At 42.7% G+C, this 60,948-nt stretch overlaps 1 protein-coding gene across 1 annotated transcript; it reads left to right on the top strand.

Moving 5' to 3' along the window:
* Window positions 1–4,322: 4,322 nt before the first annotated feature.
* HERPUD2 (HERPUD family member 2) lies at window positions 4,323–37,195 on the top strand. Its single transcript, XM_030551349.1, is given in 9 exon segments — window positions 4,323–4,780; window positions 17,217–17,294; window positions 23,042–23,155; window positions 27,069–27,158; window positions 27,160–27,227; window positions 32,524–32,646; window positions 33,932–34,255; window positions 35,676–35,793; window positions 36,253–37,195. Coding segments are annotated over 9 exon segments (1,224 nt in total). The 5' UTR covers window positions 4,323–4,633; the 3' UTR covers window positions 36,415–37,195.
* Window positions 37,196–60,948: the final 23,753 nt, after the last annotated feature.

Below are 60,948 nucleotides of genomic sequence, written 5' to 3'. Positions count from 1 at the left end.
ATATTTATTTTATTGACTGATGTCCTATACCCCAGTCAGGGGTGAAAGTAAGTTAAGGACTTACCGGTATGCTGGAGTCCTGAGCAGGGTTGTGGCCTCAATTGGAAGAGGAGTTGCCTCACCTGGAAGAGCTGAGGCCTTTAAATAAAGATTTAAAGACCCCGGGACTCCGGCTGCAGCTGGGAGCCCTTAAATCACTCCCAGAGCTCCCATCTGCAGAGGCAGCTGGGAGCACCGGGGCTCAGGGGCAATTTAAAGGGCCCCAGGCTCTGGCCACTGCTACCACAGTGGAGCTCAGGGCCCTTTAAATTGCTGATGGAGCCCTGTCGCTGCTACCCTGGGGCTCCGGCAGGATAGCGGCGACAAGGCTTCCATGGGGATTTAAAGGCCCAGGGGCTCCGGCCGCTGCATGGAGCCCCGGGCCCTTTAAAGCAACACCTGAGCCCTGCTGCCAGAGCCCCAGGGTAGTGGCGTCAGGGCTCGGGCGGCTCTTTAAAGGGCCCAGGGCTCCCCGCAGTGGGTCTCAGGAGGCGATTTAAAGGCCCCTGGGCTCCGGCCACTGCAGGGAGCCCCAGGCCCTTTAAATTCTCAGGCTGGGTAAGCCAGTCCAGCTGGCTTACTTTTACCTCTGGCCCCAGTCCTGCACTGAGTTCCCCATAAGTTGACCCTGATCCAGTGGGGCTCTGTGCTGTTACAGAGGTCTGCCCACACTCAGCTCACTGCAGAATTGGGCAATCAAAGTGTACAGTTTCCCGTGGAGTTATGTGCAGAGTTTCCTGTTCTCTAGTAGTGGCTCAGAAGGCATTTTAACCACCCTAAATCTCAAGTTCTCAGAGTGTAATATGTATGTGGAGTGGCCAATCTTCAAACAATGTGTCAATATTAAACAAGGTTTAAGCTAAAATTTTGCCTTTATTTTTGTGCATACATCTTTGCACATACATAAATAGCAAGTGGTCTTTGCGTACTATAACTTTTGTGCACAAATGCTTGAATGGTGCTTGTAAATTGCATTCACTTGTGATAGTATATTTAACATTGCAAGCACAAATGATTGCAGATGTACAAATAGAGGTCATGCTATGAAAATATTTAAAATTGAAAATGCCATTAAGATATCTTATGGCCCCCATTATGACCCAATGAGCTGCATGATAAATGATGACAAGGTCAGTGTGTGCTGTAGATGACAAATTTCAAATCCATATGAAACACTATATTAAACATTAAGATTGTACTAATAAATAGTCAAAAGTAAATAAATGTCAAAAATAAGGTTGTATCTGTATTTGCTTTTCTTTGGCAAAACTTCAGATCAGGGGTGGTTTGATCCAGATTTGATTTCAATGGGAGAATTGGGCCTTTGGTGTTTGCATTATTTCATTAGGTCCTTTCTTATCTTTTTCCTGTGTGCACTGTAGTTTCTGAAGCTCACCTCTATTCCAGCAAACCTTTCTGTGTTATAGTCCTTGTTTATACTGCTGAGATTAATCAAAGGTGCAATTCCTTTGCCTTAAAGTGACAGTTGAATTGAAAATATTGGTTGAAAATTTTGGACCTTCTATAGTTACAGGGAAGGTTACTATAACCGCAAAAAGTTAACAAAACTCTTTTTTTCCTTAGTTTATTTACAATATGCATTTGACAGCACTTTTGAGTATAGACAATTTACTGTTTTTCCTGTCTAGTCAGTCAAGTTGTCTCTTACTGTAGAGTCCCCTTAAAACAGTAACAGGTGGTCACAAAACCTATTTAATTTTTAATTTTTTATAATCAGGGACATACTATTTAAAAGATGCTCTCTCAGAAACTGAAATGGAGACAAGATGCTCCAGTTGTTATGACGCTAGGCTGGGACTAGGGAAACAAGGGTTAAAGTCCAGGCTGTGCCACACGCTTCCTATGAGACCTTTGGCAAGTCACCCTCTGTCTGCCTCAGTTCTCCATCTGTAAAGGGATGATAGTTATCCTCACCTCATCAACTGATCACGTTACAGTGATGGGAGCTGTACAAGTCTGTGTGACATACTAGGATACAATCTAGATTAATGAGCAGCTGTGTCACCTCTGCCCTGTAACCTTGGGTGCCATATGATGCTTTGCTGAAGGAGTTCCCACCTGGGTCATTCACAAACAGCCTTCCAGAATGCAAGCCGCACCCTGTATGTCTGTGTGCAACTACAGCCTGCCAGCCACACTTGGACTGCATTCTGGCTCTCACCAGCCTTGGTTATACTGCAGGGTGACCCCCAACACCCAATATGTATGGCCTGTACTGCCAAGTCCTCTTTGTCACTTCAGGTGTCGTGAATGCAATGGGCGGGGAGGGGTGTTTATCCCTCCTTTTCATATTTTCAGTGCCCTTCTTGAAAAATATTTCCAGCTAGGTACCAGGAGACAAAGGAAAGAAAGTTATCTGCTGCTTTTTCCACATCAGGTTGAGCTTTCTTTTTTCCCCTTTCTGCTTGATGACTCTGTTACTACTTAAATGCAGCTTAAGCAGAGCACACAGTCTTTTGTTTGTTTGAGACAGACCTATTTGCCAACCTCAGTTTGGAATGTGTGTTAATAACACCATAGAGTGGAATCTTATAACTTCATATACAATGTTGTCACACACATTGTCCCAGGACAATAATAACCAGCAAATTATGAGTTTTCAAATAATATCTCATAAGGCATACTTTGTACAAAGATTATTACATTAGCGGGTAGGGTATGGGCATGGGTACATTCTATCAAACTATGCCAGGTAGAATTATTTTAATTTATTTGAAAAAGACACCATTTAATATAGTCCAGGGCTTCTAGAACCATGGGCCGGGACCCTGAAATGGGTTGCCAGGACTGGTGTTAGAGTTGCTGGGGCCTGGGACCGAAGCCCAAGCTGCACTGCCCAGGGCCAAAGCCCAATGGCTTCAGCTCTGGATGGCGAGGCTCAGGTTATGGGCCCCTCCACCTGCAGCTGAAGCCCTTGGGCTTCGGCTTTGGCCCTCCCAACCAGCATGGTGGGGCTTGGACTTTGCGCCTCCCTCCCCCAGTCTGGGGTGGCGGGACTCAGATGGGCTTAGGCTTTGGTCCCTCCTCCTGCGGTTGTATAGCAATTTATGTTGTCAAAAAGGGGTTTGGGTGCAAGGAAGTTTGAGAACCCCTGATATAGTCTACTTTTGAAGTCATTTTGTTCAGTGGCATACTGACAATAAGGTTTGCTGACAACTCACATCCTGTGTCACAAACCCTAAGCAAAATGTACAACAAATTTTCAACCAGTGTAATAGGGACTCCGGTAAACTTTCATTTGTTATCTTGGTCATATTAGCACAGCCTGCCCACTGTGCATTAGAGAAATTTGCATTGGCATAATAATTAGGTGGACACAACATTGCTGGTGCAAATGTCTCTAGAGCACACAGAGCTGCCGTTTGCTCCCAGCACACACTCCCTTGTATTCAATGCTTTTGTTATTATTTATGTGATGTACACCACTACCTCGATACGCCACTGGATATAACACGAATTTGGATATAATGCGGTAAAGCAGTGCTCGGGGGTGGGAACTGCTCACTCCGGTGGATCAAAGCAATTTCGATATAATGCGGTTTCACCTCTAATGCGGTAAGATTTTTTGGCTCCCAAGGACAGCGTTATATCGAGGTAGAGGTGTACCTAGCACTGCCCTGTGCGGAGCACTAGCCAAAGCCCAAACACTTGTTGCAGAGGGCATGAAGCTCTGGGGGCTGGAACAAACGGGGGATTTACTCCCACTCCCATGCCAGAGCATATACCACTTCAGACAGCTCCAAGGGAGGTGCCTTGCTATGGCTCTTGGTTCTCAGGGGCCTTGGCTGCAGCCTGTGTGTGTGACAGCCCCCTCTGACACCCTGCTGCCAGCCAGCAGCAGGGGGCGCCCTTTTCCTTATCTCCAAGGCGGTGTGACTGAGTTTCCCTGGCCCAGCAGGACTAGTGGGGCCCAACTGGATTTCCTGAGAGGGGCTTGGCCAAGAGCAGGCCCAGGGCTGGGGGATTGCAGGGTGTCTGCTAGCTGGGGGAGGGAGAGTGCGCATGCTCAGTTCGCCGCCCCTCCCAGCGCCCCCTGGCGCCGCGCACGGGGAGCCGAACCACTTCCGGTCTCCATTTTACGCCAGCGGAGCCGCTCCGGGACAGGCTGAGCCGCCGCCGGGCTCTCGGGAGCGCGCGGCCGGGCTCGGTACGGGCGGGTCGGGGCCTGTCTGCTGCGGCCGCCGCTGCTGTTTGCGGGGAGGGGGACGCAAGCCGGGCCCGGGGGTAGCGGGGCGTGACCAGGCCTCGCCCGAGCGCTGGGCTCCGCCCCTGCCCTGGTTACCGGCCCACGGGGGGAGCCCGGGAAGGGGGTCCCGGCCCTTGTTGCGTGGCGGGGATCGGTGTGTGACGCCCCTAACTCGCCCCTCTCCCCCCCTCAGGCGGACACTGGCTCGGCGGGGTCCCGCCTACTTTCCCCCTCCCTGTACTGTAGGGGCGGCTCCCACCGAGACCGCGGGGATGGGCGCCCGAAGCCTCCTTGTGAAACCTGCCCCTGGACACTGATCCTCGCGCCCCGGCCGTCGAGCTTCAGCGGCTTGGCCCCTCGCGGGGAGAGCGAGCCCGTGCTAGCAGCATGGACCAAAGCCTGGTGGGTCACCCGGTGACCCTCATCATCAAAGCGCCCAACCAGAAATACACCGACCAGACTATCAACTGCTTCCTGGACTGGACCGTGGGCAAGCTGAAAACTCACCTTTCCAGTGTCTACCCCAGCAAGCCGGTAAGTCTCTGCCCGGGTACTATGGGGATTGCAGTGACTTCTAGGGGCTGTGATCAGGGCCCCATTCATAGATTGTTAGGGTTGGAAGGGATCTCAGGAGATTATCTAGCCCAAGCCCCTTGTCAAAACAGGACCAATCCCCAAATGGCCCCCTCCAGGGCTGAACTCACAACCCTGGGTTTAGCAGGCCAATGCTCAAACCACTGAGTTATCCCTCCTGCTTCCTAACTCACATAGGGTCAAAGTCTAGGCAGTGCCAGGGAAAGCGACGCTACCCTCCAGTATGAATGGACATGTACCACAAAGGCAGTTTTAACAGGTGCTTGTTTTCTGGCTGAGAACTCAAAGACAGCCCCTTACCCCAATCCTGCAGAAAGAACAGGCTGTATGGAGTAGGGGTGGTGACAGGGCCAGTGCAACCATTTAGGCGACCCTAAGATTTGAGGGGCACATTTTCCTCAGGAGCAACCGCGGTGCCACCAGTGCCCAGTTTGTTGGATGCAGAAAAGACAGCTATGGTATAGATGAAGACACCAGTCTTGATGACCCTGGGGAAGCCAGAGTCAATACTGCTGCATCAAACACCGCTGTGGAAGGCCTGTGCTTGTTTTTAAGCTCTGACTCCTCACAAGAGGACTTACTTGAGGACTTCTTGTGAGGTAAGGACTGGGACTTAGAGTATCTATCAGAGTTGGAATGCCTGGAGCACTTCAGTGAGGCTGGCATTGTTGTCTTCTGAAGAAATTTTGTGACTTGCAAATTGAAAGAACTTGGAACTTTGTTAGATTCCAAATTTTCACATTAAAAGAACTGTAGTACCCATGGGGCTAAGGTAAAAAACAAAAATTGATGGTTCAGATATAGTAAGTGCATTCTTAATACATCCAGAATAATTCTTGTTTGCTATTCAATTACCATTTAAAATGTGCAGAAAGTAGTGTGTTTGGTTCTTAGGGTATTGCTACACTTGCACTTCAAAGCGCTGCCGTGGCAGTGCTTTGAAGTTTCGAGTGTGGTCGCAGCGCCAGCGCTGGGAGAGAGGTCTCCCAGCGCTACACGTACTCCACATCCTCTACGGGTGTAGCTTGCAGCACTGGGAGCCGCGCTTCCAGTGCTGCAGCACTGTTTACACTGAGGCTTTACAGCGCTGTATCTTGCAGCGCTCGGGCGGTGTTTTTTTCACACCCCTGAGCACGAAAGTTGCAGCGCTGTAAAGCGCCAATGTAGCCATGGCCTTAGGCACATTGAGAGGTGGTGAATTGATTATGCTATACAAGTATTTTCCTGGGGAAAAAGTGCAGGGTACTGAAGGGCTCTTTTATCTAGCAGAGAAAAGCATAAGAAAAACCAGACAAATTCAAGTTAGAAGTAAGACATACATTTTTTAAGTGAGGATGATTAAATATGTGAACAAACTACACAGGGAGGTGGTAGATTCTCTATGTCTTGATGATTTCGGATCAAGACTAGATGCTTTAGTGAACACATGTTAAAAGATTCAGTACTGGGTGAAATTTAAGGCCTGTTTTTATATATGAGGTCAGACTAGATGAACTGATGGTCCCTTCTGGCCTTAAACTCTGTGGATCTATGAAACTTATATAGATTAAGTTATCTGAAGCATGGACAATTTTATTTGATCTTTATATAGCACCGGCACAGTGGGAACCTAGGGTTGATTGGAGCATCTTGATGCTACTGTAATACTGGGAAAATAATAGAACAAAGGATGAGTTTGTATTGCAAATGGCTAGCATACAGTGAGTGTAATAAAATGGTCAGCTGCTTTATCAGTCTCCTTCAAAAAGTGCAGTTGTAGGATTTTGCTTTAGTGGTAAAATTGTTGTAGTTTCATGTTTAAAAAGGGGGTCCATACTTTTTAAGAAGGAATTAAAGTTGGAAGGAATATAGAACTGTTTTGTATGCTTTGTCAGGCATGCAGATCATTTTTTATCTAGCTTACAACATGATTATATTGTAACTGATAAAACTATACTGACATCTGCTGGAGTAGTAAATACCCTGAGGGCAAAACTTGTGAATTTATCTGTTAATTATACTATGTATGAAAGGAACATGTCCATTTAAAGGAAATGAACACACACCTTCAGTTGGTTACAAAGTTTTCATCAACAGAAAACACTTTTTCCTAAAATTTGTTGAACCGGTGTGTGAATACACCTCTTCCCCTGGTCTGACATAGGCAGAGACTTGAATCAGTCTTTAGGAAACCACTCTAATGCATAAGAGAATATATATGCATTGCATCATTACTTTTTCAGGGAACTGAGCAGATTAATGAAAAACACTTACTCTAGTTGAGTAATAAATTCTTTCTCAGCGGGTCTCTGGTTACCAGGAGACTTAAGCTATGTCTGCTGTACAGCTGCAGCTATGCCATTGTAGCACTCTTATGTGAATAACGTAGTTGTAGTCGATGTACCTTAGGTTGAGTTACTGCAGGGTATACACAGTGGAGGGTCGACAGGAGAAAATCTCTCGTCAGCTTACCTTACTCTTCTCGTCGGAGGTAGAGTACAGGGATCGACTGGAGAGTGATCTGCAGTTGATTTGGTGGATTTTTACTACATCGATTGCTGGTGGATTGATCTCAGATTATCAATGCCTGCCATAGTGTAGACCTGCCCGAAATGTAGACGCTTCCTACACCCACAAAAGAGGTTTTTCTGTTGATGTAGATAATCCACCTCTCCGAGAGGTGGTATAGCTAGGTTTATAGAATAATCCTTCTATCGACCTAACCACATCTACACCACCAGGGGTTAGGCTGACCTGACAATGGTGCCCAAGGTGTGAAATTTTTCACAACCCTGAATGACATAGCTAGGTCAATCTAATTTTTAAGTGTAGACCTGGCCTTATCACAGGGATGAAAAGGCTTTTTCTGTCTCTGTAGTAAGTCCACTGCCTCGAGATGCAGCAGCTAGATTAATCAAAGAATTCTGTCAACCTAGCAGTGTTTACACCGTTGCTTAGGTTGGCTTAGCTACATCTCAGGGCTTTGATGGTTTTTTTACACCCCTGAGTGTATCCCATAGCTATCCCATAGTTCCCGAAGTCTCCCCCGCCCTTGGAATTTTGGGTTGAGATCCCAGTGCCTGATGGGGCAAAAAACATTGTCGCTGGTGGTTCTGGGTACAGCCTCACCCCTCCCTCCGTGAAAGCAGCAGACAACCGTTTTGCGCCTTTTTTCCTGGGTGAACTGTGCAAACGCCATAGCACGGCAAGCATGGACCTTGCTCAGCTCAAGACAGCAATCATGAACGTTGTAAACACCTCGCGCATTATCGTGCAGTCTGTGCAGAACCAGGACCTGCAAAACCAGGCAGGGAGGCGGCGGCTACGGCAGTGCGACGACGAGAGTGATGAGGACATGGACACAGAATTCTCTCAAACCACGGGCCCTTGCGCTTTGGAGATCCTGCTGGTAGTGGGGCAGATTGTAGCCATTGAACGCCGATTTTGGGCCCGGGAAACAAGCACAGACTGGTGGGACCGCATAGTTTTGCAGGTTTGGGATGATTCGCGGTGGCTGCGAAACTTTCGCGTGTATAAGGGCACTTTCATGGAACTTTGTGATTTGCTTTCCCCTGCCCTGAAACGCCAGAATATCAAGATGAGAGCAGCCCTCGCAGTTGAGAAGCGAGTGGCAATAGCCCTCTGGAAGCTTGCAACACCAGACAGCTACCGGTCAGTCGGGAATCAATTTGGAGTGAGAAAATCTACTGTGGGGGCTGCTGTGATGCAAGTAGCCAAAGCAATCATTAAGCTGCTGCTACGAAAGGTAGTGACTCTGGGAAATGTGCAGGTCATAGTGGATGGCTTTGCTGCAATGGGATTCCCTAACTGGTGGGGCGATAGATGGAACCCATATGCCTATCTTGGCACCGGAGCACCAGGGCACCCAGTACATAAACTGCAAGGGGTGCTTTTCAATGGTGCTGCAAGCACTGGTGGATCACAAGTGACGTTTCACCAACATCCATGTGGGATGGCCAGGAAGGGTTCATGACGCTCGTGTCTTCAGGAACACTACTCTGTTTAAACGGCTGCAGCAAGGGAATTACCTCCCAGACCAGAAAATAACAGTTGGGGATGTTGAAATGCCTGTAGTTATCCTGGGGGACCCAGCCTACCCCTTGATACCATGGTTCATGAAGCCATACACAGGCAGCCTGGACAGTAGTCAGGAGCTGTTCAACTACAGGCTGAGCAAGTGCTGAATGGTGGTAGAATGTGCATTTGGCCATTTAAAGGCATGCTGGTGCACATTACTGACTCGCTCAGACCTCAGCCAAACCAATGTCCCCTTTGTTATTGCTGCTTGCTGTGTGCTCCACAATATCTGTGAGAGTAAGGGGGAGACCTTTATGAAGGGGTGGGAGGCTGAGGCAAATCACCTGGCTGTTGATTACGCGCAGCCAGACACCAGGGTAATTAGAAGAGCACACCAGGAAGCGGTGCACATCAGAGAAGCTTTGAAAACGAGTTTCATCATGGGCCAGGGTACAGTCTGACTGCTGTGTTTGTTTCCTCTTGATGACCCCCCGCCCCCTTGATTGACTCATTCCCTGTAAGCAGCCCACCTTCCCGCTTCGATTACAGTTTGCTTAAGGAAATAAAGTCTCTATCGTTTAAAAATCATGTATTCTTTATTACTTAATTATAAAAAGAGGGAGAGAACTGACAAGGTAGCCCGGGTGTGGTTTGGGAGGAAGATAGGACGGAAGGAAAAGGCGACTAAAAAAATGTCAAAATAAGGACAGCCTTTTGCTTGAGATGCCCACGGGCGTGGAGTGGGCAGGTGCATGGAGCCCCCCCCCCACGCGTTCTTACATGTCTGGACGAGGAGGGTATGGAGCATGGTGAGGGTGGTTACACAGGGGATACAGCGGCACTCTATGATCATGCTGCTGTTCCTGACGCTCCACCAGATGCCGGAGCATGTCAGTTTGATCATGCAGCAGCCCCAGCGTTGCGTCATACCTCCTCTGATCTTCCTGCCACTCCTCTTATCTCGAATGTCCCTCCTGTCCTCACATTCACTGGCATCTTTCCTGTAATTTGATACCACGTCCTTCCACTCATTCAGATGAGCTCTTTCATTGTGGGTCACTTCCATGATTTCCGAGAACATTTCGTCTCCCGTCTTTTTTTTTTCCGCCACCTTATTTGAGATAGCCTTCGGGATGGAGTAGGGAGGCTTGAAAAATTTGCAGCTGCATGAGGGAAGGAAGAAAGGAAGAGAAGTATTTAAAAAGATACATTTTACAGAACAGTGCTTATACTCTTTCACGGTGAACAACACTATTCACCTTACATAGCACATGTGATTTATCTACAAGGTCACATTTTGCATCTAAATATTGAGTGCCTGCGGCTCTGGTGTTAGAGATCTCACAGACGCAGGTCCGGGCAGCAGAATTCAGCTTGCATGCGGCCATGGTAAGCCATTGTCTTTCGGCTTCTACAGCCTTCATATACACAGTGCCCTCCTTTCCCAAATACCAAGCAAAGCCCGTTCAGTGCTGCGTCTTTCCTATTAACATGCAGCAGCAGAAACCACCCCCCCTTCCAATTCTCTGGGATGATCGCTTTACCCCTCCCCCCACCGTGTGGCTGGTAGCAGGGAAGATCCCTGCTAGCCAAACGCAAAAAAGCTCAGCGCCAATCACCTCCTCCCCCCCCCCCCCGGCTTGGCTACCTGCAGGGAAGGATTTCTTTTAAGCAACAGGCAAACAGCTCAGTAGGTTGGCTACCTGCAGGGAAGGATTTCTTTTAAGCAACAGGCAAACAGCTCAGTAGGAATGGCCATCTCTGTCCCCTTAATTAAATTCCTGAATTTCAACCATGTTATCATGAACGATATCACTCTCCTCAGGATAACACAGCGAGATAAAGAACGGACGTTGCTTGAATGCCAGCAAACAGCGGGACCATACGCAGCTAGACTTTGTCATGCAATGGTACCAGATTACATGCTATATGCATGGCGTGGTCAAGTGTCCCATGGAGGACGGAATAAGGCTGCCCTGCCCAGAAACCTTCTGCAAAGGCTTTTGGAGTACCTCCGGGAGAGCTTCATGGAGTTGTCCCTGGAGGATTTCCACTGCATCCCAAGACATGTTAACAGACTTTTCCAATAACTGTACTGGCCGTGAATGCATCCCAAGCCCTCAGGGCAAATTAATCATTCAAAAACGCTTGCTTTTAAACCATGTTTTATATTTACAAAGGTACGCTCACCAGAGGTCCCTTCCATGGCTTCATTGTGTGGGACAGTGGCTTGGGAGGGCTGGGATGGTAATTCCGTCAGGGTGAGAAAAAGCTCCTGGCTGTTGGGGAGAACGGAGTGTTGTGTGCTCTCTGCAAGCTCGTCCTCCTTCCTCCTCATCTTCCCCGTCCGCAGAATCCTCAGCCACGGCTGAGATTACCACTCCCACCTCGGAATCCATGGCCTGGGGTTGGGTACTGGTGGCGGACCACCCTAGAATTGCATGCAGCTCAGCGTAGAAGCGGCATGTTTTCAGCCCTGCTCCGGACCTTCCATTTGCTTCTTTGGTTTTCTTGTAGGCTTGTCTGAGCTCCTTAATTTTCATACGACACTGTACTGAGTCCCTGGTTGGCCTCTCTGCATCATGGCCTTGGAAATTTTTTCAAATGTTTTTTTTCATTTCGTCTTTTGGAATGGAGTTCTGTTAGCATGGAATCCGCTCCCCATACAGTGATCAAATCCAGTACCTCCCGTGCAGTCCATGCTGGAGCTCTTTTCCGATTCTCAGGAGACTGCATTGTTACCTGTGCTGATGAGCTCTGCGTGGTCACCTGTGCTGGTGAGTGCTCCACGCTGGCCGAACAGGAAATAAAATTCAAAAGTTCGCGGGGCTTTTCCTATCTACTTGGCCAGTGCATCCGAGTTCAGATGGCTTTCCACAGCGGTCACAATGGTGCACTGTGGGATAGCTCCTGGAGGCCAATACCATCAAATTGTAGCCACACTAACCCTAATCCGACATGGCAATACTGATTTCAGCACTACTCCCCTCGTCGAGGAGGAGTACAGAAATCGGTTTTAAGAGCCTTTATATCGATATAAAGGGCTTCGTTGTGTGGACGAGTGCAGGGTTAAATCGGTTTAACTCTGCTAAATTTAGTTAAACGCGTAGTGTAGACCAGCCCTAGGTCAACCTAAGTTTTAGGTAGACCAGGCCTTAATTTTACCTGACCTATTAAACATGTTTACATGCTGGGTTGAAGAGGATGGCAAGAATGCTAATGTAATCAGTTTTGCTTTTTTGTGTTGAGAATTTCATTGTACCTCATATACAGTTACTGTTAACTAATTCAGTAAGTTCAAGTGTCAGTTGGTGTGGGATTTACTGCATATGTTTTAGGTTGTGATTGATGGTCACTGATTAAAGGAGTCTTTTTTTTTTTTTTAAATCTATGGTGTCCTATAAAACGGCATGGAAAGTATTTGGGTTTTAGAAGCTGTTTTTCCTCTCCTTCCCTCTAATAAAAGTTGGGTAAAACTGGCAAGCTTATCTTAGCTATATGTAGGCTTGGGAAAGTTTAATTTACTAATGAGTTCTGGAAATTAATTTTTTTTCCAAGTTCAATTAAAATTTTTGTACTACTAAAACTTAAAAGAAAAATGCTTTATACTGTTTTGTTGGACTTGAGTGACTGTAGAAGTTTGAAAAACAAGGTTTAGAAATAAAATTAATTTAATATTTGTTAAAATGCCAACAAAAGAATGCACCAGTTCATAAGTGCTACATATAGGCATAACATTTTCCTTTCTAAATTTCAATTAGTGATGGAAGGAAGAAATCAATTGCCATCACTTACTGATTATAAACTTTTCAAGCTGTTTTATATGACCCTCGTAGGTCATTATTATACTGCTAGTCAATTCATGCACTTATTTATGGCATATTCAAATGATAAATGTTTTGTCCTCTGCTTAGGTTTACCAGCCATTGAAAGAATTTTTATTTACTTTTATTTTGTAATAATGTTATAACAAATGTGAGACTAACCAACATTGATTCACAATTAAGAGTATTGCCTCTTGTCTTAAGTTTAATAGATCATTTAATCCATGTTTTAACTTTGGGTATTTTTTCATGTGGTAACAGAATGGGAAGCTAAGAGCAGGAGATTGTCAGTAACCCAGTTATGATGCAAAGGACCCCAGAATTCTGAAGACTCAGGCATTGTCTGTATTAGAACAGTTGTGCTAATTTGTGTTGTTATAAAACTGCCCTAGTTAAATCAGTGCAATGTAGACAGATTTTAGCATTAATTCACTGAATTAAAATAAATGGATTTAAGTGAGGATTAAATTGATTTGTGTGTGTACATTTTAAACCGATTTAAACTAGTGCAGTTTTTATAGATAAGTCACTTGAATTACAGTTTCCCCAAGCGATATGTTTACTTGTAGGTGTAAATACTTTAGGGAAAAAACTGAGTTGTGCTTTTAAAAGGTGATTCTAGTATGATAAATCCTAGGTTCAAACCATTACAGTGCATGCATCTATTCTTTTGTATTTCTGAGTATTAATATGTTGTGTATGAAAGGTTATTTTGAAGGTTCATGAAAGAATCCAAACTTGGCTGCATCTTTTTTTAGTGTTTATTTAGGAATGGATGTTAACAACCTTGACTTAACGTTAATGTAGTTTTTGAGTGAATTAACCTTTTTTTTTTTTTTTGTGATGGTAAATGAATTATGAGCATATGGACAAAGCTTAAATTAGATTGATGACCATATTTTCTTAATAGTCACACTTGAAGGACTTTTATTTAAATTTCTGTGGAAAAATGGGATGGGAGAAACCATACTTATGTGTCAGAAACATGAATTTCTGCCACCCAGCAAAGAGAGATGCTGGACGAGAAACAGAGAAATTTCCTTTAGGCAACTTAGTCCATTACCAAATTCTGTAGAGATGCTATTCTCAGAATTGTCTTTACTCTTAGCCATAAATAACTCTGACCATATAGTGCAGAAATGGTTTTGCTGTAGGTTGTTACTTATATAAAGTAGACAGTAGTGTTGAGAAATTGAACTCTGTAATAGTGCTCCAGATATTACTTTTGTTAGTATATTGCTACTTCGGTATAATGCCACCCGATATAACACGAATTTGGATATAACGTGGTAAAGCTGTGCTCCGAGGGGGCGGGGCTGCGCACTCCGGTGAATCAAAGCAAGTTCAATATAACACGGTTTCACCTATAATGTGGTAAGATTTTTTGGCTCCCAAGGACAGCGTTATATCGAGGTAGAGGTATGTAAATAAACTCAGCAAAAATATTTCCATGTTTTTTGGAGAAGCAAGACTGGAAAGTTATAAACCACACTAGGAATTACTGAACTAGAGACTTCAGATTAGCAAATATTCATGTCATTCTCAAGATGTAAATGTTTTTTTACTGGCATAGGTTAATTAGAAATGCAGTTCCATGTTTGTTTGTGCAAGGGGATTTACTGGATTTTTACTAGACAGGAAATACTCTAGGGGTTTTGTTCTCAAGAATCTACTCAGTTTAAGGATTATGCCAGAGAATTATCGTTTGTTAATTATATAGCTTTTGAGCAGGCAGTTGGTAACTAGATGATGTAAAACAATTTTTCATGTATTAGAACTTTATATAAAAAGTTATCAAAGCAGGGCACCTGTATTTGACCATGCAGGAGATTACCTCATAGGAAAAAAAACAGAAAGCAACTTGTACTGGCTTCCTATCCATTTTAAGGGATTTCAGCCCCTCTAAGCTATATACTGTATACTTAGGACAAACTTTAAAAAAACAAACAAAAAACTTGCATTATAATCTTATGAGGTAAGCCCTCTGGATTCTTCAGAAATCCTTTGTGGCATTTTTCTTGTGATATGATTTTTGTCTGTGTCTCCAAAGAACTTTTAAATTTTGTAGTAAGTACAAAAATATGGTCTCTTGTACTGTCTTTGCAGTAGTTAACTCTAATCCTGTGGTGCTTGTTTCTGTGATGTTGAAAGCCGAGGTTTTATAACAATAGGATGCGATGTTCACTGAAGTTCTTACATAACAAACACCTTTCTTTCAGCTCCATTCAAAACAATGTTAATAAGATGGGTCAAAGCCAAGGGCACTAAGCATGGAGAGTAAAAACTTACAAATTATGAATGTTTTCTTAAAAAAATAGTCCTAGCAGTGAAAAGTGGAAAGAATGTAGTCAGTGTGCTACAATACAGAAAAAGTTGCTTACGCTTGCCAATAACCAGTGGGGCAATATAACTTACTGTCTTCTGCTAGTAACCTAAAGTGATTCTACAATGTGAAGATGGCATTTAGGACTTGTTTTGTCACTATTTTTCAGTACAGTTTCCACCTTTTGGCTGCTAGGACAAAACTAGTTTTGTGCATTTGTCTAATATTCTCCACCCATATTCCCTGCAGTAAACTTTGCCTTTCTTTTTTTGAGGCAGTTTATATTATGCTGCTATGACCTTCTAGTGTGACTGTACTGAATGTGGGACATCAGAAATTGGAGTTGGAAGGAAACTTTTTTGGGTAATCTAGGGCAGGACTGTACAGTACATTTTCTAATTCTTTTCCCAGTGTTTTGAATGTTTTTAGTGATGTAACTTATTCCAGAAGGAAAATCTGTATCAGTGTAGTATCCAGAGTACAGCTTGCTAAATTACAGGGAAGCCTATAAAAGGTGATTGCAAAAAAAATGTGTATTGCCTTCTGCTGCACTGAGACATGCAAAGACAGTCTCAAAGGATTTAAAAAAAATTTTGCATTAGAAGTCTGGATCTCAGCAAGATCTTTGGTCCTGAATAGTGACTTATATGAGATTGCATACTTAGCTACATATTAAGAGAAGGGGAAAAGGAATGCAGAATCTTAAGCAGTGTATATACACTGATAACAGGTTCAGTTGTACAAATGTTAGCTGTATCTAAATGTGTGGTTTATATCAAGCATCTTGTCAGCAAGACTTGCTCTATATTGAGTTAGATGTGCTGAAAAACTTTGCCAGTTATTATCTTTTCTACCCCAGGATTCTTAATGTTGCTTATGCTTGTTCAAGTAAAGTTAGCAAAGGTGGGGACCTTTTTTTTTTTTTTTTTAAATCTGACGGTAGATAAGGCTTCAGGGCCCATTTAAACTAGAAAAGCTGTTCAGGGATGTAGTGGCATCCTGAAACTGTTAAAACTACTTACATTTTGCCTTTATAAATGGAACCATACTGTGAACTTCACCAAGGCTATAGCAAGATTTTAGAATTCAATTAAAACAGTTTGATCCTACCAGCAAAGGTAAAACCAAAGGTGTCTCTTTCTGCATATAGTGCCATATCAAAATCGAATTGGGTGCTGTAGTAGTGTAACTTGGTCTCACACATGTACTTCCTACTCCTGGGGAAATTCTGCACATGCGCAGAATTTGTCCCCCGCAGATTTCTTTGTTTCCCTGCAGAAAAATGACTTTCTGACAGGGAAACAAAGAGAAGCCACAAGAGTGGTCATGCAGCCATTCCCAGCAGTATGTTTTGGGTGCCCAGGGCAGCTGGCAGAGAGATAAATCACTGTGGGGAAGGGCATGGTACTGGGGAAGACCTGGCTGGTGGCTCCTACCCTGCACCAGGCTCAGCTGCTAGTCCTAGCTGGGCTGGGGAGTTTGGGACTCCCTCTTCACCTGCACAGCGTCTGGGGCCGTGTCAGACCCAGCCCAGGATTTCTCCCCTGGCTGTAGGAAACTCTGCAAACTGCCCTCCTACCCATTGCTCCTCAGCTGCAGGGGGGGAGGGATCCCTATAAAGGGAGCTGCTCCCCCATCCACCCAACTCCCTGTGCATCCAGACCCCCTCATATCCAGACCCTCCTGCTGAGCCTCACCCCCTGCACTCAGAACCCCCGATGAGCCTCACTCCCCCTGCACCATCCAACGAGCCACCCCAATCCCCAACCAACTGCACCTGGATCCCTCACTGAGCTACCCAGACCCCACTGCTGAGCTCTGTCCACCCCACACCCAGACCCCCTGCTGAGCCCCACCCACTTTCACCTGGACCCTCCTGCAGAGTCCCATTATTATTGCACCTAGAAACACCCCTCCCAACAAGCTTCTGTGCATCCAGAGCGCCCCCACACCCAGATCCCCCACTGAGCCACCCACACCCAGGTTGCCCAACACAGAACCCTCTCATCCCACACCTGGATCCCCCCATCTTTTGTTAGGCACTATCAGCAATTTTCCATAGTTGAAATTACAAAACCACTGAAATGGGTTTTGCAGATTAACAGTAGGTGGTGGGAATTTCTAAGGGATTTTTTTTATCTACAAATGTTTCCAGCCGTCAATCTGTACTGCTGGAAAAAAGCTAAATTCCTCTTTTTGTCCCATCTCGTAGTCTACAAAGGATCAGAGACTGGTGTATTCTGGCAGACTGCTTCCTGATCATCTGCAGCTGAAAGATATTCTCAGAAAAGTAAGCTTTACATCAACACCATATGATATTTTAAGCAAAACCATTGTGTGGGGAAATAGGACTCTAAATTTGCATTGTTGTTTAACTTTGAACTTTTCATTCTTATATTGAGATTGAGCATTTTATTAGACATGTAGTCTAAATGTGTTCAGGAGAACTAATTTGAAAGTTCATATCCTTCTGCAGGGGAGTAGAGTTTTTTGAAGGATCGAGAGGAGTTTAGTGGGAGAGGTTAGAATATTTTTCATTAATTTTTAGCTAGTAGCATGAGGAATAGAATGAGTAGTTTTTGACAGCTGGCCTAAGTGCTAACTTCACTGTTGGGTGATGACATAAGTTTGATTTTGGCAGCTTTGAAGCATGGATCCTGCATATGTTCACTACAATGCTGAGTTTTGTATTGATCTGAAAACAGTTATATTTATATGGTAATATGCTTCCCTCAATCCACCGCAGAACTCTTGGACAAAAATGGGAGTTATTCGTTTAAACTGATGGTAGTGCATGGCTGTTCATATGTAAAAATGTGTTCTGCATAGTATCCTGACTTCTATCCTTGTTTTAACTGCTGCTGGCTGTGTTTTGCTTGTGATGGCTTGATAGTACTAACTTGGTTGGTGCACTTTGTTTTTTCTTCTTCTGCTGGTTCACCTTACAGATGATTTAGTTTTACTGGTTTAATTTTAGGCTTCTCTGGCTAAGCTGAATTTCAACTCAGGCCTCAGAAAGAGAACGCATAGTGTGCCTGTCATGGTGTAATTCCCCACTCTGAACCTTAGCGTCCAGAAGATGGAGTACCAGCATGAATTCCTCTAAGCTTGATTACCAGCTTAGGACCTGTAGCGCTGCCACCAACCAGGAATTCTAGTGCCTGGTACACTCTGGTCCCCCAAAAAACCTTGCCCGGGGACCCCCAAGACCCAGTCCCTCTGGATCTTAACACAAGGAAAGTAAACCCTTTCCCCCACCGTTGCCTCTCCCAGGCTTCCCCTCCCTGGATTACCCTGGAAGATCACTGTGATTCAAATTCCTTGAATCTTAAAACAGAGAGGAAAATGCACCTTTTCCCGCCTCCTTCTCTCTTCCCCTCCCAGATTCTCCCTGAGAGAGACAGTAATCCTAACACAGAGAGAAATTAGCCTCTCTCTGCCCCTTCCCTCCTTTCTCCCCACCAATTCCCTGGTGAATCCAGACCCCGTCTCCTGGGGTCTCACCAGAATAAAAAAACAATCAGGTTCTTAAACAAGAAAAGCTTTTAATTAAAGAAAGAAAAAATAGTAAAAATTATCTTTGTAAATTTAAGATGGAATATGTTACAGGGTCTTTCAGCTATAGACACTGGGAATACCTTCCCAGCCTAAGTATTCAAGTACAAATTAAACTCCTTCCAGCCAAATACACATTTGCAAATAAAGAAAACAAACATAAGCCTAACTCGCTTTATCTACCTAGTACTCACTATTTTAAACTTGTAAGAGCCTGTATCAGAGAGATTGGAGAGAAACCTGGTTGCACGTCTGGTCCCTTTGAGCCCCCAGAGTGAACAACCACCAAAATCTAACATCACACACACAAACTTCCCTCCCTCAAGATTTGACAGTATCCTGTCCCCTGATTGGTCCTCTGGTCAGGTGACAGCCAGGCTTACTGATCTTGTTAATCCTTTACAGGCAAAAGAGATATGAAGTACTTATGTTCTATTAACTCTTACTTATCTGTTTATGACAATGCCTTAGTACTTAATATCTAAACATAGAAAATTTGTATTTCTTGGTCTGGAGAGAGTCGTCTGGGTCAGTACCATCAGGCAGGAGGAACTTGATCAAATGAGAATAGTGTAGGATTAGTGCATTTAGCAAAATCATGTGCTGGAGAGATTATTTTGTACTAGGAAATCTAAATAAAATCTCTGAATTTTGCCTGTGGTAGAAACCATAATGCATTTAGTTTAGTCTCATTCCTGAGGTTAGGATGCATTGAAAGCAGTAAAGATTTCACTTGAAGCTGTTTTGTCAGGATAAAGGTATACACTGCTTTGTAATAAAAACATACACACCATTTAATATGCAATACCTGAACATCAGTGAGGATGAACTGACTTCTGTTCCTGGAAATCTTTAAAGTATTGAAATCAATGTATTTATCAACCCTTGCAGTTTAAAAGCATATGCCTGGTATGCAGAAATCAGTTTGGCAGATAGGGATAATAATGCTTAGCTCATTTGCAAAATTCCTTGTTGAGAAGCGCTATGAAAATGCTACTGAAGAGCCACTCAGTCGGTTTCAATCTGGTTTAAAAAAAAATGTAAACAAAAAAGACTAGTTAAATAATGTGTGTTCAATTGTTAAACCTTTAAATCTGTGTGATGTGATATATTACTTGAAGATGAGATGGAAAACCATGAGGAAGCTTGGGTAACATGGTATCAGAATTCTGAAATACTGGAGATCTGATCAGTAGCATGGCTTTAAGGTGAAATATCTATTTACAAATAGGAAATTTTTCCAAAAGAATATTTATTAATATAATTTAAACAACTCTCCACAGCTTCATAGTGTTGTTCCTCTGCTGACTAAGGTGATTTTGAAATGTACACATCACTTTTATCTGATCAAATACCACCACCAAGCTTAAATAGATTATGGCTAGGGTCAGTGGAAAACTGTTTGTGGAATTATTTTTACTGGCAATAAATCTTCTGTTTCATAAAATTGTTGGCATCTACTCTTTGTGCAAAAACTTTATTTTCTGTGATTGCTGACTAGTAACAACTAAAGGCCTGAATCAGTTTAGAAAAAATATAGTTCTTTCCATGCCCTGAAAAGCTACAGTAGCTCCATGGCTTTTGGATTTTTGTGGTAGATAGATGAGTTGTCCTTTTTATATATCCTGTTTTCTTTGATACACAAATTCAAGCCATGCTTATCTACTGGAGGAAGAGCCCATATAAATAAACCACGCTCACCTTGTGGACCACTCTGATTCTGCAGACGTTTTCATAACAGTCTTCAGCTACTATACATCAAATTGTTTGACGTAAAGAATTTTGTTTTCATCCCTGTATGACCCCAGAACTGAGTTGGGGGCATCTTTATCAGTCTAATTAAGAAAAGATTGTAACACAAGGGGAAGGAAGGGAAATAAAAACTGTGATAGATAGGAAGTGAAATATTTATTTGTTCACTATATCCTCCTTCCCAAATGTGCCATCAATTCCTTTAGATTTTGAAGAAAATAATCTTTAGCTCATAGTCTCTAGTACTTTGTCTGACTAGCCATCTGTTCTGATATTGGCTAAGGATTTGATGAATATCTACTAAAATTTTCATCTGACATTTTGCTCTCTTGACATGGAGTGTCATCAGTTGTCCAGAATAGTACTTACACACACGTAGGAACTCCTTGAACATGTGCACTGAAAACCTGTGTACATACATATAGCCATAACACATGTGATGACAGTGCTATATGTCAGTTCCACTCAGGTACTAAGCTTGAAAGAACATTCTATAATGTCAAGCATTCTGTAAATTGCAGCTGTATGGGAGGAAACGTATTAGTCAATGTGGAGATTATTTTTTAAATTAGTCAAATCCCACTGCTCTTTGAATGAGACAAATCTGAATAGCAGAGGAAGGAAGGTACCAACTAGAGAGTGGAAGCAAGAGAGGAATCTGGGGCTAAGAATGGAGTTGACTAGAGTGGGAGTATGCAGTGGTATTGTAACTGTGTCAGTCCCAGGATATTAGACAAGGTAGGTGAGTTAATATCTTTTATTGGACCAACTTCTGTGGGTGAGGGAGACAAGCTTTCGACCTTACACAGTTATTTTTTACCTGAAGGAGAGCTCTGTGTAAGCTTGAAAGCTTGTCTCCCTCACCAACAGCAGCTGGTCCAATAAAAGATATTACCTCATCAACCTTGTCTCTCTAGAGCAGGAGTGGCCTTTATTGGGGGTTAGCACCAGGGAGGCTTTCTTTTCTTTTTTCTTTTTTTTTAAATCAAGCAAAGTGGGAATGGAGAATGTGGTGTAAAAGCAACCTTTCTGTTGTCTGTTTCGAAGAATTAAATCTGGCTATTTAGGTTAGTGTTCTAAGCTTTAGACTCGTCTAAAAAATAAAATACTTCTAAACTTATCCTGATAACTATTGTAATAACTGTACATTTTATTTTGCCATGGAGTGTGCTGCAGCATGACTTCAGAACTGAGGAAGGCTCCTACAGTGCAATTTAAATATAGTCACAGCACACCTGAAATAGCTATGGCCATATCCATTTAAGCTATTTATTTCTAGTGGTTTTTTTCCTATGGAATAAAATAGATACCTGAAGATTGAGCAGTCTTTATCATATCCGTGTTTAAGAAACAGCATGTTCTTGGAGAATCCAATTCTATGTACAAAAACTGTTGATTTCCAAGTCTGACTCCGCCAATGACTCATGATTTTGGGCAAGTCACTATAGCTCTCTTCCTCAGTTTCCCCAAATAAAAATGGAGATACTTTCTGTACCTCATGTGGGTCAGAACTAAGGTTTGTATGTCACTTTGAACAATTCTGTGTACCATATATACTAGTTCATAAGCTGAATATTTTTGGTAAAGTGACGCATCAAAAAGAGGGGTCAGCTTATAAACGGATCTACCCCAAAATTTGATTATTTTAAACTCTATGGAATCATTGAATTGAATATCTAATACGTTGTGGTTTTGTTTACGTGGAGCATTCACAGGCACGGAGTCCCTTGGCTCCCAGTGGCTGCAGTTTGCAGTTCCTAGCCAATGGGAGCTGCACCACTTTCCGCAGGTCTCATTGCCTGGGAACTGCAAACCGTGGCCACTGGGAGCTGAGGGGCTCCGTGCCTGTGAACACTCCATGTAAACAAAATGTCGAGGCCTGCTAGAGGCTTAGCCTAGTGGGCCAGGAGCCAAAGTTTGCCAACCCCTGAAATATAGGGTCGGCTTATGAAAGGGTCATACAATTTCTGCTATTTTTACTTAACCATCTTGAGGGGTTGACTTATAAACAAACGGGCTAATGAACGAGTATATATGGTAAGTACTGAATATTTATTGTTTGACTGCAATAATTATACTTGGCACTCATTACATATCTCAAAGCCACTTATGAGCATATTTTCTATTTCACCGGTGAGAAAACTAAGGCACAGAACAGTAAATGACTTGTCAACATGAGTTAGTGGCAATGCTAGAAACAAAATGCGGTCGCCTATTTCCAAGTTTGGTGTCATACGCGTTGTAACATGCTTCAGTTCTAGAGGCAGGGACAAGAGAAGTATATATGCCAGAACGTACGCTATTGTACATAGTGATACAGTGAATTGGTAAGAAAATACTTTATCCAAAATGTTGAACTCTGTCATAGTGGGCTTAAGTTTTAGACGTGTATGGCTACTAAACTTTGCATCATGCTGGCTTATTAATTGTGAGTTTACTTTGAAAGTATCAGAGGGGTAGCCGTGTTAGTCTGGATCTGTGAAAGCAGCAAAGAGTCCTGTGGCACCCTATAGACTAACAGACGTTTTGGAGCATGAGCTTTCATGGGTCAATATCCACTTCATCAGATGCAATTCACCCACAAAAGCTCATGCTCCGAAACGTCTGTTAGTCTATAAGGTACCACAGGATTCTTTGCTGCTTTTACTTCGAAAGTAGGTTTTTAATCCCATTTAACCTAGAAACTTCCCAAATACTGTTGTTTAAACTCTTTAATTTCTTTAATTTTAGCAAGATGAATATCATATGGTTCATCTAGTGTGTACTTCACGGACCCCCCCAAGTTCTCCAAAACCAAGCATCAGTTCCATGTGTCATGGAGCATCGACATCTGGCAGCAGCTCAGTGAGTGGTTTTGGGTTTTTTTTGAGACATGGAGTGGAGATTTTCTCATTTGATCATGGTCTTTTTCATCAGCACTTACTATTAGTTTTTATAACCTGATTGTAAACCAATACAATCAAAGTGCAAAATGTGGTGTAAAAACAACCTTATGTAAATTGTCTGTTTTGTACAATTAAATATGGGTGTTCAAGGGCAGTGCTTCAAATATTAAAATGGTAATAGAAAAAACATATGACCCATGTTCTGGTAACTGTAACAATTCTAAAATTTCTGTAGTCTTCATTAGAAGATGAAATTTGTGACTTCAAAACTGTTATGTATTTTATATTTAAAAAATCCTTCTTTTCTGGAGCCTGAAAGTGGGAGTTTTCTTTACTGTATTTGGCTGTGATAGAATAGCAGGTAAAAATGGTTCAAAGAGTCTTTTTTTTTTTTTTTCCTTCGTTATGATGAGCCTCCTCTCCTGAGGTGAGAATGTGACTCTTTTCCAGGAGGCTGTTGAGGGTTAGCTGGGACATATGCACATGTCACCTGTGTTCTGTTGATTGACTGTCGGTAAGCAAAAACAGCACTTTGGCAGTGACCAGCCGTCTCCTTTATTTCCACCTCACTGGAAGGCCAAGTTTGTCCCCTCTTTGACACACCTGCACTAGACAGCATACAGATGGGGGCTTCCTCATGTAGTTGTATAGCTTAAGCCAACCTCTGGGCAATACTTGAGTACAATGAATTATTCAGAGGGATTTTGTAAGTATTTCTTTTCAGAAAGTCTACATTTATATGATAGTTTTTGAAATAATTGGCTTCCACTCCTATTGCTTTGCATTATAAACTACCAGTATGCTTGTCTGCAGAGTAATTATTTTAAATCATGTTAGTACACAGCGCCAGATTCCTAATCTAGTAAAAAAAGCATCAGTCAGAAAGCAGATGGACTTTATCAATCATTCTTTTTTTATTCCGTTCTTCAGTTGTCACTCTAGTAGGTAAAACTATCTCTTGCATGCTTTTTGTTACGGGCAGATGGGATTGTATAGATGTTTGTTCCCATGCTGACATCTGTGGCATGTTGACCTTGTTCTAATTTCTGTTCTTCAGAGCTCGTTTAGTTTGAATGGATTTTTCTAATATTTAAACATTGTACTTCAAAAGCTAATATTAGGAGTTGGGGTTTATGAAAGCTAATATAATAATGTATTGATTAAAAACATTCCAGTCCATGTGGCTGGTTATAATAGAAAATTTGCCACCCTGCATTCTGATCTTCATTTCTGGGTGTGTCAGGGTGACTGGCTGGCCTGACTCTTTGGAGGGAAACTTGGGTCAACTGCATTTGTGGCATAATTAATTAGCTGCTTCCCAGCCAGAGAGGACAGGAATAAAGGGTCAGGTGGTAGCTTAATGGACACTCTGGTGTAGAATCACAGGGAGCAGGCAGGCAGGCAGGCTCCCATGGAAAGCTCTGAGCCAGCATCTGCGGAAGATTGCATACTCCAGGGAACTTGAGGGGCCAAGTGCTCTATCCTAGAGCCAGAAGGCTGAAGAGAAACCCCCAAAGGATAGAAGAATCTTATTTGTTGGGACTCTTCAGTTGAACTTTTGATACCCCAGAAGGGTTTACATTTGTTTGTGACTTGGCCAGAGGGCTAAGCCACATTTCCAGAACTCGTGGGCAGCAGGTAGAACCCCCCTTGGGGGATGCTAGCCCCCAGCTCCACCCCTTCCACTCATGCCACTGAGTGGAGCCCTGATATCACCTCCTCTTCTCCCCCCCCCCCACAACAGGAGCATTGAGCCTCCCTCCCCCCACTCAGAGGAGCCCCAAGTATCCCCCCCCCACTCAGCTGGAGAAGCTATGGGCTGGCTGGAGGCCTGAGCTCACCCCCTCTCGGCTGGAGGAGCCTCTGGCCAGCTACGCCATGCCTCCCCTTCCCTTCCCCAGATCCCAAGCTGCTCGGGAAAAGCCGCAGCATCTCCTCCCAAAGAAGAACTGAGCCTTTGATGTGCCCCATTCAGATTTCAGGGTGGCTGAGGAGGCAGTATGTGCTACTCAGCTTCTTGGGTTTATCAGCAATCTCTCTGGAGTCCAGGGACATTATTGATGAACCCAGGAAGCTGAATAGCATAGATTGCTTTCTCAGCTGTCCTGGAATCTACATGGGGCATAATAAAGCAAAACCTTCCCCTGCCAAATCTGCATCTGGGCATCCGGTGTCAGCATCAGTGTTCCATTGGCCTGTTACACCTGCGGCCCATGCCAGAACTGACTGGTGTCTTTGTGTGGAGTTACTGAGGGAAGGAAGTTGAGGCAGGGAATGCCTACAGTGCCATGTTCAGCCAGTAGGGAGCACTTAAAGGACAGACATGACTTGCAAAACTGGATTGTGCAATTGTTTAAGAACAATAGAGAAACTGACAACAACTACTTCTGTTAATGATGTCCATTAATATCTCGGACCACTGTTAAACATTTGATTAGAATCGTTAAGTGCTGATTTATGAGCCAGACCAAAAAAAAAAAGGCTCGTTACCCAGCATCTCCCATTTAGATTTTTTCTGTGGGAGCTGCTGGGTGCTGAGCCTTTTTATAAACTTGGCTTCCTACTATGCTGGATTGGGCAGTTACATGCTTTTTTTTGGAAAATCTGGCCCACTGATAACTCCTTTTTTAAAACGAAGTGCTACACCAGGGGTCTCAAACTCAGATGACCAGGAGGGCTACATGAGGACTAGTACATTGGCCCGAGGGCCATGTTACTGACACCTCCCCCTGGCTGCCCTCAGCCCCGCCCCCACTCCACCCAGTCCATGAGGCCCCACCCCTGCCTTGTCTCTTCACACCCTTTTCCCTGCCCTATGCCAACCCTTTCCCCAAAATCCCCACCCCAACTCTGCCCCATCCCTGTCCTCAGGTGGTGCAGGAGGGGTGTGGGGTGTGGCAGGGGCTCAGGGCAGGGAGGTGGGGTGCAGGAGGGATGAGGGGTGTGGCAGGAGGTCGGGTTGCAGGAGGGGTGCAGCAGGGGGCTCAGGGCTAGTGGGTTGGAGTTTGGAGTGCAGGAGGGATGAGGGGTGCGGCAGAAAGTCGGGGTGCAGGAGGGGTGTGGCGGGGGCTCAGGGCAGTGGGTTGGGGGTGTGGGGGTGCAGCAGGGAGCTCAGGGCAGTGGGTTGGGGTGCAGGAGAGGTGTGGGGTGCAGCAGGGGGATCAGGGCAGGGGTCAGGGTGCAGGGTATGGCAGGAGGTCAGGGTGTGGCAGGGGGCTCAGTGCAGTGGATTGGAGTGCAGGAGGGGTGTGGCAGGGGATCGGAGGGCAGGGTACAGCAAGGGGCTCAGGGCAGGGGGTTTGACTGCAGGAAGGGTTTGGGGGGGGGCGGGCTCCGGCACACACTGGGGCCAGGGCAGGCTCCCTGCCTATGTGCCCTGCCTCCATGCCGCTCTGGGAAGTGGAGAGAAAGTCGGGGAGGAGAGGCACAGGGGTGTGTGTTGCTGTTGCTACAGGCACGCCCCCAGCAGCTCCCATTAGCCAGGAACGGGGAACCGCAGCCAATGGGAGCTGCTGGGGGTGGTGCCTGAAGCAACATCAACACCCTCCCGCGCCTCTCCTGCCCCATGTTCTTTCTGCTTCCCAGAGTGGCGCGAGGGCAAGGCAGACAGGCAGGGAGCCAGCCCTGCCCCTAGTTGCATGCACCAGGCCAGAGCTGCTCTAGGTGAACGCAGGGGGGCCATGAGGACCTCACGGGCTGCAGAAAATATGTCGGCCTGCAAGCCACGTGTTTGAGACCCCTGGTCTACACCATATAAAATTAATGAGACTTTAGAACAGCACACTTGAGAACATGCCTTTAATGCATATATAGAAATATTGAGTCCCCTATAAGTGTGGTGATAATATTAAAGGAAACTATTTTATTTTAAGAATTCAGAACATTCTGGATCAACAACTCCATCACCCACAAGCCAAGAATCTTCATCTACATCTATAAACTCTATCTCAGATGGAGTGAGGGCATCGTAACCTTCCACAAGCACAAAGCAATCCTGTGCAAAGCCACCAGTTCCCATATTTAATGCAAGGGTAGTGAATTTGAAGTAATTCTCAACATCGTGGCATAGTGCTGTTTACAATATGTATTTTTGCTGTAGATACCTCCTTTTCATTTTTTAGGTTTTTAGTTGAAATTATGGTTACTCCATAGTCTATGATGGAATGACTTGTAATTAATATTATGATTTTCAAAATTCCTGTAATCAATCTTTATGTATCTTCTTTGATTATCTAAAAGTAAGTCCTGAGTAAGCATTATCAGTGCTGCTTTCCCATACTATTTCCTTTTCTGTCCTACCCTTGTCCACTTTGCCTCTTCTGCTGATGGTCTCTTACTTTGGGTGGTGTGGCTGATATGCCATTTGTGGTTGAAACACAAGCAAATAAATCCACTAAACATCATCTGATGGTTTTTTTCCTCATTGCTTGTATTTTAATCAACAGGACTAGCTGACATTAAATTCATACAAGAACAATGTTGACTCTTAATTTTTTATGGCATACACACATACAGAGAAGCAGTTTGACACTGGCTCCTAGTCCACATTGGATTGAAACTGTAGAAGTAATTCATGGATATCCTGGATAACAGATATAAGAGGCTGCCTTGTATTGGTGTGCAACATAAACCTGACAGACTACCTTCAGGTTCTGCTAGGAGGAAAAAAATCTGCTTTGTAATAGGTAGGAAAATTTATGTATTATGTTGCACTGTGAACTTTTATTCCTTGGGTAAATAGTGACACACTTGCCTTTGAGGAAACTGGGTGAGGCTAGCTTGACTGTCAGAGATACTGCTCAATGTAGAGTAATAAGCTCATTTTCAAGGTAACGTGGTATGTTCATCATAGAGAATTTTCTTATAATCTTTTATTTGTGGCCTGGGGGGACGTGTCTGGGGGAAGGTTGGATAAATCCAGCTTTTCACGTGAACTTGCCATACAGGGCATAAACATTTCACCGATGTGCAATCTAGATAAATGATGAACTGGACCAATTGTCCCTCTCACCTGCAGACTGACACCGAAGTCCAAGTGACTTGGAATGCACTGTTACAGAAAAGTAGGCTTGGGCTTGGTATGTTAATACCTAGAGGCATGGCTAAGGGATCAGTTAAAGTGAACTGTAAAAAGTTTTTTGATGCTTTCTCTAGAGAATAATTTAATGGAACTTTGTCAGGTTGACCCATATTTAAAAAAAAAAATAAAAATCTTTAGCTGTGAGTTACTAGACACCAGACTCAGTAATCGCTGAGTGACTATTTCATCTAGTACCAATCCTATCTGCTGTCTTTGTGTAGAAGCAGCCCTCTTCATGACCCTCTTAATGACTTGGGTTAATTTGCTGCTGTTAGCCCCTCTATTTTTTTCCTAGAGAGAGCAGAGTCTAAGACTGCACATGGATTACAGATCTGAATGACAAGGAGGATGATGTCCACAGTGACTGAGGGAGGTGAGACTGAGGAAGATGAGAGATTAAAAGCTCTGTTCCATTCCTTTTGTGGATGCCAAGCATCAGCTTATATTCGTGTCAGGAAGTCACAAAGATGTTAGTTTGGACAAAAGGAGAGTGAAGAGGGAGATCTGAGTCATCAGCATAGATAACTATGTACATGTAGCAGTAGCATGTTATCAAGGAGCTGTTACTATTAGGCTAGGCCCTCTCACCTATAATCCCCTTATTTCTATGGCTATGTAGTCATAAAATAAATTGTCAATAAAATAGTTGTATTGCTCTTTAATAATTCAAAACAACTGATTTAGGTAAATGAAACATATTTTAAAAAAGTACCCTGTATACTTATTACAAAAGGATTTTATTGGAAATATTTGGATTTCTTACTTGTTGCTTACCTAAAATGAGACTAGTATCTTGAATAGACAATATTTTGCTCCACTGCAAAATCCTCCTCCAAACTATGCAGACACAAACTACCTGAAAAACACAATGACCATCTTTCAGATACGCACACAGGCCAAGGAAATCCAACTCAAAAATAAAATGTGTTTTGATGCTTATGGACACAGGCAACCTCTTACAAAACTTCCTAAGAAGTCCAGATTCTTCCCACAGAAAATAATCTTTCTAGTTTCATTCATCTGAGGCACACCCTCTGTTTGAAGCCCTTCTCAATCTGAACTCCATCACTTAGGCAAAGCCCGCACTGTGCTGCGGTTTGTACTACAGGGATGTGTATTGCAGCATTTCTTCCCCCCGCAAAGTGCTGTGCTGTAACTGCCCCATGTGAATGGTGCTGACGTAAACACGGGGAAGTTACAGTGGGTGTGCACTGCAGTTTGCACTCCTGTGGTCTGAAGTGTAGGACTATGTAGACAAACCCCCAGATAATGTGGGTAAGTTTAGGTAGGGGTTTCACTGTTTCAAAGTGATTTTTGAGGTTAGCTCAGGAATGTGTAAACAAAGTCACACATCTTGCACCCTCTCCCTTTGCAACTTGCTTCTCTGGTTTCTAGGGATTTTATGTGATGGGAGAAAACTCCCATCTTGTACAGAAAAAACCAAAACAAAACAGAATATATACAAAAGGACCAGAGGAATTAATTTTAAGTTTCTGTCATTTTGATATCTGAGCACATTAGAAGATTAGAGGTGACAGTGACAACACTGGAGAGTTATAGAAATACCTAGATATATATATACCTAGAGTTGCATATATACCTGCCCCTGGAAATTTCCATTACATGCATCTGACGAAGTGGGTATTCACCCACGAAAGCTCATGCTCCAAAACATCTGTTAGTCTATAAGGTGCCACAGGGCTCTTTGCTGCTTTTACAGATCCAGACTAACACGGCTACCCCTCTGATACTTAACACTGGAGAGGTGGTTTTGCTTCCTGTTAGTTTGGGTAGGAGACAGCTTGGCTGAATAATGTAGGAGATGAAATGGTGTGTGAGGGAGGCAGTGGAAACCCATAAACCTAAGCCAAAGAATGTTATATAGATGTGCACCCCCACTGAAGAACAGGCATGCTCATGCTCCCTCTTTCCCTCTTCATTCCAGGGAGAGTGCACCAATTCTTTACTTGAGAGGGACTGTCAGGTTTTTGGTTAAATACTGTTTTTCCACTCTGCCATGCAATGTATTTAATTGAGTTCTAAGCATTACCCTGCATTTTGCCCAGATGCCCCTGTTGACAGCTTTCAAATATGTTGGCTGTGTACTTATTTTTGTGCTAGCATCTGTTGAGTTTTCCAAGTAAATCAAATATAGCTTGACAAGTTAGCATCACAGAGTGCTTCTCTGAAGCCAAGATTTCTCTGAGTGATAGAAAATGAGAAACTCAGTGGACCTCAAAGTTTGACATTATTAGCTATGAAAGTGTATCTTGTCTCCAGTAATCAATAATAAAGCATGCAAATGGTTTTGGTGTGAGAAGCGGAAGTAGCTTAGGACCCTGTATTATTAAAGTCTCCCATAGTCTTGACTTAACAGTGACTAGCTTCTTTTTCTGTTGCTTCCTCTCCCTTCAGAGTTGGTCTTTCTTTCTTTCTACGGTGTCACAAATTTGCATATGTGGTATGAAGTGGGGTCACAAATTCCAAACACCACTTCCAAGAAGCATCACTGTGGGGGAAGAAGAAATAGAATTTTTTTTAACAACTGTAAACAAGCTTTTGGTTTTTTGGAATGCACTCCAGATCACTGAAATGAAGAATATAGAGTAAATTCAGAACTTGTTACTGGAGCATGGATCACAACTAAAAGAAAACTAAGCTATACCAAATATTTAAAAAAAGGTACTTTGGTACGGTCCTACAAATTGTCTCAGCATAATACCAAGTAGCACTGATATCCAGGGGTTCAACTGAGGAGGAAGAAGTGGGAAGTAATGATACTCGCCCAAATTCATTATCTATTCCAAACTCATCCCACTTGAGATTCAAAAGGAGATGCCAGTCTGTACTTTTTCATAATGTGATCATCTCTCTCCTTTCTTGAGTGCTTTGGGCAGTGAACAGAGATTTACAATTCCTTTAAAAATATTGATAGCTTACACTCCTCCTTCCTTTCATTTGGCTTTCCTTGACTATCTGAATATCTGGTGGACTAGTGGGATCTCTTGGTAACACTTTTCCAGACAGTGGTCTATCCAGGACAGAATTGTAGCCTGCTGTGTATTTGCAGCATTTGCTTCTGTTGCTGACTGCAGTATGAATAAACTTTTTTAAATTATTGCTTTATGCTATAATGCTGTCCTGAAAAATCCATTGAAAGATGCCATAAGAAACCCTAGAGTTTTTTGGGAAGAATTGGGAATCGTACCAAAACATACTGTGTGACTGTGAGATATAAAATACTTTCTTCAGCTTCCATGTAGGAATTTCTTTATTTTTTTTCATGTGAATTTAATGCATGGGGAAGGTTCCCTATGGCACAAAGTTCTTTTATCCACAAAACAGAGTGCATGAGCCATGTTAGAGTAAGGTTACCCACAATGTTCTTCCAGTGTCTTGCAACCAGGATGCGAAGGGGCTACTTCTAGGGGTGAGAGGGTAGCTTGCTTTCTATGTCCAGTCAATCCTTGCTGATTCTGTGGTTGTGAATAGTGATATTTCTATCATGGCTTTCAAAGAGAAAGCTCTAATAGAGTTAAAGTACATTTTAATCAGTTCCCTGCCGTTGCTGGGGCCTTGGATATTCACGCACCTCAGTCCCTCTTGTTTTCTGCCTGTGGCATGTAACAGTCTTCTGTGGGCTGTAATACTTTGGACTAATTTTAGTTGTTGGTTTTAGTGTGCATGTGGTGTTGGTGGTTTGTGATATATGATCTGGTAGTCCTTTCTGGCCTTAAATGCTGATAGTTCCTTGAAATGCCTGTAATAGTGGGTTCTGAACGTGTGAAGTCTTCTAATGCAGGTAATCTCTCGCTATAATAGATACACACTGTTTGATCAGCAGCTCTGATTTTAAGAAGTTTGTCTTCTAATAATGAAGTAAATAGCAATGATTATTTGGCCACAAACCCATTAGTCAGATGTAGATAATGATAGAGCTGCTAGATGCAACAAATGTTTTTTAAAATGGAAATAATGTTGGTACATTCAGATGAGGATTGATCACATAATTGTGGTGACCTTTTATCTCTGACAAAGAGCTCTTCATTTTGCACAGTAAATACCGTTTGTGTGATGGATCAGGTATTTATCCAAAGGATGTCTTTACAATTTTATTGATATTGAATTCTCATGAAACACTTGAAGAAAAAGTGCCCAGTGTAATCTATATTTTAGAATAATAAATTTATTTGTAATTATTAATAGCCATAATCTGAGTGGGTTTTTTTGCTTTTAATTCCCTGTAGCAACATAGACAACCAGTTTCCAGGTCAAGGTGTTTCTACTGGATTTCCAATGTACCCTGCATTCAGCCCATTACAGATGATATGGTGGCAACAAATGTATGCGCGTCAGTACTACATGCAATAGTAAGTTACTTCATGTATTGTCTTAGTGCACCTACCGCGATGACAACCTGCCATAAAAAAAACTAATTAGCTGCTGTTTGTGTGACTGACATTTCTGTGCCTTGCCTCCTTTCTTTTTGTCTGGTTTTGCTATTTTACACTTAACTTAATTTGGCTAGTCAATTAAAAATTACTTAGCCTGCTTCTAAAAATGTATTCCTTTTAAAGTTTTATGACTGAGAGTGGTATTCTTCTGTTTGTTTGAAAGTATCTTTTTTTAATATTCACCACTGGAATTGTTGTGATACAAACATTAGACTTATTTGGCCCTTGTACTGCCCAGGCAACACTTCTGCAAGATGGGGTTAGCTAGTAATAGGCTCAAATCACAGTTATCATTAAAAAAAAATTGTATTTTCAAGTTGAGGTTAGCAAGACCAGAAAAAATCTCCCATGCCAAGTAAAATGGATTCCAGTCATTTTTAAGCCAAAAAGCAAGGGAAGGAGCCCTGTTGAATGTCAGTGCATCATACTGGATGAGAATTTTGGTCCCAGAGGTAGATCTTCTCCTCTCTCCCACCTTACTCAGTTGGTGGTGGGGCTGGGAACATTATGAGGACGGCACACAACTGCTGATTGAGAGGTAATGCTGCGTGTCACTCTAATAATCTTTGCTACTGGATGCATGGAGTTGGCATAGTCTTTGTCCAGAAGAAGCAGTGTCCTCACCTGGGAAAAGGGTTATAATAAAGGCCAAATCTTCCTTACTTTCACCTTATGGTGTCCAGATACTGCAACTTTGATTCTGTGCTAGATCACACAGTCATCTGAGACCCCAGAGAAGACATACTTACCTGATAACAAAATGGTTCTTAAAGATGAAATTTCATTTTATTTTCCAAACTTTGATGTTTTACTGAAAAAGTAAGGAGCTTTTACTTAAATGGATCCTGTGTGTCTCTTCTGTAGGAAGAGGAAAAATTTAGTTGAATGAATTGTGGGATTTTTTGCTTGTATGTGTCTAAACTTATTGCAGAACAATGTATAAAATGGAGGAGGGAAGAGATGGGTGAGAGCTGACACATCTCTGTCCAGAGGTACTATAGAAAGAAGAGGAATTTCGTCTTTATCACACATAATACCTATTAAGTTGGTGTATATTTTGTATACTGTATTTAAGATCTGAAGTTTCCTAGGTCTTCAGCTGGCATTTTTCTCTGTACAAAAGAGCTGTAAGGAAGCTTGGGTTTAAATATTACTTCTGATACAAAACTGGCTTTTCAGAAAACCTATTTTTAAATTTCAGTCAAGCTGCAGTTTCAGCCCAGGCAACATCCAGCACTGAGCCAGTCATATCAGCTGTCGCGCAGCCTGTAAATTCAGAGCATGTTCCTGCAAATGAGCCCCCAGCAGTGCCAAACGTAGCAGCACAGGAGAACAGGCCTGTAAACCAGAATGTTCAAATGAATGCACAAGGAGGTCCAGTAGTGAATGAGGAGGACTTCAATCGAGACTGGTTGGACTGGATGTACACATTCTCTAGAGCAGCTATTCTCCTCAGCATTGTATACTTCTATTCTTCCTTCAGTCGGTTTGTCATGGTGATGGGAGCCATGCTACTGGTTTATTTGTGAGTAAAAAATATTCAGTTATGAATAGCTGTAGTTTAGCTACATGGAGTATGATTATCAGTGTATGACTATCATTATAAGCTAACTTTTAAAGATGTGAAATTGGATCACTTTACAGAATTCCAATGTAAAGGTGAACTCCAAAGAATTTGTAAAAGGGAAGAATTAACAATAATCATTAACAGGGCACATATAGAAACTCGGCTTTCAAACAGATGTTCAGATGTAGTCTCAAAATATAGAATTCTTGAGTTCTAGGTTCCCTTTTCCTCTGAGAACTGATGGGCATCACACCTAAAACGTGCTGCTTTTTAGATATTGGTGATGTCAGCTTATTAACTGTTGTAGGGAAAACATAGAATTTTGGAAACAGAACTTAAGAGGTGAGTGAAGGAAGAATTGAATTTCGTTTGATTAATTTCAAAAGCATTTGTTTGCATTGATGTAAATTATATATTGTTACTGATTGGGGATCTTAAAGGTGAATTGTAAAGCTGAACTCAATTTTGAAGTAAGCACAGATATACTTACTGAATGTTCCCAGTAACTTGTATGGGCTCAGTGGAGAAACTCCAGAATCCAACATTCAGGGACATTATAGATATCAGAAAAAGAGAGCTTTATCATACCCTTTAAAAAAAACAAAACAAAACACCACCCCCCCCCAAAAAAAAACCCCAGAAACTATTGCCTTTTGCTACCAAAATTAATTAACAAGGACACTGAGCTTTAATGAATTGAAAAATGCCATCTCAGACAGGGTGAAGGCACCTAGTGTGATCTGGATGGAAGTGGAATGTGCCAGAAATACTTAGTGATTACATAGCACTTTCATCTTGGGCTACTTTCAAGAGGTAATTTTTAAGGAATTAAAATTGAAAAGATCTGCATTTAAGATGTTTGCATTCTCATGTTCAACAAAATATGATTGATTCTGCTACATCATTGTGCTACCGACTTAAAACTGCCTGTCAGAAACATCATTAAAACGGAGTAGCTCAGGAACAAAATATTCATTTGCACATTACCATGATCACTGACATCACTAAAATATCAAGGTGTGTGTGTGTGTGTGTTTGTTTTTTGGGGTTTTTTTTGACAACCAAGTAGGGAAAAAAACACAGAATTTTTCAGTGCTGACTTAAAATATAGACATTAGCTGTTCTAAGCATTTTATTCTATATTTGGGTTAACAGGGATCTGTTCAGTTAGTTTTGTTACTTAGAAATAATTCTCAGACTCCAGTATTCCCCCAACAGTCTTATCAAGATGAAGAATGGATTATCTGTTCTTCATCTACAAGTAAGTTTATTGAGACTTGGGCATGTAGATAGCAGTTATTTTCCCATTGTAGAAATTTCATCAGTAGCTTTACAATTTAGAGAGACAAGGCTTTTAATTGTTCATTTTATTAAATAGACACCAAGCTGGATGGTTCCCCTTTAGGCAAGAGGGAGGCCAGCAACAGGCAGCCAATAACAATGCAGAAGTGAACCGTGATGGACAAAATGTAAATAACCCTGACCTTGAGGAGATGGTAGGTGAATGCCAGCTTGGATGCTTCATGTTTTCCTGTATTTGCTCTCCTTCAAATAATCTGTATTTGTAACTGAATAGTAGTACAAAATTCAGCTTGAATCGGAAGGGAATGAGGATGGAAATGGACTTCTCTTTTTTACCACCAAAAAAAAAATAACCTTAATATGTGGGATGGACAGAAGGGAAATTAGCTTTTTGTTTTTAAATGTTTAATGATAAAAGCCTTATTATGAAAAACCAGATCAATCCTGCCTTCATCTTTGTCTATAGTATTTAATAGAGAATTGCTACTTAGACTTACTCCACTGTTGAATGGGTTTTATGTTTATGCTACTAGATCCTTCACAGGGAGTTGCCCTGTTAATAGGGTTACTTTATGTAGGAAAATATTTCCATTAATATATTCTGCCTCTTTAGTAAAGCAATTAAACCATTTAGACAATTTCTGTTTTAAAAGGAGCGTCTTATGGATGATGGAATTGATGAAGAGAGTGGAGAAGATGCTGGTGAAGATGGCAGTACAGAGCAGAATCCTGGATTCATGGCTTCAGCTTGGTCCTTCATCACCACCTTCTTCACATCGCTCATTCCTGAAGGACCTCCACAGGTTGGCAATTAGGCTCAAGAGGAACTGTGCCAGGCAGCATAAGAAGCTGTACATAGAAGAGGTTGCTGAATCTAGGGGGTATTTTAAATACAGTGCAATTTGAAAAGATTTATAATAACTTTTTGATCATGGTGTACAAAAAATGTGTATTTTTCCCTTTTGGCTTTCTCATGCATATGAATATTTTAAGCACAAGTGGACTACTAAATTTTTTTTCAAGTTCTTCTTTTTTCTAAAGAAGAATTAAATGTAAAGATACCGGTCTTCCATGTTTTATTTTAATTTTAGTTGTACATTACACTGAGACAAGAAGTTTGTAGGTTGTGTGCACGATTATTCCTTTGAAGGGCTGTTAAAAGTATAAATGTCAACAAAAACCTTTTAAAAATGAGATTTATCCTCCTGGGGAAAGTACTAAGCCTCTCATGTAAGAAGCTAGAAAGTTTAAAAATCTTGAGGCTATATAGCCAGTTTCAATAAATTTTGGGGTGATTTCTTCTTTTGGACAGCTCTTCAAAGAAAATTAACAGTGATAAAGTACATCATCAATGTTTGATACATACAGTACTTTTTTAAAAAAAGATGTACTGGAAAATAGACACATGTAATTAGTTTTTTAATAAAAACCAAGTTACAGTAACCCTTATGGATGCATGTTCCTATAAATACAACCTTTTAAGTGCAAAAACCCTACATGTACACATCAAGGATGAGAACACATGAATCACAAAACTGAAATTATATGGTTACAACAGCCATATTGCACATAATGAATAAAGGTATATATTTATAATGGCAGAGATAATGTGGTAGATCGTCAATTTCATGATTTCTGTACTTTTAAACTATTAATTTCAATATAGCAGAAACAAAATGTTTTGCGTTCTTTTTGGGGTAAAATTAAAGATGGTAGTTAGCCTTTAAATGAGAGAAGTAATACATTGCATATCCGTGGCACAATACCTTACTGTATACAGTAAAGTCAGGAAATAACTCTTTCCTTACCTATTTAATAGTTGAACTACGCAGTTCAATTTAACATGGATGCCCACAACTCTTGTATGTGTTGTGCTTGATTACTTCAGAAATGGCTGAACAGATGATGCTCACTTAATAATAAAATAAGGAATTCATATATTGGCTCTGCCCAGACATGAAGTTTCAACCCAAAGGACAAAGTTAGGAGAATTTATGAACAAGTGAAAAACAAGACTTTAAAATGGCCTGCCCGTATCAGTATTAACTATTGAAAGCTCTATAGTAAGGAAGTATTTAACTTCTGACATGTTAAAACCAGTCTCATTGATACAGACAAGAGTAAAAAGGAGCTTCCCTTAAACTAGAAAATAGCCAGCCATGAAGAACAGCCATGAATATCAGCCCTCACTATGTAAATACCTATGTTCTTAATGCTCTAGCATTTTTAATGCCCTCTTAAAGGCTTCAAAATAGTTCATTTACTCCCTGTACTAGAAATAATAGGTTAATTTTTAAGTAGGCTATTTTGTTCCATTGTTTTCACTGGGACATAAGTCATAGACTCATAGACTCTAGGACTGGAAGGGACCTCGAGAGGTCATCGAGTCCAGTCCCCTGCCCTCATGGCAGGACCAAATACTGTCTAGACCATCCCTGATAGACATTTATCTAACCTACTCTTAAATATCTCCAGCGATGGAGATTCCACAACTTCCCTAGGCAATCTATTCCAGTGTTTAACTACCCTGACAGTTAGGAACTTTTTCCTAATGTCCAACCTAAATCTCCCTTGCTGCAGTTTAAGCCCATTGCTTCTTGTTCTATCATTGGAGGCTAAGGTGAACAAGTTTTCTCCCTCCTCCTGATGACACCCTTTTAGATACCTGAAAACTGCTATCAGGTCCCCTCTCAGTCTTCTCTTTCCAAACTAAATAAACCCAATTCCTTCAGCCTTCCTTCATAGGTCATGTTCTCAAGACCTTTAATCATTCTTGTTGCTCTTCTCTGGACCCTCTTCAATTTCTCCACATCTTTCTTTCCTCATGACTCCCTTTGGTTTACATTCTTGTTATGCAATAGCATAGAGGTGTCCAAATTCTCTCTACCCAAGTGATGGCTCCCTTGGCAAGTTGACAAGTACCTGAATCTCACCTAATAGATGTAAAATTAATGTTTATGCAAACAGTGATCTTGAATACAACAATAGGACTTTCAGTGGCAACACTAGACATGTAGGACTAATTTGTGATAGCCTACAGCACCACAATAGAGACATCCACATCTCCAGCTTGTACCCACCTTATCTGTTCCCCCTGCAGTTAGTCTTCCCTGCTGTCTTACAAGCTCTGTGTCTAATGTCTGCAGTGCTACAACATGGTGGCAACCCAACAGTAATAGCTGCTCCCTACTGGGAGACATCCTTTTTTGTGCTGCAGCAAGCAAGTGCTGGCTGCTCCCTGCTGCTGACAGATGCTTTTGAGAGTACCACTCCCACCGTGATTTTGGCCCTATGCCAGTAATAGTGGCGACCAATACAGAAGAGTCCCTGCTTGATTCTAGCCAGACAAGCTAAGAAGAGATTTGAATGTGGGGAAGGTAAGAAGATTGGAGAATGGCAAAGGAAACAGGAGAACCTGCTGATGAGTTAAGTGGATCATGGAAAGGAGCAACTTTTTAGGGTTACATCCAGATCCATAGCATTGGAGGAGTGGGATGGCCAGTCCTGAAGAAATGATGCTCCTAGGAGCACATTGATCAGCACACTGATCCTTGAAACTCTTGCCCCTATTGGGTTTTGCAGGGGAAAAGGAGGGGAGGAAAAAAAACTAATTTGGAGGGTGACAGGAGACGAGGGAGGGGAAATAGATATGAGAGGGAGCATGAAAGCCAGAGGAGGAGGAGAGTTGGGAAAGAAGTGTGGAGAACTAGAGGGGAGTGGACAAAGAAGGTAAAAGATGGGAGGCTGAGAGTGAGGTGAAGGGGAGGAAAATAAAGGGGATAGAGACAGGAAAGAGAATGGGCAAGTGATTGGGGATATATGCACAAAGGAAAATTTTCAAGACCAGTTGAGAGGAGAGAGCCATGGGTGATGACTATAGTCAGTGAAGGATCAATTTCCTGCTGTTGGTGGTTGCAGGACACATGATAAAGGAGGAAGAGGAGGTGAAAGAATAAGAGAATGGAATATAAATAAAAAGTGGGGGATGGCAGAATGGAATAGAGAAATGGAAATAATAGAAAAATAATCTGAAGATTAATAAGATACTTAATTATTCACATTCCTTACATTCTGTTCTGTTTTAGGAGGTGGTCTCAAAAACACAAAATACACAGCATCACCAAATTTTGCACTACTTTACATCCCAAACAACCCCATTGAAGTCAAAGGATGTTTTGTAAGGCAGCAGAATTTGTCCCAATAGCAATGTGAACGTACTGTTTAACACTTACATGCATTACACACCAGTGTTTTATATAATAGACAAAATGTCAGTTCTCCCTCCTCCCAATTGTTCAGGTTGGCTGACAGGAGACACAGAATATTACACTTAAGTGTATGTCTACACAGCAAAGAAGAATCTGTGACTGGCCCATGCCAGCCAGCTCAGGCTGTAGGGCTGTTTCATTGCTTGGTAGACTTCTAGGCTCGGGCTGGAGCCTGAGTTCTAGGGCCCTCCCACTCCACAGCCCCAGCCTTAGGAGCCCGAGTTGACTGCCACCGGCCACACATTTTCCTTTGCTGTGTAGACATACCCTTAGAGAATACCATTACATCTCTTAAGGCCAACCGTACTTCACAGCATTATATACCACCGCTAGAGAAAATAATTCTGGCTAAAATGTTTGAGGAACTAACACAAGACTATGCCATCTGAAATATCTTTGGACTCTGTGAGGACATTAGCAAGAACAGTCACCTCTAGTAATCTGGCAGATGCAAGCCACAGGCATCATTGACGAATTGCCCCTCCCCTTGAAGACCAGTGGTGCAGTCTAAATACTTTTTCACTTTCCTGTGGATAATCTTGGAAATACTTCAGTTGGGCATTCTAGTTCATTCAGCAAATAACTACTTATCTTTGACTTAAAAGAAGGCCAGTGCACAGAAACACAGAGCTCGCCTCTTCTCCTCCATTTTAAATATCTGCATGACACATCTGGTAGCCTTTTCAGTTCACGCTTATAGCATGGTCAGTAATAGTCCTGTGAGCACCCAGTTGGCTGGGAAAATTGGCCGTGTCCCTCCTCAGCACTCCATTGCTCTTTGGATAACACATTCTGACACACACAAGCAGCAATGGCTGTTGAGTGTAATTCATGTATACTACCTTCAGTAGAGATCTCCTTCAGTCTCACAAAAGCACACTCCCAACACCCATTCTAGACGAAGATTCCAATGCTAAGGCGGGGGCCACTGTGATTATCTTGTTTCTAGGTCTGTCCCTCTTATACAACAGAGGCCATAGAACTTCCTCAAAAATTTCAGAAAAGAACATCCAAGTTCTTCGCCAGTGATGGAGAATCTACCAAGACCATAACTTGTTCCAATAGTTAATTTTTTTTAACAGTGAAGGTAATTATGCCTTATTTCCAGTCTGAATTTGTCTGGTTCAATTTCTAGCCATTGGCTGTTTGTATACCTTTGTCTGCTAGATTGAAGAGCCCATTATCAAATATTTGTTCCTCATGTAGCTGCATATAGACTCTAATGAAGTCACCTCGTAACCTTCTTTCTGTTAAGATAAATAGATTGAGTTCTTTTAGACTCATAGACTCATAGGTCAGAAGGGACCAATCTGATCATCTAGTCTGACCTCCTGCACAAGGCAGGCCACAGAACCCCACCCATCCAATTTTATAACAACCCCTATCCCAGGATCGAGTTATTGAAATCTTCAAAACTGGTTTGAGGACCTCAAGCTGCAGAGAAACCACCAGCAAGCGACCCGTGCCCCACGCTGCAGGGGAAGGCGAAAAACCTCCAGGGCCCCTGCCAATCTGCCCTGGAGGAAAATTCCTTCCCGACCCCAAATATGGCGATCAGCTAAACCCTGAGCATGTGGGCAAGACTCACCAGCCAGCACCCAAGAAGGAATTCTCTGCAGTAACTCAGTTCCCATGCCATCCAACATCTCCCCGCAGATCATTGAGCAGACCTATCTGGTGGTAATCCAAGATCAATTGCCCAATTAACAATCCTATCATAACATCCCCTCCATATACTTATCAAGCTTTGTCTTAAAGCCAGGAAAGTCTTTTGCCCCCACTACTTCCCTCGGAAGGCTGTTCCAGAACTTCACTCCCCTAATGGTTAGAAACCTTCGTCTAATTTCAAGTCTAAACTTCCTAATATCCAGTTTATACCCATTCGTCCTCGTGCCTACATTAGTACTAAACTTAAATAATTCCTCTCCCTCCCTAACGTTAACCCCCCTGATATATTTATATAGAGCAAGCATATCTCCCTGCAGCCTTCTTTTGGCCAGGCTAAACAAGCCAAGCTCTTTGAGTCTCCTTTCATAAGGCAGTTTTTCCATTCCTCGGATCATCCTTGTAGCCCGTCTCTGAACCTGTTCCAGTTTGAATTCATCCTTCTTGAACATGGGACACCAGAACTGCACACAGTATTCCAGATGGGGTCTCACCAACGCCTTGTATAACAGTACTAACACCTCCTTATCCTTGCAGGAAATACCCGCCTGATGCATCCCAAAATCGCATTTGCTTTTTTAACAGCCGTATCACATTGGCGACTCATAGTCATCCTGCTATCAACCAGCACCCAAGGTCCTTCTCCTCCTCTGTCGCTTCCAACTGATGCGCCCCCAACGTATATCCAAAATTCTTATTATTAGTTCCTAAATGCATAACCTTGCACTTTTCACTATTGTATTTCATCCTGTTTCTATTACTCCAGTTTACAAGGTGGTTCAGATCTTCCTGAATAGTATCCCTGTCCTTCTCCGTGTTAGCAATACCCCCCAGCTTTGTGTCATCCGCAAACTTATTAGCACATTCCCGCTCTTTGTGCCAAGGTCAGTAATAAAAGGTTAAATAAGATCGGTCCCAAACCGATCCTTGAGGGACTCCACTAGTGACCTCCTTCCAGCCTGACAATTCACCTTCAATACGACCCTCTGGAGTCTCCCCTTTAACCAGTTCCTTATCCAACTACAACTTTCATATTCATTCCCATCTTTTCCAATTTGACTAACAGTTCCCGTGCGGAACCGTGTCGAACGCCTTACTGAAATCTAGGTAAATTATATCTACCGATTTCCTTTATCTAAGTAATCCGTCACCTTCTCAAAGAAGGAGATCAGATTGGTTTGGCACGATCTACCTTTAGTAAATCCGTGTTGCAATTCGTCCCAATTACCATTGACCTCTATGTCCTTGACTACTTTCTCCCTTAAAATTTTTTCCAAGACCTTGCATACTACAGACGTCAAGCTAACAGGCCTATAATTACCCGGATCACTTTTATTCCCTTTCTTAAAAATAGGAACTACATTAGCAATCCTCCAATCATACGGCACAACCCCCGAGTTTACCGATTGCTTAAAAATTTTCGCTAACGGGCTCGCAATTTCATGCGCCAGTTCCTTTAATATCCTCGGATGGAGATTGTCCGGGCCCTCCGACTTCGTCCCATCGAGCTGTTCAAGTACGGCCTCCACCTCAGTTGCGGTAATATCCACTTCCATATCCACATTCCCGTTTATCATCCCTCCATCATCCCAAGGTTCACTAGTCTTATTAAAACTGAAGCAAAGTACTTGTTTAGATGTTGGGCCATGCCTAGGTTATCCTTGATCTCCATTCCATCCTCAGTGTATAGCGGCCCCACTTCTTCTTTCTTTGTTTTCTTCTTATTTATGTGGCTGTAGAACCTTTTACTATTGGTTTTGATTCCCTTTGCAAGGTCCAGTTCAATGCAGCTTTTAGCCTTCCTCACTTTATCCCTACATGTTCTGACCTCACCAAGGTAGCTTTCCTTACTGATCCTGCCTTTCTTCCACTCCCTGTAAGCGGTCTGCTTTTGTCTAATCCCCTCTCTGAGTTGTTTGCTCATCCAGTTTGGCCTACGACTCCTGCCCATGGTTTTTTTTCCCCTTTCTCGGGATGCAGGCTTCCGACAGTCTCCGCAGCTGCGACTTAAAGTAATTCCAGGCCTCCTCCGCATTCAAATCCACTAATTCCTCCATCCAATCCACTTCCCTAACTAATTTCCTTAACTCTTTAAAATTAGCCCTCGAGAAGTCAAAAACCCTAATCCCAGATCTACATTTGTTTATCCTTCCATCTAGTTTGAACTGAATCAGCTCATGATCACTCGAACCAAGGTTGTCCCCTACCACCATTTCTTCTACGAGGTCCTCACTGCTCACCAACACCAAATCTAAAATGGCATCTCCTCTCGTAGGTACTTCAACTACTTGATGAAGAAATCCATCCGCTATCACATCCAGAAAAATCTGACCCCTATTATTCTTGCAAGTACTCGTCCTCCAGTCTATATCCGGGAAGTTGAAGTCCCCCATAATCACACATTTCCCCTTTGTGTTTACTTCATTAAAGACATTAAAGAGGTCTCTATCCATATCCCAATCAGATCCCGGCGGTCTGTAGCACACGCCAAGCACTATCTCAGGGGAAGCTCTAGTTGCTTTTTTACCCAATGTGATTTTTCGCCCAGACCAGACTCTGTCTTATCCATTCCATCGCTTCTTATTTCGCTACAGTTAATGTCATCATTGATGTACAAGGCTACTCCACCACCTTTGCCTTTCTTTCTGTCTTTCCTAAACAGCACATAGCCTTCAATACCCGTGCTCCAGTCATGAGTACTATTCCACCAGGTTTCAGTTATCCCTATAATATCCGGTTTCACTTCCTGCACTAGTAACTCCAGTTCCTCCATCTTGTTACCTAGACTCCTCGCATTAGTGTACAGGCCTTTTAATTTTTGGCGTTTGGCATCAGTGACATTCTTTCCCCCGTCGTGCAGAGACCTTTTACCACCAGCATCACCCTTTACCACCAGCATCACTGTAAGGCATATTTTCTAATCCTTATCAGTCTTGTGTTGCTTCTCTGAATCCTCTCCAGTTCATCAACATCTTTCTTGAATTGTGGAAACCAGAACTGGACAGGGTATCCTAGCAGTGATCACATCAGTGCCAAATGCAGAGGTAAAATAACGTCTCTGCTCCTAATTGCGATTATCTTGTTTATGCATCCAAGGATGGTGTTAGTCCTTTTGGCCACAGCATTGCCATGGGAGCTCATGTTCAACTGATTATCCACCTTCATCCTCAAATCTTTTTCAATCACGGCTTTCCAGGATTGAATCCCCCATCCTGTAAGGATGGCCTGTAATTCCACATTTACGTTAAACTGTATTAAAACACACATTGTCTGCTTGTACCTTGTGACCTGTCCTCTTCATTATCTGCCATTCCCCCAATTATTGTGTTACCTGCAAACGTTATCAGTTTTATGTTTTTGTTTTCTTCTAGGTGATTGATTAAAAATGTTAGCATTGGGCCAAGAACTGATTTGTGGGAAGCCACTAAAAACACATTTGCTTGATGCTGATTCCCCATTTACAGTTACATTTTGAGACCTCATTTGGCCAGTTTTGAATCCATTTAATGTGTGCCATGTTTATTTTATATTGTTTTTTAATCAAGAAGTTGTGCGGTACCAATCAAAAACCTTACAGAAGTCTAAGTATATTACATCAACACTATTAGCTTTCTCAAACACACTTGTAATCTTATCAAAAAAAGTGTCAGGTTAATTTGACAGTATCTATTTTCCATATACCATGTTGATTGTCATTAATTATATTATCCTCCTTTTAATTCTTATTGAGTCCTATATCAGCCGATCCATTATTTTGCCTGGGATTAACATCAGGCTGGCAGGCCTGTAATTACCTGGGTCATCCCTTATACCCTCTTTAAATATTGGCACAACACTCATTGGAACTTTCCCACTGTTTCAAGACTTATTGAAAATAACAGTAGAGGTCTAGTAAGCTCCTCAGCCATCACCGCTTTAGTAGGGAAACTGCTGTTTGTATGCAGAGTTCCTAAGAATTGCAGTTGGCAGAGAAACCACTCTTAATTTTCCTTCCATGTTGAAGAAATGGTATCTGCCATGGCTTTCCTGTGCAAGCTAGAATTTTAAAGTGTTCTGGCATGAACCATGCCTGATCAGCCATCAATTTTTACGGCAAGGAAGAAGCTGCTACAGTCCACCACAGCGCAGTGAGAAATCCATTCTAAAACTCGGTGACCTGATTTCTGTCTGCGGGGATGGGTGGAGTATGGGGGAAGCGAGTTCTGTCACGTACACTAGCATCATTCAAAATTCTTAGCTATTTCAGGGACACTACTAGCTTTGATCACGTGTCGTTAGTACATGCTTTATTCCAGTGCAATGAAGTACACCTCCAATGCAATGTGCAATAAAATGTCTCCAGTTGTGATCTTCTCTATGCCAAAAACATCTGTTGTATAGCAGTATTCTGTATTAATAGCCAGCCTCTAGATGCTGTGTTATTTCTCTACTCCAGCTATTGTTGTTACCTGGGTTCTTCCAACCCAAAGCCCTTGGTAACTTTTACTCTATGCGAGGTGGTGTTAGGAAATAAATCAGGGGAGACACAGCTGTCCAACTGGTAGATGGCTGGCACAAACAGGATAACACGAGAGTGCTTTCACTTAAAGCTAAACTTTACTTAGTCTCAAGCACTTACACATGTCTGCAACAAGTTAGTAAAACACCCCCAACCCTTGATAATTACTGAAGCTGAGTGTGGCTCTCGAGTGGCACAGGGGCAGCCCATGTGCTGGTGGGGAACACAAGATGCATCCAGAGGGAGAGTGCAGAAGAGTCCCCTTACCTCAAATGTTTCCTCCTTATTTATACATTAGTAATAGAATGCCATGTCCCTTCAAGAAAACTTGTTAAGCAAGTAGTTTCAACGGTCAAGCAAGAGGCTTCCTTCTGATTATTGATTAACCACGTGTGGGGTTTTCCTACAGTTTGCGGCCTTGAGGCCTCAATAGACATTCCTGCTCTTCTAAAATGCATGTATCAGCAACTTCACACAATTCTTATAACGAAGGATGGGTTGTCAACTGTCCTTCTTGTGGCACCCAAAACTCCCTCCACTCCTGCCTTGGTCAAGCTGAGTTTGCTACATGGCTACTTTATGGCCTGCTGACTTGGCTGCTTTTAGCAATAAGCCATAGTGGTTTCAGGCACTTTACTGGTTTGCCAAAATCTCCCCCTACAATTGTCATCTGAGTGGTTTTCAGTTTTAAGGCAGTTTACTGCTCATCTTTGTATTTGTTCATTTGCAGAATCTCAGCCAGTCACTGCTCCTGAAAGATGCTAGTTTGACCATTCTGGAGGCTGACATAATTTATTTATCCACAAAACTAGTATGTAATAGCAAGGGCTCTAGTAGTCTGAGCTTCCCCATACTGATGTCTCATGGCCTGAGGTAGATTAAACTTTAAACCTCTTTTTGGAAACTAATATGACGTTATGGAGGTCAAACACAATAGTGTACGGGAAGAAGATGGCCTAGAAATAAAAAATATAGACAACCGTGTGTGATTTTTGGACTTGTAAAGGAGAAAACACTTAAGGGTTGTTCTTCCTTCCTAAGGCATCAACTTATGCTTATTTCAAAGCTTTGCACTTTGTTGAAATGTCAACACAGTCATACATCTCTATTATATGTAAATGTGCACATTTAAAAAAGATGTAGTTAGGTGGGAATCAATCAAAATCTGATCCTGGGCTGCTAATGTACTTTTGCTATTACAAATTATTGTCAGTGTGTGGAATCATGGAGCTGAGCCTTTGGGCTTGGCTACACTTGCGAGTTTCAGCACAATAAAGGAGCCCCGGCCGCACTAGCTCACTACCCATCCACGCTGGCAAGACACGTAGAGCGCTCTGACTCTGTGGCTGCAGCGCTGCTGGTACTCCACCTCAGTGAGTGGAGTAATGTTTGCTGCACCCCTGCTGGAGCGCTGTGGCGCCATTGTGAACGAGGTGTTTCATTACTGCGCTGTGATCAGCCTCTGGAAGCGTCCCATAATCCCCTTAAGTCAAGTGGCCACTCTTGTCATTATTTTGAACTCACTGTACGAATGCAGATATGCCCTTTCAAAGCTCTGTTTATGACAGCCAGCTGCTTATCTGCTCTGAGACAGATTAGTGTGGAATGCTCTGTGTGACAAAGAGAGAGGCGGGGGCAGGGGTGTTGCTGCTGTCTGAACTTACAAGACAGCATGCGGACATGCTCTCAGCCCCCCAAAAACCCACTCTCTCTCCCCCCACATAGACACAACACACTCCCTGTCACACTCCACTCCTGCCCCCCATTTGAAAAACATGTTGCAGTCACTTGCATGCTGGGGTAGCTGCCCATAATGCACCGCTCCTAATGCCACTGCAGGTGCCGCAAATGTGGCCACACCAGCGTGCAAGCAGCTGTCAGCAATTAGGAGTAAGCTTCATTGGTACAAATGGTGTTTACATTGAGGTTTTTCCCAGTGGCCTAAAATGTAGTGGAGACAAGTGCATGTATGAAATTCAGCAAACCTCATTCACAGAAAGGATGTAAATATGAATTCCATCTGGTGGAACTGAATGAGGGCAGTAGCATTTCTCATATCTCCCACTAGATGGTACTATAACTGCACCCAAGTCTAGATCACCCAAATTCCATTTTAAACTCTCATATGAGAATGTTTGCTCTTGAGAGAGAGAATGTGTGTCTAAATTACAGCTGGGGATAATAGTGCTTGTTGAAATACCAACAGAACGTGATGAAGGTTAGTGTGAGAGGGTGGGGCTGGTTGATTCTTGTTTTTTTACCAGGCATGCTAAAAATCTAGTTTGGGCTCTGTGTGCCTTCATTAAGATGTAATTTTAAATTTTAGCTCTATTACGCAGAGTCTTGTCCAGGACAGTTCAGTTTTGTGTTACTAAGTTAGTTCCATTCTCGAACTGCCTGTAAACTGAAGGCTTAGAACAAATTGATAAATTAAACAGTTATAAGTCACCAGGTCCAGATGATATCCACCCAAGAGTTCTGAAGGAACTCCAGTGTGAAATTGCAGAACTTCTGACCTCTGGTATGTAACCTATTGTTTAAATCTGGAGGATAGGTAATGTAATGCTGACTAAAAAAAAAAAAAGGATCCAGAAGTGATCCTGGCAATTATAAGCCAGTAAAACCTAACTTCTGTACCAGGCAAATTGGTTGAAACTACAGTAAAGAACAAAATGAGCAGACACATAGATGAACATGATATGCGGGAGAAGAGTCAACATGGCTTTTGTAAAGAGAAATCATGGCTTACCAATCTGTTAGAATCCTTTGAGTGTGTCAGTAAGCATGTGGACCAAAGTGATCTGGTCACATTAGTGTACTTGGACTTTCAGAAAGCCTTTGACAAAGGTCCCTCACCAAAAAATCTAAAGCAAACCAAGCTGTCGTGATCAACGAACCGATTAAGACAGGAAGCAGAGGATAGGAAGAAGTGGTCAGTTTTCACAATAGAGAAAGGTAAATAGCAGGGGGGTCCCCAAAGTATCTGTGCTAGGACCTGTGCTTTCAACATATTCATAAATGATCTGGAAAGGGGGTGAACAGTGAGGTGGCAAAATTTGCAAATGATAAAAAACTACTCAAGATGGTTAAATCCAAAGCTGACTATGAAGAGTTATAAAGGCATCTCACAAAACTGGATGACAAAATGGCAGATAAAATTCTGACTTGATAAGTGCAAAGTGTAATGCACTTTGGAAAAAATAATCCCAGCTAATGATGAAGTCTAAATTAACTGTTAACATAGAAAAAAGATCTCTAAGTCATTATGGATAGCTCTCTGAAAACATCTGCTCAGTGTGCAGGGGCTGTTAAAAAAGCTAGCACGATTAGGAACCATTCGGAAAGGGATGGATGATGAAACAGAAAATATCATAATGCTCCTATATAAATCCATGCAGTGCCCACACCTTGAATACTGTGTTCAGTTCTGGTCAACCCTTATCAAAAAAGATGCATTAGAATTGGAAAAGGTGTTGAGAAGGGCAATGAAAATGATTAGGGGTATAGAACAGCTTCCATATGAGGAGAGATTTTAAAAGACTGGGACTGTTCAGCTTAGAAGAGAGATGACTAAGGAAGGTTATGATAGTCTATATAATCATGAAGGGTGTGGAGAAAGTGACTAGGGAAATTCTGTTTATCCCTTAACACAAGAATAGAGGTCACCCAATTTAAATGAACAGACAGGTTCAACACCAATAAAAGTAAGTATTTCACATTGTGCACAGTCAACCCGTGGAACTCATTGACATGGGATGTTGTGAAAGCCAAAAGTAGAACTGGGTTTAAAAAAGAATTAGGTAAATTCGTGGAGGCTAGGTTCATCAATGGCTGTTAGTCAAGATGGTCAGGGTCTCAATCTCATGCACTGGTTGTCCTTAAACCTCCAACTGCCAGAAGCTAGGACGTAGATGACTGAGATTGGATCATTTACAGTTACCCTGTTCGCTCCCTCTCTGGCACTGGCCACTGTCAGAAGACAAGATACTGGGCTAGATGGACCACTGGTCTGACCCAGTTTGGCCATTCCTATGTTTTATTTAAGTCTAGGATCATGTCTTGGGCCATTGCCTTATCATAAATGTTTTTGGTAATAGAGAAGTGGATATTGAAATGTAGAAGTTTGTCCCTAACTCCCATCTATTAGTGGGTGGCTTATGCCTGCTAGCACAATGGTTTATATCCCTTTCATAAATATATATACGTTTTATACAATGCCATTATGATGGTCTCATCCATATAAATGTATGTATAAACCGTTGGCAGCTCTCTTGTAGCAATGAGTTCCTTGGGTTAATTATGTCTTGAGTAAAATATTTTCAGTTTAAAATGTGTTGCCTTTCACTTGTAGTGACCTATGTGAGATGTGTTTGGTGCTGTCAGTCCAGTTCCCAGTGGGCAGGTTTCCATATTAAGAGGAAAAAAAATATATAATTCAAGCCCTTGCTAGTAGTCTTAGCAGAGATACTAGTGATTTAATTGGAGTCAAAACTGGGCCTCCCTCTCAATTCTGGAAGTGGCCCTTTGAGCTCAAACTCAGGGCATATTGCTAAAGGGCCGTGGGGAAACTTGCATTGCTGCTGCCATTGCTATGCCTGTTTTGTGGACTAAGATTTTCACCTTTCAAGGCTGTAAGTCCAGCAACTTTCACAAACTAGATTCTCTCTCCCACAGAAATATTTGGTAATATTTCAACTTGCTCAAGCACTGAGGCTGGGATTTTCCAAGCAGCCTAAGGGAGTATGTGCCCCTGGCACATAACCTCAACTTTATGTAACAGTATTGGTGCTGGGAATCAGGGATTCATCATTTTAGTACTTTCTATTCAAATTCTCTGCCTCTTTCTTTTTCCTGTAGCCACATGGAATTGTAGCTACTGTGCAAACATCTTTCAATACTTAGATGTTCATGCCAGACTTGGATCCTATGTTTTGTATTATTCTGAACTGCATCTTAAGTATAATACAAAGAGGAGCATGGGTGCAACTAGGAAAGAAGAAGGCTGTGTATGGTTCTTGAAAGCAAATATATTTTTCTTTTTATTTGATAGCTGATAATATAAATGTTTACTTTATCATCCAAGTAACTTCTCCCCCTACCCAAACTGTTGTGTGGTGTTGCGTAGGTAGAATGACTGACGGATTTCACATCCACCCACCCCATATTTGCGGCTGCATTTCACTGGCGAAGGGAGGAATTCATATATTCTATTGTATTCAGGTTCTTAGACTGTTCTCATCTTCATAGTGTCTGAGCGCCTTCAAGAAATGCATTAAGGGACATGACTATACGCCTAGCCACACAGTATTCCAGTACAGATCATGGGATGGATTCCTTGGAGGTTGTTTCTTCTCTTTTTGTTCCAAAGTTCAGTTCAGGAACTTGGAGGGTGTATTTTCAGGACTTTAAAATGTTCTGTGTAATATCCTGTGTTTCTGTCCATTTCAAAGGAAATTTGTGCGGATAAAGGGCAAGAGTAGGCAGAACTATAAAAACAAACAACAAAAACCAAACCAAACCAAAGGGAGGGTCTGATCTTTAGCTGGTGCCAATGGGCATAGCTTTGTTGATTACACCAGCCAAGGATCTGGCCCAAAATCATCTATCTGCAAGCAAGGCCTGTTGAAGATATATACTGTTATCTCTCAGCTGTCTCTGACTACATGGGACCGTGTCTTTGGCTAGACTGTGTTTCCACTGTATCCTGTTACATCTGATTTATGAGAGGTCAAACACATTATGAGAAATAGAACCAAATTTCCTTCCATCCTTCAGTGTCCTGATACCTCCTCCCTTCTTGTTACTGTAATTTAATAACCTCTTATGTGTTAAATTTGAGAACCTGAATTATTGCTGCATTGATTAATGCTCATGACACTACTAATGCTTGTGCTTCTAATTTCCTCCCTCCTCCGCTGTACTAAGCATCCCCGTTTGGTCTGTGTAGGCTGACTGGTACAGTATGAAGGCAAGCAGCTATAGAAACAGGTTTAGATTCTTTTGATGATGACACTTTAGGGGAACTTTTGGGGGATGGAGGCATTTTCGTTAGGCTTTTTTTGTCCCACTTTATACAAACATTCAAACATGTCTGACATCTGCACAGGAGCAAATACAATTTAGTGTTTCTGGAAAAAAGGGAAGTGTCTTGTTTTCTTTTGCTTTTTTCTTTTCAGTCAAGTTGAAGAAATTTAGGTCATTATGCAATAGTCTAGCTGTTTTCCCCTTGAATAATTTTTACAGGGTAAGAATTACTTCTGTTCTTTCATTCCAGCTGCCTTGTTGTGGCATTTCTTTCTTTGCCTAGAACAAGACTATGGCACACCTCGCTCCTATTGGTACACTTATATTCAATTAACGTGGATAAGGATACTGGCTTCCTTTGTAAAGTGCATTGAAAGACACTGCTGAAAAGCACTATATCAAAGCTAGGTATCATGATATATATCCAAGTTCCATGAATGCAATGGATTGTAACCTGGGGAAATCTCTGCCCGTTTCCCCCCATTTAGTAGCACAGCAATTTGAGTGCTAGGCCTCTCCTGAGCTGGGCTTGCCACTGTTTCCATGTTGTCCTGAATTTTATTGTTAGGAATTTGGTATGGTGGAATGCTACTGCTTGAGCTAGGGCTAATAAAACCACATCACATTGACATCAGATTAAACTCCATCTATAATCCCAGATCAGGAGCGGGCAAACTTTTTGGCCTGAGGGCTGCATTGGGTTTTGTAAATTGTATGGAGGGCCGGTTAGGGGAGGGGGTCGTGGCCCAGCCCCCACCTCCTATCCACTCACACACACACCTGGTACTCCTGCCCCATCCAATCCCTCCTGTTCCCTGACGGCCCCTCTGGGACCCCTGCCCCATCCACACACCCCTGCCGCCCCATCCAACCTCTCCTCTCATTCCTGACACCGCCCTCCACCCCGGGACCCCTTCTCCCTGTCCTCTGACTGCCCCTTGCAGCCTTATCCAACCCCCCTCCTTCCTGACTGCCTCCTCCCCGACCGTGCTGCCTGGAGCACCGGCGGCTGGAGGTGCTACAGCCGCACTGCCCGGCTGGAGCTGGGCCACGCCACTGCTGCCATGCAGCACAGAGCACCGGGTCAGGCCAGGCTCTGCAGCTCCGCTGCCCCAGGAGCTCACAGCCCTGCCGCCCAGAGCATTGCACTGGCAGTGAAGTGAGCTGAGGCTGTGGGGGAGAGGGAACAGCAGAGGAGGGGCCGGGAGCCAGCCTCCCAGGCCAGGAGCTCAGGGGCCGGGCAGGACGGTCCTGCAGGCCAGATGTGGCCCGCTGGCCGTAGTTTGCCCACTTCTGTCCCAGATGAACAGATGGGGGTTGATTTTTATCCACTTGTCCTGATTCAACAAGGAACTTAAGCACATGAATAGTCCCATTGACTTAAAATGTTTCTCAAAGAGATTTGCTTGAATCCACAAACCCCAGGAAACAGTGAAATTCCACCTCCCGCCCAGTGCACCAAGCTTGTGTGAGGCTGTACTCACCACTTAAACAGCACATAAATCCTTGCACAATGCCAATTCACTGCGGTGAATTTAACCCTTTGGCCTGAAGTTTATGCCATGGTGCCTTGGTACTCATGTACACATGTGCATTTAGTCACTTACTGTTTTCTGGGCCCTGCTATGCTTAAGCGCAAAGGTGTGAAGCTAGCTTGAGGAATCATTATAATGATTTCTTGGGTTTAATTCAAATCCGTGAGTTTATTTTAATTAGTTTTTGTGTTCAATTTCCAATTCCAAAACATTAACTCTCATTGGAATTATGGATGATGATGTCTCAAACCAAAATAGTTTTGATTTTAATGGGTTCTTTAAAGTTTTTCCATTGATGTATGTCTTCATTTATATAGTGCCATTAACTACAGAGGATTATGAAGTGTTTTATATGTAAACTATATATATGAGAAATCCTTGACTCATTGATGTCATGCAGCTTTCACTTAAAATAAATCAAACAGCAGCTGTTTGAGCCAATGGAACTACTCATCTGCTTAAAGCTATGTGTATTTCAGCACTTTGCAAGGCCTGTGGCTTAAAAGTGCACAGCAACACCACAAAGAATTTGTAACTGAAACTGCAGGGGAAATTTAAAAAGGCAAAACAATTTCCAAAGATGGAATTCGTTCAAGATACAGAAAATAACTCCCTATTCTTGTGAAAAGTCCCATTGGATTTTTAATGGGTGTCAGTGATCAAGACTTCAATTTTATGTCTCTTCTGAAAGACTGAGGTAGTAACACTTGCTTGGAGGGTCTGATCTTTTCAGTGGTCCTCCACTCCTTAGCTCATTGTCACAGTACAAAATAGCAACTCCATTGGACTGTCTGGCATGGTTGAAGGCTATAACCTGGTGACAAGAACACTGTTAGGCCTCATCTACCCTACCGTTCTTTACCATGTTTAAATCAAGTTGTGACCTTTTGGGGATCACCCAGACCAGAAAGGGGTTCTGTCAGCACCTGCCATGTCTCCTTGGGTGCCTTTGTGCTATGCAGCTTTGGTTCAGAGCCATGACACCAGTAGCCTGCCCACAAGCACTAGGTCTCACCCTGGCTTCTACCAGCCTGGTTACTCTTTGGAGGGCACCCCCAAAAGCCCTTCCAGTCACACCGTCTCCACACATCTGTCCTTCCCAGTGGCAGATTTAGAGTTAGTCGGGCCCTGTGCGCAGCTTCATTTTTGGGAACCCCCTCTTAGGACTAAACCAAGAAAAAGAACACTTATCTCCAACCCCCTGTTTTTCATTCATTTTCTCTTCATCCTCCTCCTATATTATAAGTAATAGGAAGTAAATGAAAATAAAGTGAGGTACCTCGATTGGGGCAGAGAGTTGGAGTGTGGGTCAGGCTCTGGGAGGGAGTTTAGGTGCAGGCTCTGGGCGGGGGGGGCGGCGCTTAACTTGGGAGGCGCAGCTCCCAAAGTGACTGGCATACCCCTCTGGCAGCAGCTTCTAGGGGATAGGGCCGTGGGTCCTCTGCACGCAGGTGCCGCCCCCGCAGCCAGTCCCAGCCAATGGGAGCTGCGGAATTGGCGCTTGGGGCGGGGGCAAAGCGCAGAGACACCCTGCCCCCCCAGGGGCCGCAGGGACATGTCAGCCACTTCCACGAGCAGCATGGAGGGAAGGGTGGGCAGCAGGTCTCAGTGCACTGCCTGGGGTGGGGGCAGCATGCAGAGCCACCTCCCTCCACAAGGGGCATGCAGAGACGTGCCAGCAGCTGGTCACTTCTGGAAGCGACATGGAGCCACTGGCCACGGAATGCAGGCAGCCTGCTTGCCTGAGCCCTGCTATGCTGCCAGCCAGGACTCGGGCAGGTTGTCAAATGAGATTTGTCCTGCATTTTGGGGGGCCCCCTTCATTGGGGGCCCCATGCCACTGCACTGTTTGTTTCATGGTAAATCTGCCTCTGGTCCTTCCTGAGTTCTTAACTACTCAGACTTTTCCATTCTGGTTCATCACCCCCGAAGGAGTGAAACCGGCCCCTCAACTATCCATTCACTTTGGCAGACACACTCCACACAGTTTGCACAGCAGAGACCTGCTTGGGGTAAAAATAAAAGGGTTATGTAATAGGAAAATCACAGATAAACTTGTAAGGAATAGCAAGCCTGTACACATGACACAGAAAACAAACAAAGACAACTTCAGGTTTACACTTTCAAATAAGACAGAATCTCTTTTCTAATACAAGTGACCTATTGCCTCTGAACAGTTTCCCAGAATACTCCCTACCATAGAGGGGATCCATCATTTCAAAGACATCACCTGCCAAGTGACTGTCCCTCAGTTGCTGGATGCCTTTCACATCAAACCCCTTCAGTTTTAAAAAGGGTTTTGAGTTATTTTCCTTCAGTCACTATAGCTATTGAAAGGGGGGAAATCCCCAGTTCCCTCAAGAGAGAGGACTGGTATCTGCTAATAGTGCCGGGGCACTATTTAAAGACTCAGCTGCCCTGGAACAGCTTGAGTAACATCCCCAGCCCCCTGGAAAGCAGTGATCCCTTCCTGCAGCTCCCAGCTGTTGCTCCCGCCTCTCTCAATGGGGTGCAGCTTGCAGGCTGCTGTGCAGGGAGGGGGCCCAGCCACACCGTATGACCAAGCCGGGCCAGCAAACCTAGGCAGAAATCTGGAGAGGGGGAGGACACATTACTCTGCATCTCCCCAGCCCCATGTTGCCTCTTGTTCCTCAGTGTTTAACCATTAACTTTAATTGTCCATTATTGCCTTTTCCTGGATTGTAAAATGGATCATTTCTTGGCTCTGGTTTTGTGTAAACACCTAGCTTGGGAGGCTCTCCTCCCTGCTGTGAGGCGTATGTGAAAGTGTAGTACAGGTTATGAGCACAGTTTTCTCTATACACAAATACATAAATTCATAACCACAGTCTATACGTATCTCAACATGACCAAGTTCAGAACATACTTTACTCAATGTATTTTTATATACAATAATGTATACAATTAGTTGATTGAATTGCTTATTCTTTAGTGTTTAGACTCCTGTTTTCCCTTCGTAGTGTCTGGACCCTAATTGTGACACAGGTTCTTTGCTTAGACAGAGACTAATGATCTATTATGTCAGTTATGAGGGATGCTCTATCTATGGGCTAATGCCACTGTAGACCAAAACAGGTTCTTCAGCCTGTGAGCAAAATTCAGCTCTCATCTAAGCAGAGGCAGATCCCACTGCCTTTGGAGTTGTGCCTGCTTATTTGGGGGTAAATTTGATCCTCCATCCTTAACTTCACTACTACAAATGGCATCAATATTATCAGTGAGAATCTGTAGGAAAAATATGGAAATATGCACAAAAAATTGAATATAAAACTTTACTTTTTTGCACTCCTGTAACATAAAAATACTTACATTAATTTCAACAAAATTTGGCATAAAACTAAAAACATCATTCCCCAAGCTGATATGTGGCTTATGAGTTTTTAGCACAAGGCAAACTTGTAAGAGTTTCCAGAGGTTTGAAAAGAGTTGATAGTGAAATACCTACAAAGCCAGACAGAAAGAAGTATCAATGGCCTCTTACATCTATACCACTTGGTGTTTAGAGTCCTTACCCTGAAAATATAGCCAGTTCCACAGAGGAAAAAGCCATCAGCTGAAGTGCAGTTTCTCAACGATCTCCAAACTGGGCATATCCACATCTTGGAGGGTTGTAGGAGTGATGGAATCCTTGATCTCAGACATAGATAAGATAAGACAAAGAAACATAGGAGACAAGAAGGATGTATAAATGCCATAATGAACTCGTGTGTCTTGAGAAAACCTCTAATCTAATGAGAATGGATTTTGTTTGGGAGATTGTACAAGTACAATTAATTATTCATGGCAGCGACATCATTAGGATTTCATTTTGTTTAAAGGCCTCTAAGTGACTTAGAAAATTGAGTTAAGCTGAAGAGGAGTTTCAGGAGAGAGACAGGGGAAAGCTTTTCATTACATTGACTTTGTTTAATATTTTCTAGATAGATGTAAAATACATACATTACACTCACGCTCTAAAATTCCAACATTAAACTTGGACACAATTCTTATACTGCATGGAACAAGAGGTTCAAGCAAAATTGGATTTGTGATGGATATGGAAATCACTTAACCTACCATCATTAGTTTTGGTGTTTTCCTTATTTTGTAGCGGCTGTAGGTTTTTGCATTTCTTCACCACTGTTAATTAATATCAGGCCACTTTCATCAGAAGTTCATCATCAAAAGTTTTCAAATTTGGGCACATAAAATTAGGTAGCTAGGAGGAAATTTCCAAAGCCACAAAGGGCAGTTAAGTGCCCAGCTTTCAGTGAAAGCCCAACATACTGGAGCTCAGGGCTGTTACAATAGACCCTCAAGGTTTTTCGCCCAGCTCTGCAGCAGTATGTAGTGTAAGTGCTTACAGACAACACTACAGCCATGTACTACATCAACAAGCTCCCAGTCTTTATCTGTTGAGTTAAGAAAATTTTGGCTATGATGCGTCCAGACCCAAATGCACCCTGCAGCTCTTCACCTTGCTGGGGAAGAGAACGTTAAGGCAAACTCGCTCAGCAGGAGGTCTCAGGATCAACACCAGCAGTGACCAATGCACTATTTCCCAAGTGGGGCCACCCACTAATAGACCTATTTGTGGCTGAATAAAACACCAAGTGGCAAGTTAGTCAAGAGTGTGAAAAGAAAAACCATCTCTCAGATGTTTTTTTTGCTGGACTGGAAACAATCTTCTCTATACACCTTCCATCCCATTCACCTGATATCTAGGGTCGTAAGGAAGATCAAATTAGAAAGAGGCAGGCTTGTATTAACAGCCCCAACATGGCCTCATCAGCACTGATAACTAGATTTCCTGCAGCTGGCCAAGCAGCCACCATATCTGCTGTCTTTCCCCCCAGACCTCCTGTCTGAAGAGTAAGGGAGGAGAGCTAGCCTGCTGACTAATGCGGACTGTTTCTGCTCTCAGAGGGTTCCGGCTATCCTAGTGCAATGCAGGAAAGGCTGCACTCTGAAATATTATAGACAAAAATGGATACTGTTTAGTATCCAGGTCCCTGGTAAAGGATTGGTAATGAAGGAGCCCATTTGTTATGACACTCTGCAGCACTGCTGTTTGCTGCATGCTACTTTTTTGCCCCAGTGTGTTTCTGGAATGCTCTGCTAACTAGTTTTTCAGAGTAACTCTTCAGTGTTATCTCTTTTTTCACTTTCCTGACATTCTGTGCAGTCCTAGAGCACTTTCTGTCTCAGGGCTTAGCCTTACCCTCCCTAAAGGTCTATATGGCAGCAGTATCTGTTCATCACAGTTATGTTGAGGACAAACTCACCTGCAGTCTCCAGGTTGATTAAGGACAGTATAAATGCATTTCCACCCTGGGGAGAGCCCCATCTCCATGGGAAGTAAATCATGACCTAATAAAACTGACGGGCCCTTCTGAAGAGCCTCTTGCTCAAGCCTCTCTCAAGCATTTAGCAATCAAAACAGCTTTCCTCACAGCAATTACATCTGCTAGGAAAGCGAGTGGGCTTAGTGCTTTGATGACCATTCCGTCTTATATTGTGATGCAAAAGAACAAAGTCATTATGAAGCTTCATCCCAGTTTCATGTATAAACTGATCTGAGATTTCCACCCATCTCAATATATTTCCCTCCCTTTGTTCTTCCTCAGATCCTATTCCTGTTCAATTGATCACAGCTGTGAAAGGAGAGGGTGATCATAAAAACCCTGAACATTCCCACTCATTGGGAAACTTGTCTCCATATTTTAGATGTAAAGAGGTCACACTATTCTTCCTATTAAAGACCAAGCCCTTTAGAAGATCTAATTGGTTATTTGTAGCATGTGGGGAAGATATGCCTGGTAAAACCTACCACCAAACAGAGACTCTCTTACTGCATTAGGAGATGTATAGAACATTGTTACATGTAAGCTGGAAAGTCAGTATCCTGTAGTTTAAAGACCTGCTCCACAAAAGCTATTACAACTTCTATGACATGCATCAGGAGGGTTCCTCTGGTGAAGACATGCAAAGCAGTGACTTGGAGATCTGTGCACACTTCCATCAGGCACTGCTCCTTGACCTTAGCATCATGCTCTGAAGCTCAGTTTAGCAGAGCGGTGCTACAGTCCATATTTAGCTAAGAACTCCTAACCCATCAGCCTTCTGGTGGAGCACTGCCTGCTATTCTCTACAAGTGGGCATGCACAGAGGCCCTCAAAGAGGAAGGAGAGGTTACTTACTAGTAACTATTCTTCAAGAGTCCTCACTGCATTCACACTATCTGCCCACTTTCTCCTGTATCTCAGTGTTTTAGATCAGGACCCTTCAATTTAAGGAGAAGAAACTGAGGTGATTTGGATTGAACTCCCTTAAGCAATGATGTCATTGTCACATGAGATCTCTTGTGGAGACAACATTTCAAGACAGTTGTGCAATTTTCCATCAACAATATCCTATCCCACATGAGTGAATGCCTAGAAGTGACTCACTAAGGACAAAAGCTACTGGTAAATAACCTCTCTATGTCTGTTTAGATTCCATACATATATGGAGAGAGAATTTAAAAGACTACACTATGCAGTTTCCAACCAGCTCTACTATTTTGCCTTCTGGGCCTGGCAAGTGAAATAAGACCTATTGCTAATGGTAGCTAAAGCTCAAGTGTTAGAGTTCTGGGGTATTTGGTTTTTGTTTATTGGAAGAGAAGACTTGAGTTTTGGTTCAAGTATTGCATGTCTGCAACTAGCTGGTGCTGTAGTATTTGTGTCTTCATTCATGGATATGTTATGCTTCTCCAATTGCTAACTGTGGTATGCTCATGAAGAGAATTTTTTAATGTATGTATGCTAGCCTGGGAACCATCTAGGAGTCTGATTGTTTAAAATGTCTGGTTTTCTTTTTATTTTTACTTCTCTTCTTGTTTATTTGTTCCTTTCCTTGTAATTCTCCCTGCTAACTCATGGACATCATTCAGGGACAGATTTAAATAGAAGCAGACAGTCTCCAGTTCTGCTCTGTCCCTTGAATAGTTAGATTTGTTTAAATGTGCTGTTGGGAGAATGCTTGGTATGAATGGAATGCTTGTGTCTTTATTTTTCATTTCGTATCGCATGTGAGGTGCCTCGGCTAACATCCGAGATGTTCACACGCCCATGGTGGTAAAAATCTCTATTATGATGGGATCAGGTTGTGTAAATTATTTACATTAGCTTACTGGTGGCAGCCAGGAACAATGGACTGGCAACCCAGATGGGAGTGAGGCTCCCTTGTCTCATATGGACCTATACAACAGAACATCCTCTGGGGAATGATGCCTCAGTGTTGGGTAGTATCAATTGAAAATGGAAGTGCATGTCTTAAAGCAAAGATTTAGCAAAACATCAAGGGTGATACAGTGTT

The sequence above is a fragment of the Gopherus evgoodei genome, chromosome 2, assembly GCF_007399415.2.
Source record: "Gopherus evgoodei ecotype Sinaloan lineage chromosome 2, rGopEvg1_v1.p, whole genome shotgun sequence".
Taxonomy (NCBI): domain Eukaryota; kingdom Metazoa; phylum Chordata; order Testudines; family Testudinidae; genus Gopherus; species Gopherus evgoodei.
This window is presented reverse-complemented; position numbering and strand designations above follow the sequence as displayed.